The 72,089-nt window shown below is 44.9% G+C and overlaps 2 protein-coding genes across 2 annotated transcripts; both read left to right on the forward strand.

Annotated features, from left to right (window-relative positions):
• The first annotated feature begins 7,484 nt into the window (after nucleotides 1-7,484).
• Nucleotides 7,485-18,820, forward strand: LOC139434517 (zinc finger protein 79-like). The gene is made up of 2 exons (XM_071204464.1): nucleotides 7,485-7,956; nucleotides 17,715-18,820. Exons 1-2 carry the CDS (start codon nucleotides 7,707-7,709, stop codon nucleotides 18,812-18,814), a joined length of 1,350 nt encoding a protein of 449 aa, XP_071060565.1. The 5' UTR covers nucleotides 7,485-7,706; the 3' UTR covers nucleotides 18,815-18,820.
• A 16,661-nt stretch (nucleotides 18,821-35,481) lies between these two features.
• On the forward strand, nucleotides 35,482-46,867 carry LOC117452250 (zinc finger protein 79-like). Its single transcript, XM_034090759.2, has 2 exons — nucleotides 35,482-35,941; nucleotides 45,227-46,867. Exons 1-2 carry the CDS (start codon nucleotides 35,692-35,694, stop codon nucleotides 46,408-46,410), a joined length of 1,434 nt encoding a protein of 477 aa, XP_033946650.2. The 5' UTR covers nucleotides 35,482-35,691; the 3' UTR covers nucleotides 46,411-46,867.
• The last annotated feature ends 25,222 nt before the right edge of the window (nucleotides 46,868-72,089 follow it).

A 72,089-nucleotide genomic window follows, 5' to 3' on the forward strand; every position in this document is an offset into this window, starting at 1 on the left:
GTAGTGATCGGCCTCCTCCTTCTCCTTCAGTCTCCTCTTTTATGCTCGGCTGATTGGCAACTGGGAACACCTGCGCCGAGCTCGGCTGAGTGGCAACTGGGAACACCTGGGGAGGCGGAGCCAGGTGTACCTGCACAGCAGAGAGAACAAAGAGGACAACAAAAGGGGGGGAGTACGTAACACAGACCCATAGCATTAACATCACACTTGTGTAAATGGATGAAGAAGATGATAGTGCATAGACTATCACACGCCTTAGAACAAAGAGGGTTAATGAGTAATTTCCAGAGTGTTTTTCGTAAAGGAAGATGCACAATAGATGCTTTGGTTAGAGCACATATGTCAAACTCAAGGCCCGGGGGCCAAATCAGATTTAATTTCGGCCCGTAGGATAATTTCTAATTACTATTAGATCTGGCCCTCCGGTATATTGCACACACACCTTCACTCAATCCTGAGGGTTTCCTCAGCTCAGAGCCTAAGCCCAAATATTGATGAACTTGCACCCAAGATGAGATGCCAAGTATCTGGCTTGAACTAGCATCACAGAGCAGAACACTGAGTTTCAATGGATGTTTCCTTCTGCACTTTTTCCCTCACGACAGCAGGGCATGTTTGGTATTTTCTTTGAGGGAAATAGTTTTTTTGAAGCTCTTGTTGGCCTGTGGGAAAATGTAATCATAATAAATGACTCCGGAAAAGCTGCAGATAGAGCACTAATAAATTAATGCAGCTGATTATTTAATGTTGTTTTTATAGGCAATCATTTAAGCTTTGTTAGTCCCAGGTTTAATGCAATAAGTTAATTTCAATAAGTTTTGCAATAAACATTGAACCAGTCCGGCCCTCGACTAGTACCCATTTTTTTATTTGGCCCACTGTGTATTTGAGTTTGACACCCCTGGGTTAGAGTAAGCAACGAGGTGAAATAGACCCTGCAAATGAAAGAGGTTATGGCAATAGTATATTTTGACATTGAAAAGGCTTATGACTCTATGTGGAGGGATGGGTTACTCATCAGATTAAGTGAAATGGGCATTGGAGGGAGAATGTTTAACTGGATCATGGCTTTTTTATCAAACAAGAAATTCAGAGTTCAAGAGGTTTCGAAAGAGTTCAGTATGGAAAATAATATTCCCCAAGGGAGTTCAATCAGCCCGATATTATTATGATAAATGATATATTCAGTCATTTGGACGGATGCATCAAATCTGCGCTGTATGCAGATGACGGGCCATATGGATAAGGGGAAGACATTTTCCATATGTGTTTGAGAAGATATGCAAAGCTATAAAGAAAGTGGAGAAGTGGTCATACAAATGAAGCTCAGCATAAGTTCAACCAGGAAGACCTTCTTTACTCATCGATCACAAAAAGAACATCTGATCAATTATCAGTGTAGCAGAAATGCTGGCAGTAACAATAGGATTACAGTGGGTTGAAGAGGTCAGACCAGATAGGGTAGTGAATGGTGATATGCACAGATTCATTATCCATATTGAATATTGATCCATATATCTAAAAGCATACAGTCAACAACAACTGTTAGAGAATACATTCTCATAGAACTTAATCAATAGACTTCATTGTATTGTCATACCTTCATCTCCTCTCGTCTGGACTACTGCATTGGAGTTCTGTTCGGGGTCACCAGCAAAGCCCTGGGCAGGCTCCAGTACGTCCAGAACTCTGCAGCCAGGCTCCTCACCCGCACTAAGCCCTGGCAACACATCACCCCTACCCTCATCCACCTTCACTGGCTCCCGGTCAAGTCACGCATCCAGTACAAACTCCTCCTGCTAACTTACAAATCTCTCCACTCCCTAGCCCCTCCATACATCTCTGACCTCCTTCAGCCCTACACCCCCTCTCGTCACCTGCGGTCCTCCGAAAAAGGGCTGCTCTCCATCCAGCGCTCCAAGCTGAAAACATTTGGCAACAGAGCCTTCAGTGTCACAGCCCCCACCCTCTGGAATTCTCTCCCCTCTGTAATCAGGAATGCAGACACTCTGGACACCTTCAAAAAACACCTCAAACACCATCTGTTCACTCAGGCCTTTGGCCTCAACTAATATACAGTACCCAGCAACCTGTTCCTGTTTTGTTTTCTTCAGCCTATGTATCTGTATGATTATTATTACTTATTTTTTTGTTACTTCCCATTGTAAAGCATCCTTGGGTTTCGTGAAAGGCGCTATATAAATTGAAATAATTATTATACTCTTATTCTGTACAAACTGTGAAGTCCACTGAGACAAATGTAACATTGTGATATTGGGCTATATACATAAACATTGATTGATTGATTGACTTCACAGAGGCGGTATTGATCTTCAGTTCTGCTGGGTGCCTGCACATGAGGGGTGAAAGGGAACGAGTGTCATTTCATTTCATTTCAAACCTTTATTTATACAGATAAAATCCCATTGAGTTCATTGATCTCTTTTCCAAGGGAGACCTGCTCAAGTAGTTCCACATGAAACATAAAAACATAAATAGAACAACAAAAGGACATCATGCAGCATCATTTACAAAATTATCCACATAAACAGGTACCAATAGCTTCCGATTGAGTAGTATCCAACCGAGCTTTAAAACATTTAGTGGCACCAGATTGTTCAGTTTCCATTTAATTTGCAGACTGTTCCAAGACAGAGGAGCTGCGCATCTAAAAGCTGTCTTCCCTAAGACAGTCCTAGCAGTTGGCACATTTAATAAAACCACAGCATTCGATCTCAGGCAGTAGCCACTTACAATTCTCCGTGAGATCAGGGAGCAGATATAAGATGGAAGTTTCCCTAACATGGCTTTGTATATAAAAATGTACCAGTGACTGAGCCTCCGTACAGTTAGAGAAAGCAAACCAGCTCTTGCATACAGGGTACAGTGATGGGTTAATGCTTTACAGTTTGTCACAAATCTCAGTGCACTGTGATACGCAGCATCTAACTTGACCAGGCAATTGGCAGGTGCATTCATATAGACCAGATCCCCATAGTCCAGCACAGGTAAAAAGGTCACAGTGACTAGCCTTTTCCTGGCCTCAAGCGAGAAACAGGACTTGTTCCTGTAGAAGAAATCTAGCCTAACCCTCAGTTTTTTTAGCAGGTTATGAAGTTTAAAAGTGAGACAATCATCAAGCCAGATACCAAGGTATTTGTAACAGGCAACAACTTCAAGTTGTGTTCCTTGCGTAGTTACAATATCTAAAACAGGCTCTGGTGTCTTTTTTGCTTTTGAAAAGAGCATTACCTTGGTTTTATCCACATTTAAAAGAAGCTTTAATTCAGAGAACTGAGTCTGAATAGTGTTAAAAACAGCCTGTAATTTAACAACAGCCTCCTTAATGGTGGGACCTGCACAATACATCACAGTATCATCCGCATAAAAATGTAAAGTAGCTTCATCCACATTATCACCTACGCTGTTAATATATATAGAGAATAAAAGTGGTCCTAAAACAGAACCTTGTGGTACACCATTAGAAATGTTTAACCACTCAGAAGACAGTCCATCAAAATGAACACATTGGGACCTTTCAGAGAGGTAGTTCACAAACCACCCCACTGCAAGGCTGGATATGCCAATACTGAGTAGCCTCTGCTTTAAGATGCGATGATCAACGGTGTCAAACGCTTTGGAAAGGTCAATAAACAGAGCTGCACAACTCTGCTTATTATCTAAAATACTAGTAATGTCATTCACCACTTTCATTGTGGCAGTGATGGTGCTGTGTTTCTTTCTGAATCCTGACTGATGTTTAGACAGGATGTCATTTTTACATAAAAACTCCTTTACCTGTTCATTCACTAGGCCTTCAAGAACCTTAGCCAGAACTGACAATTTAGAGATTGGCCTATAGTTATTCAAAATAGTTGGCATATTTGGCCCTGTCCGATATAGAGCCAGATGCTGTGGTAAGGCACGGAGGTAGCTCATTACGGATCTCACCGGTTGATATCGATTTTATTGCTTTCCAAAATTTCCTAGGATTATTTAGGTTTTCTGTGGTAACTGACAAATAGTACTTCGACTTTGCACTTTTGACATTGGAAGTGAAGCTATTCCTTAGCTGCCTAAAACGCAGCCACTCTATCTCTGAGCCTGATTTCCTAGCCTTTGCCCAAGCCTTGTTTCTCTCATGAAGGAGACTAGACAGCTCAGCAGAAAACCAAGGATTGTCTCGTCCCTTTACTCTAAATGTACGCAGGGGTGCATGTCTATCAATGATCTCCATAAAACCAAGATAAAAATAAGACCATGCGGTTTCCACATCAGCACACAGATCGATTTTACCCCAATCAAAATCAAACAGATCATGCACAAAACCCTGCTCCACAAAATGTTTTATGTCTCTCTTGATGATAATGCGAGGTTTAACCTTTTGGACCTTAGTGTCCCTCACGGAGCGTCCACACTACAGCTCCAAAAATAGCTTGGAGCTGGGCGTGTCTGGAGCTTGGGGATTTTATTCAAGCAACACGACCAACAACCAATCACATGAATCTCCCGCCCCCGACATACAAAGCAAAAACCCCCGGGGATTTTATGCGAGCAATATATATATAAACTCCCCAAACAGGCGAAAACCTACCAGTTTCCCCCACTGTCTCTGCCACCTCCTTCCATGCCTGGTTCCTCCGGTTTGTATCCCGGTAGGTGAAGAGGGTCTGGTCATACAAAACCGGGTGATTTGCTACGGCGATAGTTAGTTTCTCCTCCGACTTCTTTTGAAATATAGAAATGAACGGCGGGATATCTCTCCCAGCTTAGACGCGGTTTGATTGGCTACGGCTTCAGCTGTCAGATTTTGGGAAACGGGATTTGATTGGCTGGTGCTGGCTACTCCGGCGTCTCAGGCGACAGAAGTTGAACATTGTTCAACTTCTGTCGCCTGAGACGCCTCGCTCTGCTACCCACAATTCAGTTCGGCGAAAAAGCGCGGCTACGTGACGTCACCCCATTGAAAGTGAATGGGCAGATTGGAGCAGATTGGAGCTTTCGACGCTGTCGACGCTGTAGTGTAGACGGGCCGTAATTGTGGCTACAACACAGTGATCACTTAGATCATTTGCAAATACTCCCACAGATGAATATTTATGGGGAACATTAGTTAAAATCAGATCAATTAGGGAGGATTTATTAGGGGACTTAATATTTGGGCGAGTAGGACTGTCCACAATCTGAGTAACATTCAATGAGATACAAAGGTTTTTTAAATCCTCTGACACTGCAGTTAACCCATCCCAGTTAAAATCTCCAAGTAGTACTATTTCCTTGTAGTCTAGTTGTGATAACAGATTTGCTAGTGAAGACAAGGAGTCTTTGACAGCTGAGGGGGGTCTGTAACAACTCACTACCATGACCTGTTGACCCTTTACCACTTCTATATTTAAGGCTAAAAATTCAAATTGCTTACTGATCGATTTGGAAACTAATGTGGTTACACTGAACTTATTCTTAACATAAATTGCAACGCCACCACCTTTATTAGGCCGGTCGGTACGATACACATTAAAACCATTTAAGGCAATGTCAGAGGCCAAAATAGACTTATTTAGCCATGTTTCAGACAAGACAATGACGTCAGCGTCAGTCGATTTTGCCCAGATACGGACAAAATCTAGTTTACCTAACAGACTGCGCACATTCAAGTGGATGAAACCCAACCCAGACCTAGCTTTAAAATCAGCAGGAGTAGCGATCTGACTATTACTCCTGGGAGGACCAGGGTTAGGTTGTACATTTCCTGACAGTAATAACAACAACAAAAACAGGCATCTTTTCCTCTTAAATGACACACATTCATTGTCATCTAATTTAGAAACTCCGGAAAAGTCTGCGGGAGTGTGATTAGAGCTTAAGAAGCAGTCCTGAAGAACCATCATCGCAGGAAAATAAAAAAGACAAACATATTTTGTCGAGCAGATTGACTGTGACAAGGCACCCGGTAATTGTTTGAGCAACACATCCGAACCTTTGCAGGGGATGCCCACTGCAGGTGGCAGAACAGACCTGAATCCAGTAGTCTTCTCAGAATGACTAGAGATCTTCTCATAGTCCAAAACAGTTAACAGGCACAGTAGAATCACGATATGGGCCATTTTCCCAGATCAGCACAGCATCCGGATAGGCATGCAAGCAGGCCCGAAATGTGGAGGCGCTCCGTTCTCCTCGCGATATCCCCGGTGCAGAACCTCCTCAGTACAGCAGGATAGGCGAAGCAGGATCAGCTCTAGGCGTAGAGGCGCTCCGGTCTCTCCGCGATATCCCCGTGGTAAAACGTCCTCGGCACCGTAGAGCACGACAGGTGGAGCAGGTGGATACAGGCCTCCGCTATAGCAGGTGTAAAGCAGGCCGCAGCCCGAACGCGAAGCCGCTCCGGTCTCTCCGTTACGCCCCCCGGGGTAAAATCTCGCCAGGACAGCAGCACACGACAAGTGGAAGCAGGTCCCCGCCACAGCACAACTGGGCAGGTGGAAAAAGAGGGCCCAAGCAACAACGTGCAGCCGCTCCGTCTCTCCGCGACTTCCCGGGAGAAACCTCCCCACAACAGCACAGGTAAACCTCCTATCCATGTCGACGGAAGAGAGGCAGCCCTGCCCCTCACTTTCCACGCTCCGTGAGGCTGATGAGAAAAGTGCTCCGCTCGCGAAAATGCGCTCCGCTTGCTCTGATCGACGAGTGTAGAGTGACGACGAGTGTAGAGTGACGCAGACGAGGTGCACTGCTCTGTATACATGTTAGGTCCTAGAGTAAGGTGCACTGCTCTGTATGAATGTCGTGAAGAGATGCTGTGAGTGTGCTGATAAATTAGCAAAAAGTGCAGTACAAAAGGAAATAACATTACCAGTTCAACTTGGAAAAGGAGAAGGAAAAGCAATAATTAAGAAAAAAGGGATGGAGATCTGGCAGAAAAGGTGGGAGAACGACCATAAAGGCAAAGAGTATCATAAAGTTCAAAAGACAATCACAATAATATTTATAAAGAAAGAAACAGAAGGGAGGAAATCATGATAGCTAGACTCAGACTAAATCACAGAGCATTGAATGGTACGCTGTACGTCATGGGGAAAAGTAACAGTGACAAGTGTGGGAGCTGTGGAGTAAAAGAAAAAGTAGAACATATCTTATTACATTGTGACATCTATAAAGCTGAAAAAGAAAAACTAAAGGATAAAGTTATAGAGGGAGAGAGGGAGTGGAGTGTGTTTGGTATGTTGGGAGTAAGAGCTACCAGAAAGGCACTGTTTACCTTTCTGAGGGAAACTGGGGTAGGAAAAATAATGTAACATTAGGTTAGAATAGATCATGGATGATCGTTTTGTTTATTGAATGATTTCTTATTTTTATTTTTCGCAATTTTGTTTTATTAAAGATGGAATGAAATAATGATTCACACTCATGTACAGTAGGTGGCGGTATGCAACTAAAAGCTGTTTGCGATCCGCCATTAAAAAAGAGAAGAAGAAGAATAATCTCTTTCTAACCTGAATCGAGGAGGCGTCTCGTCGCTACGGTTCTCTCTCTCTGTGTTCCCGATAAAGTGTGTGTGAGCTCCAGCACTACTGATCCATCATCTGTGTGTCTGGATAAACCTCGGAATGGACTCGGTGCTCTTTTTTCTGGATCACCTCGGACTATAGGAGCTATTTTAGCATGCTAGCTTGAAACACGTTAGCACCACTAGTCAGTTTGAGAGTTTGATGGAGAGAGAAACGGTGTGTTTAACGGAGTTTGCAGGAAAAGGTGATCTATTAAACATGAGTAAAGTCCAAATGCTGCTGTCGTTGAAGAAGCAGCGACTCACTGCTGCTGCTGAAGAGATATTTGCTCTGTTTGAAAAAACGATAGCAGAGCTCGAGGAGGAGCTGTCTCTTTCCAAAGAGGAGAACGAGAGACTCCAGGAACTACTGGACGCTTTTTTACAGCCTCAGCTTCGGGTACACAGAGCAGGTCTGTTCCCTTTACTCTTAATTAACACTTTAAACCAGGGGTGTCCAAACTACGGCCAGGGGGCCAAATGTGGCCCGCTGGCCATTTTGAATTGGACCTCAGCTAATTCAAAAAGTTTAATGAAATATGGCCCACAAATAAAACGTGTGCTTTTCTTATATTGTACTTCTTAAATATATATGTACACATATATTACACAGTAGTATCAATGTGTTAATTAGCCCACTTACAATTATTATGGGACATAATTCACCGTGGTATTATTGTGTGTTGCAACACGGACCAGTGAGTGAAGGGACCGTGTGGAGGTTGTCATACTAGCTTGACAGAGCAAGCAGATGTACTTACCTTGTCTTACTGCGGTCAAGCCAGCCTCCACTTGGGAAAACACAGTCAAGCCAGCCCGCATGTGATTTTGGGGTGCGCGAATATTAGAAGCATTACGGTAAAATCCCAGCGCTTACTCGGTCAATAACAAAAGCACATTCTGATGTGGAGTTTCAAAATAAAAGACCTTTGAAATCCCATATATGAGCTATCAGCCCTGTGTTTAGATAAGAATAAAACGAAATCTCTCCCTGATCCAAGACTCATCTCACTGCAGGGTGATAGAAGGACACCCCATCTACTCACACAGAAAAAATCAGGACATTCTGATGTGGAGTTTCGAAATAAAAGACCTTTGAAATCCCATATATGAGCTATCAGCCCTGTGTTTAGATAAGAATAAAACAAAATCTCTCCCTGATCAAAGACTAATCTCAATGCAGGGTGATAGAAGGACACCCCATCTACTCACCCAGAAAGAATCAGGACATTCTGATGTGGAGTTTCAAAATAAAAGACCTTTGAAATCCCATATATGAGCTATCAGCCCGTGTTTAGATAAGACTAAAACGAAATCTCTCCCTGATCAAAGACTCATCTCAATGCAGCGTGATAGAAGGACACCCCATCTACTCACCCAGAGAAAATCAGGACATTCTGATCTGGAGTTTCAAAATAAAAGACCTTTGAAATCCCATATATGAGCTATCAGCCCCGTGTTTAGATAAGAATAAAACGAAATCTCTCCCTGATCCAAGACTCATCTCACTGCAGGGTGATAAGATAAGATAAGATAAGAAGAACCTTTATTAATCCCCGAGGGGAAATTCAGTTGTACAAAGCAGCAACAGGGTAAGCGTGAAAAAAAAAACAGTACAGCAAAGATTCACACAGATCAATAATAATAATAATAGTGATAGAAGGACACCCCATCTACTCATCCAGAAAAAATCAGGACATTCTGATGTTGAGTTTCAAAATGGATGGATGGATGGATGGATACTTTATTCATCCCAAGTTGGGAAATTGGGTTGTCACAGCAGCATGGACTCATTGTACAGAATCAAAATAATCTTTAAATAGAAGAAAAAAAAGAAATAGAATATATCTGAGCTTCTATAGGCTAAGACTGTCGGGGGACGCATTGCTTCTTCCTTCTTTCTGCCTGCACCTGTGTATTCTCATGTTCTGATGAGATTTCGTTTTATTCTTATCTAAACACAGGGCTGATAGCTCATATATGGGATTTCAAAGGTCTTTTATTTTGAAACTCCACATCAGAATGTCCTGGTTTTTTCTGGGTGAGTAGATGGGGTGTCCTTCTATCACCCTGCAGTGAGATGAGTCTTGGATCAGGGAGAGATTTCGTGTTATTCTTATCTAAACACAGGGCTGATAGCTCATATATGAGATTTCAATATGAGATTTCAAAGGACTTTTATTTTGAAACTCCTTACATTTTACATTTACTCGTGGTAGTTATACGTAGTTTGTTTTAAATAATTATTGATCACATTATATAGTACATATTTCTTAATTTAATATGTTTGGTTTGTTTTTATAGGTGCTTTTGTTATTGACCGAGTAAGCGCTGGGATTTTACCGTAATGCTTCTAATATTCGCGCACCCCATTATCACGTGCGGGCTGGCTTGACTGTGTTTTCCCAAGTGGAGGCTGGCTTGACCACAGTCTTGTCTTCATGCTAATGGAAAATCAAGTGTGGAGTTCCATACTGAACACACCACCTCTGACTCCCTTTCATCGGCTCCACACTGGTGACCCTGACGTTTTCGTGATTCCGAAGACTTAATGAACATGGCTGATCACGATGTTTATGTTAAACTGCCGGATGTTTGGGAGCATGCCGCTGCAGCGTGGTTCGCACATGTGGTGGCACACTTTGCCTGCTGACAGGTCCGTGACGGGATCTGAAATATTTTCACTGGTAGCAGCGCTGGGGAGCTCCACGTTGTCCAGGTTGGTTGGATTTATTGCAGACCCCCCAAGCCATGGCAAATATGAGGCTATTAAGGCCCTTCTCCTTAAGACATTTAGCTTATCTGCGAAGGAGAGGGCCCGCCATATTCTTGACATTCAAGCCATCTCAGCTCATGGAGAAAATGCTGAATCTGCTGGCGGGGGAGGATCCCCAGATTTTGTTTAAGGAGACGTTCCTGCGCCACTTGCCTTCCCGGGTTCAGACGGCGCTTGCCAGCACGTCCATTACTGAACCCTGCGCCTTGGCTGAAGAGGCCGACCGTTTTTTCCTGGCTAGAGGCGCGAGCTGTGATGCTCGGTTCCCCCTCACCAGTTAAGAAGGCTTGGGGGGGGCTGGCCGTGACGGTGCCAAGCCGGCATGGGGACCCAGGGAGTGTTTTTACCACGTTCGGGGCCAGGGCAAAGAAGTGCATCGCTCCCAGCAGTTACAAACCTCCGGGAAACGGGAGAGCCGGCGCTCAGTAGTGGCCCTGAGCGTTGGCGGCATGAGCAGGCTTTTCTTCGTTAGCGACAGTGTCTCAGGAAGCTTTTTCCTTTGTGACACGGACGCTCAACGGAGTGTGGTTCCTGCGTCGAGGGAGGACGTCGCTCGAGGGGGACACGGACCGCGGTTGACGACGGCTAATGGCGGTCCCATTCGCACGTACGGCGTAAGGCCTATGTGTTTGTGTATTGGAGCACAGCGGTTAAGCTGGGATTTTGTGACGCAGACATTTATTTTCCCCTCCTCGGGCACCACGTCACCACCGAAGGTCCCCCAGTCTACGCCAGGGCCCGGCGGTTGAACCCTTCTAAGCTTGCAGTAGCGAGGGTGGAGTTTTTGACCATGGAACGCCTGGGTATCGTCCGCCGGTCTGACAGTCCTTGGGCCTCTCTTCTGCACATCGTTCCCAAGCCGTAAGGCCGTTGGAGCCCGTGTGGGGATTACCGCCGTCTCAACAACGCCACGACACCTGACCGCTACCCGTTGCCGCACATTCAGGACTTTTCATTACATTGCATTTAGCTGACGCTATCTAAAGCGACTTACAATAAGTGCGTTCGACCAACAAAATATAAACTTGAAGAAAACAGAATCATATAAGTACTAGGGATGCCAGTGATTATTCGATTATTCGAATATTCGTTACAGTCTCCATAATCGAATATTATTTTTAAAAATCGATTTTATTTATATATTTTTTTATTATTATTTATGTTTTATTTATTTTTTTCTGGCTTAGTTTCAACCAAAATATAGACTAATGCTAATAATAGTAATAGTATTAATAATTCTAAACGGCCATTGGTCACACCACCAGTTAGTTTTACTGTAAACTTGGAGGAAGCCTGCGTGCAGAGCAGACTGCTGCTGCAGCACGCTACACACCGACCCCACCCCCCCTCTCCCTCACACGTGCGATTAAAGATGAACAAAGCGGCAGGTAAAAATGGTTCTTCCTCGTGGAACTACTTCAAACTTACAAATCCAATGGAAGTTAAATGCAAGCTCTGCGAAAAGATGTTGGTCTATCACAGCTCAACCTCAACAATGCATTTTGAGTGCATCCATTTGAAGATGCGCGATGCACGCACAATTTATTTATTGCAATGCTGCTATTATTAATAATACAGGCTACAGCCTGTATTAATAATATTCGGTCGATTAATAATATTCGGTCGAATAATCGATTAATATTCGGTCGAATAATCGATTATTATTCGCCAGGGCTGCCGAATAAGTACATCAGGTTTCATAGAGCAAACACATTTCAAGTGCTACTCAACTGGCTTTAGATAAGCCAGTCCTTTATTAGTATATAAGTGCTTTGTTAATAGTTATATCGCTCGAAGTGGAGTCGAAAGAGATGAGTTTTCAGTCTGCGCCGGAAGGTGTGTAAGCTTTCTGCTTACACACGCATTTTTTTCAGCGCATCTGGCCGCTACGCTGGTGTTTTCTAAAGTGGACCTGGTGCGCGGATACCACCAGGTGCCCATGCATCCCCTGGACGTTCCCAAGACGGCAGTGATAAAGCCGTTTGGGTTGTTCTAGTTCCTGCAGATGCCTTTTGGGCTCAAGAATGCCGCTCAAATGTTCCAGCGCTTGATGGATTCGGTGCGTTTGTGTTCGTCTACCTGGATGACATTCTCGTCCGCCTTCGGTGGAAGAGCACCTGTCCCACCTCCGAGCCCTTTTCACGAGGCTCAGCCAACACGGGTTGATAATCAATCCTGCAAAGTGCCTATTCAGGGTGTTTGACATTGACTTCCTCGGACACCGCGTTGCCGAAGGTGGTGCAGCACCCCTGCCGGCGAAGGTTGAGCCTGTTGCGGCGTTTCCCCGCCCGCACGTGCTCCTTGAGTTCCTGGGGATGGTGACTTTCTACCACCGTTTCATCACCCGGGCCGCCCACATAATGCGGCCGCTGTATGAGGCCGCTGTATGAGGCCGCTGTATGAGGCGTTGAAGGGTAAGGCCCCCATCCAGGAGATCGACTGGACGGCAGATACTGAGGTGGCTTTTTAGGAGGTCAAGACCGCGCAGGCTCAGTTGCAGCAGTGCAGCCCTGTTGACGCACCCATCATCCACGGCTCCCATCTCCATTACCACTGACGCATCGGACTACGCCGTTGGTGTGGTGCATGAGCAGTGGGTGGAGGGCGCTTGGCAGCCACTCGCCTTTTTCAGCTGACGCCCAGGGAACGCAGGTACAGCGATTTTGACCGAGAGCTCCTTGGACTCTGGCTGGCCGTGCGGCACTTCCGTTTTTTGGCCGTGAATTTATGTAGTTTATTGACCACAAGCCACTCACGTTCGCCATGTCAAAAGTGGCAGAGCCTTGGTCTGCATGTCAGCAGCGGCAGCTTTCTTACATCTCGGAGTTCACCACAGACATTAAGCACGTGGCTGGCAAATCAAACCTGGTCGTAGATTGCCTCTCTAGGGTCGTCATCGGGGCCGTCCAGTTGGGCCTGGACTATACCCGCATGGCGCCGGACCAGGTCACGCACCCCGGCATCCAGGCCCTGAAGGAGGATAGCTTGGGGCTGCGCTTGAAAGACGTGGTTTCCGGTGCCGCGGTCGATACTCTCCTGTGCGACGTCTCCACTGGCCTTCCGTGGCCAGTCGTTCCCGCCAGTTGGAGGCGCGCTAAGGTGCACCACCACACGAAGGCCCCTTTGGAGCGTTTCCTGGTGCCAGAGAGGAGGTTTGACCACGTCAACATCGACCTGGTGGGTCCATTGCCCTCCTCTCAGGGCTTTTCCTATCTCCTTACCATGGTGGACAGGACGACCCGTTGGCCGGAGGCAGTCCCTCTTGTGTCAACATCGGCAGGTGACATAGCCCGGGCTTTCATTGTGTCGTTTTGGGCCCCCGTCTGACATTTCCTCAGACCAGGGTTCGCAGTTCACGTCTGAGCTTTGGAACGCCGTGGCGAGTTCTTTGGGGGTTAAGCTTTACAGGACAACCGCTTATCACCCTCAGGCTAACGGCCTCTGTGAACGTTTCCATCGCTCCATGAAGGCAGCACTCAGAGCCGGCCTGAAGGACGGCAATTAGGTCGACAAATTGCCTTGGGTAATGCTGGGTCTACGGACCGCGCCTAAGGAGGATCTGCAGTGTTCCACGGCTGAGATGGTCTACGGTCAGCAGCTGAGGGTTCCAGGGGATTTCCTCCCTAACGCATCGGCTCCCTGGTCGGCGTCGGCCCAGCGGGTTTGCCTGCAGGACGCCGCTGAGGCTTTTGCTCCGATTCGCACTGCTCAACACGGTACTCAGGTGTCCCGGGTTAAAGTCTTTGGTAACACTTGTTATTATTGCTGGGCAACGATTAAACATTTTAATCATGATTAATCAAATTATTTTCTGCGAATAATTGCATTGTTATGCACGCAATTCAATAATGAATTCAGAAGTAGTGTAATGCTTACTTTTATTTTAAAGGGGACCTATCATGCAAAATGCACTTTTGTACATGTTTTATACATGAATATGTGTCCCCGGTGTGTCAGGGAACTCACCAAGTCTCAGAAAGCACAACCTTCTCTCACCTCTCCGCCTCTTCCAAGGAACGAGGGGACCGTGCGGCAGAGTTTCAGTTAGATTTTTTTTTCGCCGGTCAACAAAGTTTAAATCTTCCAGACAAAATTCGAAAAGTGCCGGTCAAAAGTCTTCTTTGTTATTTATTGAGCTTTAAAACAAATTAATAACGACTCTATATAATCATATACGGATAAAACACGGAGGGCAGAGATCTCTTTTTCTCCCCCTCTTCTGAGAGCCCAGCAGCTGATCTCAAAGCACACTCCCCTCTCCTGCAGGGGGGCGTGGTCAGCTGCAGCTCACAGAATCAGCCCTCTGCAAAAACAGGACTAGAAAGAGCAAATAGAGCAAAATGAGGCATGGCTAAAATGCAGGATCTGTTTGGTATTTTGAAAAAAAAACAATATTTATATACTTTGTATAGGTATGGCCCTACAATATATTGTTCAAATATAGCATGATAGCTCCACTTTAAACAATTAAGGTTGTTTTTAACAGTAGTAGGCCTATTCCCTTTACAGAGTAGCATTTAAATTATGCCTTGTACATCTCAAAAAACATTAATTTAATCAAACATAAAACCAAAGCATCCGTGGCCGAGGCAAAGCAGCGGGTGTGGGAGAAGTTCGGAGAAGACATGGAGAAGGACTTTCGGGCGGCACCTAAGTTGTTCTGGAAAACTGTCCGACACCTCAGGAGGGGGAAGCAGGGAACCATCCAAGCTGTGTACAGTAAGGATGGGACGTTGTTGACCTCAACTGATGGAGTGTTGGGGCGTTGGAAGGAACACTTTGAGGAACTCCTGAACCCGACAACTCCGCCCTCTATGTTAGAGGCAGAGCTGGAGTATGACGGGGGATCAACACCAATCTCCCGGTGGGAGGTCACTGAGGTCGTTAAACAACTCCACAGTGGCAAAGCCCCGGGGGTGGATGAGATCCGCCCGGAAATGCTGAAGGCTCTGGGTGTTGAGGGACTGTCATGGTTGACACGTCTCATCAACGTTGCGTGGAAGTCGGAAACAGTGCCGAAGGAGTGGCAGACCGGGGTGGTGGTCCCCCTTTTCAAAAAGGGGGATCAGAGGGTGTGTGCCAATTACAGAGGCATCACACTACTCAGCCTCCCCGGGAAAGTTTACTCCAAGGTACTTGAAAGGAGGGTCAGGCCGATTGTCGAACCTCAGATTGAGGAGGAACAATGCGGATTCCGTCCTGGTCGTGGAACGACGGATCAGCTTTTTACTCTCGCAAGGATCCTGGAGGGGGCCTGGGAGTACGCTTATCCGGTCTACATGTGTTTTGTAGACTTGGAGAAGGCGTATGACCGGGTTCCCAGGGAGTTACTGTGGGAGGTGCTGCGGGAGTATGGGGTGAGGGGGTCTCTACTCAGGGCCATCCAATCTCTGTACTCCCAAAGCGAGAGCTGTGTCCGGGTCCTCGGCAGTAAGTCGGACCCATTTCCGGTGAGGGTTGGCCTCCGCCAGGGCTGCGCTTTGTCACCAATCCTGTTTGTAATATACATGGATCGGATTTCGAGGCGTAGTCGTGGGGGGGGGGGGGGTCTGCAGTTCGGTGGAGTAAGGATTGCACCACTGCTTTTTGCAGATGATGTGGTTCTGATGGCTTCATCGGTCTGCGACCTTCAGCACTCACTGGATCGGTTCGCAACCGAGTGTGAAGCGGCTGGGATGAGGATCAGCACCTCCAAATCTGAGGCCATGGTTCTCAGCAGGAAACCGATGGACTGTCCACTCCAAGTAGGGAATGAGTCCTTACCCCAAGTGAAGGAGTTCAAGTATCTCGGGGTCTTGTTCTCGAGTGAGGGAACAATGGAGCGTGAGATGGGCCGGAGAATCGGAGCAGCGGGAGCGGTATTGCAGTCGCTTTACCGCACCGTTGTGACGAAAAGGGAGCTGAGTCAGAAGGCAAAGCTCTCTGTCTACCGGGCCATTTTCGTTCCTACCCTCACCTATGGTCATGAAGGATGGGTCATGACCGAAAGAACGAGATCGCGGATACAAGCGGCCGAGATGGGTTTCCTCCGCCGGGTGGCTGGTGTCTCCCTTAGAGATAAGGTGAGAAGTTCGGTCATCAGGGAGGGACTCGGAGTTGAGCCGCTCCTCCTTCGCGTCGAAAGAAGCCAGTTGAGGTGGTTCGGGCACGTCCAGCTGGGAAGAGACCAAGGGGTAGACCTAGGACCAGGTGGAGGGATTATATCTCTTCGCTGGCCTGGGAGCGCCTTGGGATCCCCCAGTCAGAGCTGGTTGATGTCGCCAGGGAAAAGAAAGTTTGGGGCTCTCTGCTGGAACTGCTACCCCCGCGACCCGACCACGGATAAGCGGGAGAAGATGGATGGATGGATGGATAAAACCAAAGCTAGTTGCCACTTCCAGGGCATTAACATTTTATTTAGTTTGTTATTATGGATGGGTATCGTTAAGGTTTTAACGGTACTACTACTTTTATCGATACCGCTTATCGATCCGGTTCGTTAATGATACCCTTATCGGTTCTTTTGAGAGAAAAAAGGTAATAAACAAATTGTAAATAATGTGAACTTACAGAACTGTACAAATAAAAAAAGTATTTACTGCAAAAATACAGTAGTACAGAGCAACACAGGTGGGGCATACAGGTATGCTGCAAAAGGCCTAACGGTTCTTCTGGAGGAATATTAAGGTATGAACTCCGTGTGTTGCTGCTAGCATACATAACATACCTGACGTGGAAACGTTACTCGTGGATGGGGGCTATAGAGCTACCAGAAAGACAGTCAAATGGTGCATTTCTCGTCTGAATGTGGTGCACTTTTACCAGATGTTTAGATAAATGCTCGTGTTACCCCCCTTAAATGCTAAACTCTTATTGCACTTTTGGCAATGAGCAATATATATACCTGGCTGCTAAACTCTAAAAACTGTTACTGTTACAGGATATTTTGTAAATTGTCTTCTTTTTTTAATTATATCATAACTTTTTGTTTTTACTTTAAAATGTTATTGCCGTATCATTACTTTTACATAAGAAGGTGCTGTTCATTGTTCTGTTAATACTTGCGTACTTTTACTTAAATAAGGTTTGAATGCAGGATTTGTATTAGTAATAGAGTATTACCATTCTATAGGCGTAATGTATCTGTTAACGATGCCAAATACAATTAATTGTTTACATTGCAGCTAGTGCTAAACCAGAAGAAAAACCCCCTTTTTCATTTGTAACTGGAAGTGGAAAGGGGTTGGGCTACATGAGGTGAATTGAGACAACGAAAATATACAATAGGTGGGACTAAGAAAGATGATATGAAAGTGTAAAAACAAAGGCATTAAGTAGGGCTGTAAAATGTCTCCCATTGTAATGGTGATTAGATTTGTAACAGTTTTTTCTGACTGCGTTTCCTGTTTCCTGCAGATGTCCAGCTGGTGGTGGTGGTTAAAGAAGAGGTTCTCCCTGACCAGCAGGAGTTGAGCACCAGTCAGGACCAGGAGGACCCAGAGCCCCTCCCACACATTAAGCGAGAACAGGAGGAACTCAGGATCAGTCAGGAGGGAGAGCAGCTTCATGAGCTGGAGGAGGCTGATATCACCAAGTCCACTTTCACTCCTGACCCTGTGAAGAGTGAAGATGATAAAGAGAAACCTCAGTCCTCACAGCCTCATCAAAGACAAACGGAACACATGGAAACAGAAGCTGATGGAAATGACTGTCGAGGACCAGAACCAGCCAGGAACTCAGATCCAGAGAGCAGTTTACAACCAAAGACTGAGGACGACACTGGAGACTCTTCTGAACCTGACACTGGAGACTCTTCTGAACCTGACACTGGAGACTCTTCTGAACCTGACACTGGAGACTCTTCTGAACCTGACACTGAAGATAGTGCTGATTGGAAAAAGACCAGAGAACCTGCGTTAGGCACAAACTCAATGAAAAATAGACATGAATCTGTCAGTGATTCAAGCCGTAGTGCTGAAAATAAACCATTCAGCTGCTCAGTCTGTAAGAAAGCTTTTTCACAGAGTAGGAATGTAAAGGCACACATGAGAATCCACACAGGAGAGAAACGATTTAGCTGCTCAGTTTGTGAGAAAGCTTTTTTGCGGAGTGCACATTTACAGGCACACATGATAATCCACACAGGAGAGAAACCACACAGCTGCTTAGTCTGTAAGAAAGCTTTTTCACAGAATATAGACTTAAAGAGACACATGAGAATCCACACAGGAGAGAAACCACACAGCTGCTCAGTCTGTAAGAAAGCTTTTTCACAAAATACAGATTTAAAGAGACACATGAAAATCCACACAGGAGAAAAACCCTTTAGCTGCTCAGTTTGTACCAAATATTTTGCATTGTGTGGAAATTTAAAAAAACACATGCGAATCCACACAGGAGAGAAACCACACAGCTGCTCAGTCTGTAATAAAGCTTTTTCACAGAGTGGAAATGTAAAGACACACATGAGAGTCCACACAGGAGAGAAAATATACAGTTGCAATGTTTGTTTGTGACAAAATATTAAACGGTGTATTGATTTCAAAAGACACAAAGTGTGATTGGTCATCAGTCCTCACAGCTTAATGAAATTCAAACTGAGGATAATGGAGAGGCAGAGCCTCCAATCAGCAGCTCAGCTGAACACATGGAAACATAAGCTGATGGAGGTCAATGAATACATCTTAAGACAGTTCACACATGAGAAAAATCTGTCTGACTGGATTAACATTGTTGCACAATATTCCTATTTGACTTAAATGAACTCCATCTTTATCAATATGTGGACAATATGTTTAATGTTTTTGTCATACTGATTTTCTGATGTATACGTTAACCACTGACTGTTGATGAACCTTTGGATTGAGGGCTCAAAGTTTCCATATAGAGATATAGGATGATTTGATGTATTGTTCTTTATTTCTAAATGTTTTGTATCATTGCTATCCTGTTAATGAGCCCTGTTTTACATAAATGTACCTGTTATCTGATTGTTTTTGCTTCTGTAACTGTAAGGGAATACATTTGCCTATTTTGTATCCTGATGACCTAATGCCGTTACATGTAATACGTTACTCCCTAAGCCTGATTTCACCCACCTGCAGATTTAAACACTTATAAACACAGCACAATTTAGACTTTTATAATTTATTTTATTTTTAAATGTTACAGTATATCCACTGTAGAGGACGTCGGGGACCATACATAATACATTCACCTTTTTTAATTGAGGCTCAGATGAGTTATTATTACATAGAGTATTGCTCAGATTAGTTATTATTACATAGAGTATTGCTCAGATTAGTTATTATTACATAGAGTAATGCTCAGATTAGTTATTATTACATAGAGTATTGCTCAGATTAATTATTATTTAAACTCTACTCGTCGTATTTGATATTTGATTATTTCAACAGTTTTCCTAAAATGTTGGGAAATTTGCTCAAATGGTCTTTCATTAAATTCAAAACCTTTATTTTCCAGGTAAAATCCCATTGAGATCAATGATCTATTTTTCAAGGGAGACCTGCAGCAGTAGGTTCCACAAGAAGACATAAAAACATGAACAACAAAAGGACATCATACAGCAAAATGTACATATTCTGAGATGATGCGGCGCGCACAGTCGCAGCGGCTCGTAGCTCTTCCTTTCTTGTTGCTTTCTATGTGTGTTTTCGTCCGTATGTCTACTAGCCAATGTTACGGTTAGCAGTGTGAATCCTATGTACAGCCGCAGGGACCTACTTACGATAGGATTACAGTGCAATGTGGCGATAACAAGTGCATTTTCGCACTCCCACAATATACCGGAAGAGATAGCCAGGACACCGGGCTCTCCGTGGATTGTTTTCGGCTCCACCAGGCATCGGAGGCGGAGAAGGAGCAGGAAGCAGAAGCGGGGGATGCCGGTCCGGTCAACTGGCTAAGCTAAGGAGACAACTTCACAAACCAACCGCTACCCCAGCATCTTTCTCACGAACGCCAGATCCGTCCTCAACAAAATGGATGAACTAAACCTACAGATGTCTGAAAATAAATACGTACAAGACTGTTGCATCCTGATCATAACGGAGACATGGCTACACCCACTTACTCCTCTGCCACAGCTTCAGTCACCCAAGGTGTTCCCCAAGTTTCAGTACTCGGCCCCCTCCTCTTCATCATCTACATCCTCCCCCTTGGTCAGATTCTCCGCCAATATAACCTGGACTTCACTGCTATGCCGACGACACCCAGATTTACTCAGCACCAAATCCCCAACAACCCCCCCCCTCACCCACATTGAATCCTGTCTGACTGCAATAAAATCCTGGATGCAACACAACTTCCTAAAACTCAACAGCAATAAAACTGAACTCCTCCTCATCGGATCCAAATCCACCCTCAGCAAAAACCCCAACCTGACAGTCACCATTGATGGCACCCCTGTTTCCCCCTCCACCCAGGCACGCAACCTTGGCGTGATATTTGACCCCACCCTCTCCCTCGAGCCCCACATCCGTCATGTTGTAAAGATCTCATTTTTTCACCTCCGCAATATTGCCAAACTCCGTCCCTCTCTCACCCGCCCTGCAGCTGAGCGACTCATTCACGCCTTCATCTCCTCCCGCCTTGACTATTGCAACTCCCTCCTCTACGGCATCAGCTCCACCTCCCTCAATAGACTCCAGCGTGTCCAGAACGCAGCCGCCAGACTCCTCACCCACACCAAATCATGGCATCATATCACCCCCCGTCTTCAAAGAACTCCACTGGCTCCCCGTTTCACACCGCATCCATTACAAACTCCTGGTCCTCACTTACAAAAGCCCTCCACCATCTGGCCCCCCCCCCTACCTCACTGACCTCCTCACCCTCTACCAACCACCCTGGTCCTCAGATCCTCCTCAGCCGGTTTGCTTTCAATCCCCAAGGCCAAACTCCGGAGCTTCGGGGACAGAGCCTTCTCTGTGGCAGCCCGAAGCTCTGGAACTCCCTCCCCCAAGACCTCCGTGAGTCTGAGTCCCTTACCCTGTTCCAGTCCCGCCTCAAAACCCACCTCTTCAACTCTCTATCCATAAGCCCCCCCCCTCTCAATCAACTTCCTCCTGACTGCTTTTCTGTTGTGTTTTGTTTCTTTTTGGTTTTGTCTTTGTTTTTGTTTTGTTTGTCTACCCTCCCTCCCAAATGTAAAGCGTCTTTGGGTTCAGAAAAGCGCTATATAAAATTAATATATTATTATTATTATTATCCCAGACGGAGCCATTGAGCTAGCGGGGTGAAGAGCATACCGCTGGGACAGAAACATCGACTCTGGTAAAAGCAGGGGAGGGGGGTTATGCATTTACGTAAATAACAACTGGTGCAAGGATGCCATAATCATGGGCAGTCATTGCTCTTCAGACCTGGAGTACTTGACGGTGAAATGCAGGCCTTTTTACCTCCCTCGTGAGTTTACTGTTGTCATAGTAACAGCTGTCTACATACCACCAGATGCTAATGCTAAAATAGCGCTAGGCTACCTGCACAGTGCTATCAATTCACAACAAAGCACATATCCCGAAGCCGCCCATATCATAGCTGGTGATTTCAACCATGCAGACTTAAAGACAGTTCTCCCAAAGTTTGTACAACACATAAAATGTGCTACCGGGGGTAAAAACACAACTGGATAAGGCATATTCAAACATTAAGACGGGATTTAACCTGTTAAACCTCGAGCCTGTTTTTCAGGTTTCAGGCTCGAAAATGACATTCCCAGAACAAATTACTATAACTTCACTTCTAAAAAGGTTTATATGAATATTTTTTGTTATCAAAGCAAGGTTACATCTGTGAGTTGGATGTATAAGTGTCAGAATCAATATAGATTTTTCTGTGTCAGAGTAATTCAGATGGAACACAGCAAAAAAATGTAAATTCCTGTCTCCGCCTAAAGAAAAACCCATTACTTATAGTGAAGACCAGTGGCGAGCCGTGACTTTTATACCTAGGCCCTCTGACCCCCCCTTCCCCTCGAGAAAAAAAAGAAGAGTTATTACGTCACAGCGTAGGCCTATACTTCCGCGGAATATCAAAAACAACGGCCTGGGGTGCAAAACGCATCAATGACAGCGACCCTCTACCACACAAAACAACACCATTTATATAAACACCTATCGTGACAGGGCACCCAAAGCCAAGTAACAATTACAAATGAATTAAGTCGGCACGGCGGCCCGCATTGAAAATGACTTAGGCCTACCTTTGATGATCAATCACTTAAACACAAAGTCCATCCTCCTGTCCTTTTGGATGAAGCACTTGCGGGTCATTCAGCTGATCCTTTGCCACTCCAGTTTATCATTGTAACTCAATCTTGAAAATGACTCGGTTAATAATTTCGCAACGATGTCATCACTATCACTGAAGTGAGCCATCATGAACGAACTTATGCTAATCATAAATCTATCAATCATAAATCTATTGATCATAAATCTATCGTTAGATTTATGATTCGAAAATAATAAAAGTAGGGTAGACATGTGGATATTATCCGGCTGAACAAAACGTGCATTCATCTAACAGGTTCGTTTTCCACAGACCTTATTTCGAGCTATGTTCCAAAATCCTATGGAGAAATCCCGTTGCTTTCTGTCGAGGGAATCCGAGCGCAGCTTACTTCCGGGTTTTAGGACGCGTCACTGCACCACTTGCATAGACCTCACAGCGGGTGGAACTTGTCATAAAGTCCGCGAAAATAAAGCCCGCCCATTTAGAGGGAAGATATGATTGGTCAATTGTACTGTCATTTGACATTACTCTCTCATTGAGTTACTATAGCTGGCCCTCTGTGAATGTAGAGAGGGACCAACAAGCTCTCCCCTCTTCACATAACTCGCAGAGACGGCATTTAACCCTTCACATTCCAACAGAAACTGAACAGGCAGTTTCGAAGGATTTATTTCTTTGGAAATATTATTTTAAATACAATTAAATCAAGTTATTTTGGTAAAACTAATGAAAGATGTAACAACAAAAAATTATTAAAAAAATTATTTAAAAATAAAACGTTTTTTAATGTTTTCAAATTTTTAGAATATCTTACCTTATCTTATCTTATCTCACAGAGGGCCTAGAGGGCCCCTGACGGCTCGCCACTGGTGAAGACCAACCTTGAATGAAGGGTTAGTAGCCTAAAAGCTTTAGGAATCCAAAGTATAACATATAATAAGTACCCTGTATCAAGATTGAGGCAAAACAAGTGACATTTTACCTTTTTAGAGAGATTTATGAAAATAAAGTCCAGGCGGAATAAGCTTTGGGCACATTTGGTTCCATCAGTGCCATTTGACCTTTTTCAGGTACCAGACTATACAAATCATTGTATTACATTGAATCATCACTATAGGTATGCATTCCACTTAAAAAAAAAAAAAATCTTAAAAAACAATTACAAATATTTGTATGAGTGTGTAGGTGTGTGTAAGTGTAGGTGTGTGGGGTGTGGGTGTGTTGTGTGTGTGTGTGTGTGTGTGTTGTGTGTGTGTGTGTGTGTGTGTGTGTGTGTGTGTGTGTGTGTGTGTGGTGTGTGTGTGTGTGTGTGTGTGTGTGTGTGTTGTGTGTGTGTGTGTGTGTTTGTGTGGGTGTGTGTGTGTGTGTGTAGCTGTGTGGGTATGTAAGTGTACCAACGCACTATACAATAAAACTACACTGTAGGTCATTGTGTGTAGGTGTACTTGCACAATAAAAAAACGGAAACATAGGTAACATTTGACTCCAAACTGGGGCAGATTTATTTCAAACATTTTACCAACACACAATAGGCATGTAAAAACAAACATTTTACCAACGTACTATACAATAAAACCACACTGTAGGTTTGTAAAAACAAACAAAATATTTACCAACACACTTACAATAAAATCACACTAGGTATATAAAAACAACAAGTATTTTTTTTTAAATAAACACTCGCAAAATGTTATACACCTACCTGAACTTTATACCCTACCTGAATGTTCCAGTATTTAGGTTGTGGCCACTCCCTGAAACAGTTCTTTTTGACAGTGCAGCACAGAGGGACCTGGCACTTCCTGCAGTACACAGGTGTCTTCACCCCTTTTGAGTCCAGCATCTAGGCACCTCCCGCAGTTCTTCCTGACCTTGGTGGTATCTTCCCCATAATACTGGGCATGCATGTGAGTGGTGGAGGAGGGGGTGGTGGGAGGTGCAGGGCCTTCAGCAACTCCAACAATCTTGCAGGCAAGGCTGCTCCCTGAAAGTCTTCTGGGTGTGTGGCTTTGTCCTGCTGGGGTCACACCTCATCTAACAAATGTGGAAAAACAAAGAGATTAGATGAATTCCCCTGGTTTATACTTATAGGATAATATGGACTATAAATGAATATATTACACCAAATAAATAAGTAAACACGTGTATATTCATTCACTGGCCATTCATTTAGAAAATGTAACTCCAAAAAGACAAGTACACCATTTAGCATTTTGCCTAATCATTCCTGTAGCTTCTGGCTAAGCTAACACTGTGATGCAGTTCCACCAAACACAAAAGTAATATATAAAAAGGATAATATTGGACAATAAATGAATAATACTACACAAATAAATAAGTAAACACATATATATATATATTCATTCACTGGCCATTCATTTAGAAAATGTAACTCCAAAAAGACAAGTAACACTATTTAGCCTTTTGGCTAATTATTCCTGTTGGTTAAGCTAACACTGTGATGCAGTTCCACCAAACAAAAAAGTAATACATAAAAGGATAATATTGGACAATAAATGAATAATACTACAACAAATAAATAAGTAACACATATATATATATTCATTCACTGGCCATTCATTTAGAAAATGTAACTCACAAAAGGACAAGTAACACTAATTTAGCATTTTGCCTAATCATTCCTGTAGCTTCTTGGCTAAGCTAGCACTGTGACGCAGTTCCACCAAACCACATAAGTAATATATAAAAACAGAGAGATACATACCTTTCCCGTGGTGGAAGTCAACATCCGAGTCACTACTGTCCGGATCCAGGTCTGGCTGGAGGAGATCTTCATCATCCGACGAAGAGTCATCTGGTATGATCATAGCTATCGTCAGCTAGTATCTCTTGCAGCTGCTCTGTGGTGAAGCTCTCCCTTCTGGCTGCGTCAATGCGTAATGGAGCGGAGCAGGTGTAGTTTATACTACGCAGGATCATATCTTTGGAACCCATTGGTCGATGTGGGTGATTGACACCTTCTCTGAACTGTCAGAGCCAATAGAATCGAGTGACAGTTAGTAAGTCCCTCTAAACACTTACGTCAAGTAGAGAGAGGTTTGCGTAAACAGCATGTGAGACAAGCATTAGCTCCGGACTGCAACACTTTATACCTACTCTGCTGCCATGAATGTAATGATAGATTATCAGGAACAATTCTAAAGTGACTAAGAGACATTGGACTTAACCTTAAACAGCGTTTTTATTTCCCTTGAACAAGAGCTTTGATCACAAAACAGCAACGGTAAGACATAATTATTGTTATGGTTTTGAAAACTCGCTTTTTTTTTTCTTCTCTGTTCTGGCTGCTAGCTCAGTACATTGTGTCCTACAGTGATGATACTTATAACAAAAAATAATCTGTGGAGTATCAGCTTTCATATGATATGTAGTTTGTGCAGAAAATATTAAGTTGTAAAGATCGTTTTTGCTAGTTAGCACCGGAAGTAGCATCTGCCCATTTTAGCTAAGGGCTAATGCTAACGCTTCTTGTGAGACTTGTGTTTTGTTTCTGTAAAAATGGTTCGTATTGTCAGTTAGCTAAGATTCTTCTCGTTAATCTGGTATAACACATTAATAGGTTTTTAAATATTAAGATGCCCTGTGGCACAGTGTTGTGAAAAGAAAACCCAGGGTCCCCATCGGCGGGGACCTTCGGGCTTAACAGGTTAAGTCTGTACCACTACCACATCTAGGGCAGTCAGATCACCCCTTGTCCATCCTTTTAACCCCAGCATACACCACTGTCAGGAGGAAAACTCAACCCCACCACAAAGACTGTTAAAACATGGCCCGAAGGAGCTTCCTTGCAGCTACAGGATTGCTTCGAAAGGACTAACTGGGATATTTTTGAGGTTCAGGATTTGGAGGAGTACGCATCAACTGTACTCTGCGATATACAGAACTGTGTGAATAATGTGACTGTTGAAAAACGTATTCAGATATACCCCAAACAGAAGCCCTGGATGACGAAGGAGGTCAGAGCTCTCCTCAAGGGCCGAAATATCGCCTTCAGGTCTGGTGATAGTGCTCAATATAGTGCAGCTAGAGCCAACCTGAAGAGAGGCATCAGGGATGCCAAAGTAGCCTACAAGAGGAAGATTGAGGACCACCTCACCAACAACGATCCACGGCAGGTGTGCAGGTGTGCTCATCATGAAGTGTTTCGAGAGGCTGGTCCTGCAGCACATCAAAACCATTCTCCCACCCACCTTGGACCCAAATCAGTTTGCGTATAGAGCAAATAGGTCTACAGAGGATGCCATCGCCACTGTTCTTCACAGTGCACTGTCCCACCTTGAACACCAGGGGAACTATGTGAGGATGCTCTTTGTTGATTACAGTTCTGCCTTTAATACAGTCATCCCGGGAAGATTGGTTTCCAAGCTATCTGACCTAGGATTTTCCCCAAACATCTGCCAATGGATTAAGGACTTCCTAACTAACCGCCCCCAGACAGTGAGAATAGGCCCTCACCTCTCCTCCACCCTCACACTCAGCACCGGTTCACCACAAGGCTGTGTGCTGAGCCCCATGCTCTACTCCCTGTACACCTATGACTGTGGCCCCACTCACCCCACCAACACCATCGTCAAGTTCGCGGACGACACAACCGTGGTTGGACTGATCACAAGAGGATATGAGTCAGCCTACAGGGATAAAATCCAGAGACTGGCAGTGTGGTGTTCAGATAATAACCTTGTTCTGAACTCCATAAAAACAAAAGAACTCATTATAGACTTCAGGAAAAACAGCACAACACCAGATCCACTGTACATCAACGGCAACTGTGTGGAAAGGGTTCCCACCTTCAGGTTCCTCGGCACACACATTGCTGAAGATCTATCCTGGTCTATTAACACCACAACATCTGTGAAATGGCCCACGCAGCGACTCCACTTCCTGAGTATCCTCAGGAAAAACAACCTGGAGGAGAAGCTTCTGGTGTCTTTCTACCGCTGCTCCATAGAGAGTGTGCTGGCATATTGCCTAACCACGTGGTGTGTCAGCTGCTCAGAAAAGGACAGCAAAGCCCTTCAGAGGGTCATCAACACAGCCCAGAAGATCATCGGCTGCTCACTGCCTTCTCTGGAAGAACTCTTCAGCCAACGTTGCCTCAACAGAGCAGGCAAAAATAATTGCAGACTCTTCACACCCTGGACACTTCCTGTTTGCTCTTCTGCCCTCCGGTAGACGCTACAGATCAATTCAATCAAGAACAAACCGACTGAAAAAACAGTTTTTACCCCAGAGCCATACGAGAACTTAACACTGTCAAACGCTGAACTGAACAGTTACAACTTCCAACTGCACTACTTTTTAATAGTTGTATTAACTTATGAACTGATCGATCGATTAACTGATATCATCCCTGTGTTGTTTTTTTATATTGTAAACTGTATTTAAATAATGTGCGGGCATGTATGCATGTTGGTATGGATGTGTGAGCATGTTTAATGTGTATATGTTGATATAGATAATATATGTATTCGTTTTATGTGGAAATGCACTGGGAGGATTGCTTTTTTAAATGTCGTTGTACCTGGTGCGATGACAATAAAGGAATTATATTCTACAGGGATTACCCTATCTCCATGATATTGTTCTCCTCCTCTCTCAGCAGAAATCTCTTACTGAAACCAAAGCGTCCACATTCACTCCTCTCTATATTCTGAAGCTTTCTACACACACACCGTTCAAACACTCATTTATCAACATTTTAATTCAAACATAGCACATACACAAATAAATCACATTATGAATAAATCAACAAAAACGAAAGTGTGACTCCCAACCTGAACATGATTTATGGTATATTAACTTTAATTAATAACAATGTAATAAATATGAAACATACTGGTCAATATCACCTTGCTATGGGTAGCTGAACTGTCAACACCCCAAAACATATTCTTAGATAGAAACACCTAATTTTGAGCTATTTAGACTTAATTAACACTTATAGTTTCATGTCTTGTTACATAAGAATAGATCATATCTGTGAAGTGTTATTATGGGAGAATTATTATTCTTTTGGTACCTCTCTGAAGAACCAGCAACTCTCTCAAGAACCAGCACCTTACCGTGGTAGAGAGGTTTGTGTGCCCTGATGAACCTGGGGGCTGTGTTGTCTGGAACCTTGTGTTCCTGGTAGGGTCTCCCATGGCAAATTGGTCTCAGGCAAGGGGCCAGACTAAGATTGGTTCAAAAGACCTCATGAAAGAAAAAACAAGAAGTGAGGATACACGGCCCGGAGGAAGCCTGGGGTCCCCTTCTGGAGCCAGGCCCAGAAGGAGGACTCGTCGGTGAGCGTCTGGTGGCCGGGCTTGCCACGGAGCCACCCGAAAAGGCAACGTGGGCAACACCTCCGCTCCTCCGTCCCGCGGGCCCACCACCTACGGGAAACAGCGATGGGGTTGGTGCGCTGCCAGAAGGGTGGCAGTGAACGTGGAACGTCACCTCTCTGGGGGGGAAGGAGCTTGTTCGGGAGGTGGAGCGTTACCAGTTGGATCTGGTTGGGCTCACCTCTACGCACAGCGTCGGCTCTGGAACCTTACTTCTGGATAGGGGTTGGACTCTATTCTTCTCCGGAGTTGCTCAAGGTGTGAGGCGCCGGGCGGTTGTGGGGATACTTACAAGTCCCCGGTTGGGTGCTTCGTTGTTGGAGTTTACCCCAGTGGACGAGAGGGTCGCCTCCCTACGCCAGCGGGTTATGGGGGGGAACTCTGACTGTTGTGTGTGCGCTTATGCACCCAACAGCAGTTCAGAGTATACGGCCTTCTTGGAGACCCTGGAAAGAGTCCTGTATGGGGCTCCTGAAGGGGACTCTTTAATCTTGCTGGGAGACTTCAACGCACATGTGGGCAATGATGGAGACACTTGGAGGGGCGTGATTCGGGGAACGGCCCCCCTGTACTGAACCGGAGTGGTGGTTTGTTACTGGACTTCTGTGCTAGTCATGGATTGGCCATAACAAACACCATGTTCGAACATAAGGATGCTCATACGTGTACTTGCTACCAGAGCACCCTAGGCAGAAGGTCCATGATCGATTTTGTTATCGTATCATCGGACCTGAGGCCGTATGTTTTGGACGCTCGGGTAAAGAGAGGGGCGGAGTTGTCAACTGATCACCATCTGGTGGTGAGTTGGGTCGAGTGGCGGGGGAAGCCTCTGGATAGACCTGGTAAGCCCAAACGTGTAGTTCGGGTGAACTGGGAACGTCTGGAGGAGGCCCAAGTTCAGGAGGCCTTCAACTCACACCTCCTAGTGGACACCGGTGGTCAGGGAAGCCGTCCGACAGAAGAAGGAGGCCTTCAGGGATTTGTTATCCCGGGGGACTCCCAAGGCAGTTGAAAGGTACCGACAGGCCCGAAGGGCAGCAGCGTCATCCGTGGCCGAGGCAAAGCAGCGGGTGTGGGAGAAGTTCGGAGAAGACATGGAAAAGTACTTTCGAGCGGCACCAAAGTTGTTCTGGAAAACTGTACGACACCTCAGGAGGGGGAATCAGGGAACCATCCAAGCTGTGTACAGTAAGGATGGGACGTTGTTGACCTCAACTGATGGAGTGTTAGGGCGTTGGAAGGAACACTTTGAGGAACTCCTGAACCCGACAACTCTGCCCTCTATGTTAGAGGCAGAGCTGGAGTATGACGGGGGATCAACACCAATCTCCCGGTGGGAGGTCACTGAGGTCGTTAAACAACTCCACAGTGGCAAAGCCCCAGGGGTGGATGAGATCCACCCAGAAATGCTGAAGGCTCTGGGTGTTGAGGGACTGTCATGGTTGACACGTCTCATCAACGTTGCGTGGAAGTCGGAAACAGTACCGAAGGAGTGGCAGACCGGGGTGGTGGTTCCCCTTTTTAAAAAGGGGGATCAGAGGGTGTGTGCCAATTACAGAGGCATCACACTACCAGCCTCCCCCGGAAAGTTTACTCTAAGGTACTCGAAAGGAGGGTCAGGCCGATTCTCGAACCTCAGATTGAGGAGGAACAATGCGGATTCCGTCCTGGTCGTGGAACGACGGATCAGCTTTTTACTCTCGCAAGGATCCTGGAGGGGTTCTGGGAGTACGCTTATCCGGTCTACATGTGTTTTGTAGACTTGGAGAAGGCATATGACCGAGTTCCCAAGGAGTTACTGTGGGAGGTGTTGTGGGAGTATGGGGTGAGGGGGTCTCTACTCAGGGCCATCCAATCTCTGTACTCCCAAAGCGAGAGCTGTGTCCGGGTCCTCTGCAGTAAGTCGGACCCATTTCCATTGAGGGTTGGCCTCCGCCAGGGCTGCGCTTTGTCACCAATCCTGTTTGTAATATACATTGATCGGATTTCGAGGCGTAGTCGTGGGGGAGGGGGTCTGTAGTTCGGTGGACTAAGGATTGCACCACTGCAAACCACACAGATGATTTATTTGGAGTTTCGGCCGGAGCATCCACATCACAATTCACAGCAGTCACGGTGAGACTGCACGGGAGAGTTGCCACGTCAATTCTGGAGCGCCTCTCTTTGCTAGCCCATTTAACTGGTTTCAAAAGAGAGGAATCAACATGTTTTGATAAGATAGCTTTAGACAGTTTGGGCACACTGAGTTACCTGCGTCCGCCACGTATGACCTCAAATATGTCATACCCTGGAGTCCATAAACAACAAAGAAGGAAGTGTCCCAGTGCACCCACAACAAAGACCATCTGTGACCTAGTATTGACCGGTCACAGAAATGGGAACAATAACATTATTGGCTGAAGCAGCCTGTGTCCCTAAAGGACAGGAACAATAGACGTCAAGGTTGGTCCTGTATGTCACATCTAGGAGTCTGAGATCATTATTTCCCTAACACCAACAATCAGGCGAGATATTTGATAGTTGGTGCTTGAGAAGACTAAATATTTATCTGCAGATCCGTTTAAAGCATATTCATTACTCGTTATTCTCTAATAGTTAATTAAAGACTGCATATAATTGCTATTTTGCACATCCCTTTCAAGATTTCAAGATTTTCAAAGGTTTATTGACATATCATATACACAATAGTGTAGTTATGCAATGAATTAAAAACTTGGGTCATAGGTTCCTCAACAGTGCATTACAAGATATCTATCAATATGTCTGTATACGTCCACCATTACACTGTCGTATTCTGTACATTTCTTATACTATCTACATACATAAGATTATAATTAATGTGTATAATATCAGTTAAAATAAGTGCTTCTACATAGTTAACATTGCAGGAAAGTTGATTGTCAAGTTCCAAAACAAACCATGCAATTTAGACTTTGTCAGGCTTAATATTTAGATACCCCCAAAGCTTTTTTCCTATTTAAAAGAAGACCTTAACCTAAAGTATTCTTTAATGTTTAAATAAAGCCTTATTAGTTAGCACATCCTCCTATCAGGCACTAAACTGTTTTATTCTAGATATCATTTGAGTATCTTCTTGATATTTTCTATTCTATATTTATATCATTGACCTTCTACTTTCCCACTATTTTGTATGTACTCTTAATATTTAAATGTTTTCATAAAATATAACTTCATAAATGTTTTCATAAAATATAACTTCATATAATATTCAAAAGTGCTTTACAAAAATGAAAGACATTAAGAAAAAGGCATTTTAAACAGTCGTTAAAAGCAACATAATCTTCCTGCATTGCAATTACTCTAAACGTGCAATAACTTGCTTTAACCAGTAGGTGGTTTGGGTTAAAAACATAGGTTAAAAATCTGTAAAGTTTACAGTGTTAACAAAATAAAATATACTGCTGTTTCTGGTTTAGTTTACGACGAATATTATTTTGTTATTGTTTTGATATTTGTAACACAATAGCGATGGAAAAACCCCACAGCAACACAGAAAAGATGGTCTTAACATGACCCAGTGGTCTAGTAGTTAATAAAAAACAATGATATCAAAACAAAATATGACTACTAACTTTATTGTGAAATTAAAACAGAACGGTAAAAGAATAGTTTCCGGTCTATTCTGAGCCCGATCTCTGTAGATAAATAAAGAACTACAACATATGTGTAATATGTAATGCAGCCAAATGTATTATAATGCATTCATGTGATGACTTTCAAATATTAAAGCAAGCACTGCTGAATAAAGTATGATTTTCTCTTTTACGAAACCTTTTTTATATGGGATGCAGTTGGAGGTCAACCAATCAAAGAGCTTGAGGACTGATCACGGTTTGTCAAGCTAAGCACATGGTGTAGTCCAAAACGATAGCTGAGGATTCTGGGTAGTGTAGTGTCTTCTGCCATCCAAAAACTCCGAAAAAAACTTTGTTTCTCCGAATTGAAGGGGAAAATACAAAATAATTGTACACAATTCAAACCAATCAATGTTGTGTAATTAACAATGATAATCTGGTGTTTTTTAGTCGATGAGTCGTGCAGATATCACTGTAAAATCAATCGACAGTAAGGAGAATACTTACTTCCGGGTGTACAATTCTTCGTTATCCAATGGGAATGGACGCTCCCAATACAATACAGGGGACATGATCATTATCTTTTAAATAACGTTAACTAAAGGGAACAATCTATTTGACACAGCTGAAGCTCTGGCCTTCCTTAAAAACTAACTAATTTAATAAAAATCACAGTTGCATTACACACAATGCACTGTTTTTTGAGAACACAAATTCGTAACTAATGTAATTTTTATATTCTGACGAAAAATAAAAATTATTATGAATACAAATAAAATAAAAGAAGCCTCCCGTGAGTTACTACAAGCTATAAAGTAGATTTAAAAAAACATTTTATAGAATAAAAGCTCACTGCGGGACGTTGTAGAAATGTGTGTGTGCACCACGACAAAGGAGCCTCATTCACTTTACATTGGGGTTTTTTGCGTGTTGCCGACACGCAAATGTAACAAAGTTCGTGAGTCCACCATGCATTGTGGTGTTAAGAAGTCGTGGTGGAGTCACGCATTCTGGTGAGATCAGGTTGGTTTGACACCCCTGGGTTAGAGTAAGCAACGAGGTGAAATAGACCCTGCAAATGAAAGAGGTTATGGCAATAGTATATTTTCACATTGAAAAGGCTTATGAATCTATGTGGAGGGATGGGTTACTCATCAGATTAAGTGAAATGGGCATTGGAGGGAGAATGTTTAACTGGATCATGGCTTTTTTATCAAACAAGAAATTCAGAGTTCAAGAGGTTTCGAAAGAGTTCAGTATGGAAAATAATATTCCCCAAGAGAGTTCAATCAGCCCGATATTATTATGATAAATGATATATTCAGTAATTTGGACGGATGCATCAAATCTGCGCTGTATGCAGATGACGGGGCTATATGGATAAGGGGAAGACATTTTCCATATGTGTTTGAGAAGATATGCAAAGCTATAAAGAAAGTGGAGAAGTGGTCATACAAATGAAGCTCAGCATAAGTTCAACCAGGAAGACCTTCTTTACTCATCGATCTCAAAAAGAACGTCTGATCAATTATCAGTGTAGCAGAAATGCTGGCAGTAACAATAGGATTACAGTGGGTTGAAGAGGTCAGACCAGATAGGGTGGTGAATGGTGATATGCACAGATTCATTATCCATATTAAAAAGCATACAGTCAACAACAACTGTTAGAGTTCCTCACCCGCACTAAGCCCTGGCAACACATCACCCCTACCCTCATCCACCTTCACTGGCTCCCGGTCAAGTCACACATCCAGTACAAACTCCTCCTGCTAACTTACAAATCTCTCCACTCCTTAGCCCCTCCATACATCTCTGACCTCCTTCAGCCCTACACCCCCTCTCGTCACCTGCGGTCCTCTGACAAAGGGCTGCTCTCCATCCAGCGCTCCAAGCTGAAAACATTTGGCAACAGAGCCTTCAGTGTCACAGCCCCCACCCTCTGGAATTCTCTCCCCTCTGCAATCAGGAATGCAGACTCTCTGGACACCTTCAAAAAACACATCAAACACTCAGGCCTTTGGCCTCAACTAATATACAGTACCCAGCAACCTGTTCCTGTTTTGTTTTCTTCAGCCTCTGTATCTGTATGATTATTATTACTTCTTTTTTTGTTACAAATTGAAATTATTATTATACTGATATTCTGTACAAACTGTGAAGTCCACTGAGACAAATGTAACATTGTGATATTGGGCTATATAAATAAATATTGATTGATCGATTGACTTCACAGAGGCGGTATAGATCTGCAGTTCTGCTGGGTGGCTGCACATGAGGGGTGAAAGGGAACGAGTGTGCTGATAAATTAGCAAAAAGTGCAGTACAAAAGGAAATAACATTACCAGTTCAACTTGGAAAAGGAGAAGGAAAAGCAATAATTAAGAAAAAAGGGATGGAGATCTGGCAGAAAAGGTGGGAGAAAGACCTGAAAGCCAAAGAGTATCATAAAGTTCAAAAGAGAATCACAATTAATATTTATAAAGAAAGAAACAGAAGGGAGGAAATCATGATGGCTAGACTCAGACTAAATCACAGAGCATTGAATGGTACGTTGTATGTCATGGGGAAATGTGACAGTGACAAGTGTGGGAGCTGTGGAGTAAAATAAAAAGTAAAACATATCTTATTACATTGTGACATCTATAAAGCTGAAAAAGAAAAACTAAAGGATAAAGTTATAGAGGGAGAGAGGGAGTGGAGTGTGGTTGGCATGTTGGGAGTAAGAGCTACCAGAAAGGCACTGTTTACCTTTCTGAGGGAAACTGGGGTAGGAAAAATAATTTAACATTAGGTTAGAATAGATCATGGATGATTGTTTTGTTTTATTTATTTAATGGTTTCTTATTTTTCTTATTTTGTTTTATTAAAGATGGAATGAAATGATGATTCACACTCATGTACAGTAGGTGGCGGTATGCAACTAAAAGCTGTTTGCGATCCGCCATTAAAAAAGAGAAGAAGAAGAATAATCTCTTTCTAACCTGGATCGAGGAGGCGTCTCGTCGCTACGGTTCTCTCTCTCTGTGTTCCCGATAAAGCGTGTGTGAGCTCCAGCACTACAGATCCATCATCTGTGTGTCTGGATAAACCTCCGAATGGACTCTGTGCTCTTTTTAATGGAGCGTTTACCTCGGACTATAGGAGCTAGTTTAGCATGTTAGCTTGAAACATGTTAGCAACACTAGTCAGTTTTATAGTTTGATGGAGAGAGAAACGCTGTGTTTAACGGAGTTAGCAGGAAAAGGTGATCTAGTAAACATGAGTAAAGTCCAAATGCTGCTGTCGTTGAAGAAGCAGCGACTCACTGCTGCTGCTGAAGAGATATTTGCTCTGTTTGAAAAAACGATAGCAGAGCTCGAGGAGGAGCTGTCTCTTTCCAAAGAGGAGAACGAGAGACTCCAGGAACTACTGGACGCTGTTTTACAGCCTCAGCTTCGGGTACACAGAGCAGGTCTGTTCCCTTTACTCTTAATTAACACTTTAAACCAGGGGTGTCCAAACTACGGCCAGGGGGCCAAATGTGGCCCGCTGGCCATTTTGAATTGGACCTCAGCTAATTCAAAAAGTTTAATGAAATATGGCCCACAAATAAAACGTGTGCTTTTCTTATATTGTACTTCTTAAATATATATGTACACATATATTACACAGTAGTATTAATGTGTTAATTAGCCCACTTAAAATTATTATGGGACATAATTCACCGTGGTATTATTGTGTGTTGCAACACGGACCAGTGAGTGAAGGGACCGTGTGGAGGTTGTCATACTAGCTTGACATAGCAAGCAGATGTACTTACCTTGTCTTCATGCTAATGGAAAATCAAGTGTGGAGTTCCATACTGAACACACCGCCTCTGACTCCCTTTCATCGGCTCTACACTGGTGACCCTGACGTTTTCGTGATTCCGAAGACTTAATGAACATGGCTGATCGCGATGTTTATGTTAAACTACCGAAGGTTTGAGAGCATGCTGCTGCAGCGTGGTTCGCACACGTGGTGGCACACTTTGCCTGCCGACAGGTCCGTGACGGGACCTGAAATATTTTCACTGGTAGCAGCACTGGGGAGCTCCACGTTGTCCAGGTTGGTTGGATTTATTGCAGACCCCCCAAGCCATGGCAATTATGAGGCTATTAAGGCCCTTCTCCTTAAGACATTTAGCTTATCTGCGAAGGAGAGGGCCCGCCATATTCTTGACATTCAAGCCATCTCAGCTCATGGAGAAAATGCTAAATCTGCTGGCGGGGGAGGATCCCCAGATTTTGTTTAAGGAGACGTTCCTGCGCCACTTGCCTTCCCGGGTTCAGACGGCGCTTGCCAGCACGTCCATGACTGAACCCTGCGCCTTGGCTGAAGAGGCCGACCATTTTTTCCTGGCTAGAGGCGTGAGCTGTGATGCTCGGTGCCCCCTCACCAGTTAAGAAGGCTTGGGGGGGGCTGGCCGTGACGGTGCCAAGCCGGCATGGGGACCCAGGGAGTGTTTTTACCACGTTCGGGGCCAGGGCGAAGAAGTGCATCGCTCCCTGCAGTTACAAACCTCCGGGAAACGGGAGAGCCGGCGCTCAGTAGTGGCCCTGAGCGTTGGTGGCATGAGCAGGCTTCTCTTCGTTAGCGACAGTGTCTCAGGAAGCTTGTTTCTTTGTGACACGGACACTCAACGGAGTGTGGTTCCTGCGTCGAGGGAGGACGTCGCTCGAGGGGAACACGGACCGCGGTTGACGACGGCTAATGGCGGTCCCATTCGCACGTACGGCGTAAGGCCTATGTGTTTGTGTATTGGAGGACAGCGGTTCAGCTGGGATTTTGTGACGCAGACATTTATCTTCCCCTCCTCGGGCACCACGTCACCACCGAAGGTCCCCCAGTCTACGCCAGGGACCGGCGGTTGAACCCTTCTAAGCTTGCAGTAGCGAGGGTGGAGTTTTTGACCATGGAACGCCTGGGTATCGTCCGCCGGTCTGACAGTCCTTGGGCCTCTCCTCTGCACATCATATAAGTACTAGGGATGCCAGTGATTATTCGAATATTCATTACAGTCTCCATAATCGAATATTATTTTTAAAAATCGATTTTATTTACATATTCTTTTATTATTATTTAGGTTTTTTTTTTTTTTTTCTGGCTTAGTTTCAACCAAAATATAGACCAATGCTAATAATAGTAATAGTATTAATAATTGTAAATGGCCATTGGTCACACCACCAGTTTGTTTTACTGTAAACTTGGAGGAAGCCTGCGTGCAGAGCAGACTGCTGCTGCAGCACGCTACACACCGACCCCGACCCCACCCCCCCTCACACGTGCGACTAAAGATGAACAAAGCGGCAGGTAAAAAGAGTTCCTCGTCGTGGAACTACTTCGAACTTACAAGTCCAAAGGAAGTTAAATTCAAGCTCTGCGAAAAGATGTTGGTCTATCACAGCTCAACCTCAACAATGCGTTTTGAGTGCATCCATTTGAAGATGCGCGATGCGCGCACAATTTATTTATTGCAATGCTGCTATTATTAATAATACAGGCTACAGCCTATATTAATAATATTCGGTCGAATAATTGATTATTATTCGCCAGGGCTGCCGAATAATCGATTTTGATCATGGTCAGTTTCTGGCAACCCTAATAAGTACATCAGGTTTCATAGAGCAAAAACATTTCAAGTGCTACTCAACTGGCTCTAGATAAGCCAGTCCTTTATTAGTATACAAGTGCTTTGTTAATAGTTCTATCGCTCGAAGTGGAGTCGAAAGAGATGAGTTTTCAGTCTGCGCCGGAAGGTGTGTAAGCTTTCTGCTTACACACTCATTTTTTTCAGCGCATCTGGCCGGTACGCTGGTGTTTTCTAAAGTGGACATGGTGCGTGGATACCACCAGGTGCCCATGCATCCCCTGGACGTTCCCAAGACGGCAGTGATAACGCTGTTTGGGTTGTTCGAGTTCCTGCAGATGCCTTTTGGGCTCAAGAATGCCGCTCAAACGTTCCAGCGCTTGATGGATTCGGTGCAGCAAGACTTGCCGTTTGTGTTCGTCTACCTGGACGACATTCTCGTCGCCAGCGCTTCGGTGGAAGAGCACCTGTCCCACCTCCGAGCCCTTTTCACGAGGCTCAGCCAACACGGGTTGATAATCAATCCTACAAAGTGCCTGTTCGGGGTGTTTGACATTGACTTCCTCGGACACCGCATTGCCGAAGGCGGTGCAGCACCCCTGCCGGCGAAGGTTGAGGCTGTTGCGGCGTTTCCTCGCTGTATGAGGGGTTGAAGGGTAAGGCCCCCATCCAGGAGATCGACTGGACGGCAGATACTGAGGTGGCTTTTAAGGAGGTCAAGACCGCGCAGGCTCAGTTGCAGCAGTGCAGCCCTGTTGACGCACCCATCATCCACGGCTCCCATCTCCATTACCACTGACGCATCGGACTACGCCGTTGGTGTGGTGCATGAGCAGTGGTTGCGCTTGGCAGCCACTCATCTTTTTCAGCTGTCATCTAACGCCCAGGGAACGCAGGTACAGCGATTTTGACCGAGAGCTCCTTGGACTCTGGCTGGCCGTGCGGCACTTCCGTTTTTTGGCCGTGAATTTATGGCGTTTATTGACCACAAGCCACTCATGTTCGCCATGTCAAAAGTGGCGGAGCCTTGGTCTGCATGTCAGCAGCGGCAGCTTTCTTACATCTCGGAGTTCACCACAGACATTAAGCACGTGGCTGGCAAATCAAACCTGGTCGCAGATTGCCTCTCTAGGGTCGTCACCGGGGCCGTCCAGTTGGGCCTGGACTATACCCGCATGGCGCCGGACCAGGTCACGCACCCCGGCGTGACCTGAAGGAGGATATCTTGGGGCTGCGCTTGGAAGACGTGGTTTCCGGTGCCGCGGGCGATACTCTCCTGTGCGACGTCTCCACAGGCCTTCCGTGGCCAGTTGGAGGCGCTCCGTTTTTAGGCAGTGCACGACCTGTCTCACCCCGGCGGTAAGCCTTCGGTGCGCTTGGTAGCCGTGAAGTTTGTCTGGCAAGGGCTGAAAAAGGACGTGAGGACTTGGGCTGGTGAGTGCGTGGCTTGTCAGCGCGCTAAGGTGCCCCTTTGGAGCGTTTCCTGGTGCCAGAGAGGAGGTTTGACCACGTCAACATCGACCTGGTGGGTCCATTGCCCTCCTCTCAGGGCTTTTCCTATCTCCTTACCATGGTGGACAGGATGACCCATTGGCCGGAGGCAGTCCCTCTTGTGTCAACATCGGCAGCTGACATAGCCCGGGCTTTCATTGCGACGTAGGTGTGTCGTTTTGGGCCCCCGTCTGACATTTCCTCAGACCGGGGTTCGCAGTTCACATCTGAGCTTTGGAACGCTGTGGCGAGTGGTTTGGGGGTTAAGCTTCACAGGGCAACCGCTTATCACCCTCAGGCCAACGGCCTCTGTGAACGTTTCCATCGCTCCATGAAGGCAGCACTCAGAGCCGGCCTGAAGGACGGCAATTGGGTCGACAAACTGCCTTGGGTAATGCTGGGTCTGCGGACCGTGCCTAAGGAGGATCTGCAGTGTTCCAGGGCTGAGATGGTCTACGGTCAGCAGCTGAGGGTTCCAGGGGATTTCCTCCCTAACGCGTCGGCTCCCTGGTCGGCGTCGGCCTAGCGGGTTTGCCTGCAGGACGCCGCTGAGGCTTTTGCTCCGATTCGCACTGCTCAACACTCAGGGGTTCCCGCGGATCTCCGCTCGGCGGGGCACGATATTAATGTATCGAGCCTAATTTACCTACATGTTGATAACTTATAATTTAACTGATGAGCTGATATACCTCACCTCTATGAGTGGCCTTTCGTATATTTTTCTGTATGTGGCCCTCTGTGAAAAAGGTTTGGACACCCCTGCTTTAAACTCATTGGTAACACGTTAAAGTCTTTGGTAACACTTTTTATTATTGCTGGGCAACGATTAAACATTTTAATCATGATTAATCAAATGATTTTCTGCGAATAATTGCATTGTTATGCACGCAATTCAATAATGAATTCAGAAGTAGTGTAATGCTTACTTTTATTTTAAAGGGGACCTATCATGCAAAATGCACTTTTGTACGTCTTTTATACATGAATATGTGTCCCCGGTGTGTCAGGGAACTCACCAAGTCTCAGAAAGCACAACCTTCTCTCTTTTCCTCCATACCGAAATCTCTAAAAACGGGGCTGCAACGGATCTGATACAGACTGATACAGATTTGAAAATTATCTGACGTCAGCAACGAGAAGCTCCGCCTATATGGCCAACTCTCCACCTATCAGGGGAATGTGGGGTTGGGCCACGGCCGGCCATTGCCGCTCGAAAGCACTGGATACGCTGTAGTACATATGCCAGGCCTGTAAGTGGCGCTGTAGTCTGCCACAAAAGCAGCGAAGAAGACTTCCCGTGCATGGTTGCCCTTCTGTTTATTCTCCGCTGTGGCTCTTTTTCTCCCTCCCCGAGGCAAGTGCTGTAATTCTCTCCGGTAGTCCACCAGCAGATGACAAACACCCACCTCTCCGCCTCTTCCAAGGAACGAGGGGACCGTGCGGCAGAGTTTCAGTTAGATTTTTTTTCACCGGTCAACATGTCCGTTAAAGTTGAAATCTTCCGGACAAAATTAGAAAAGTGCCGGTCAAAAGTCTTCTTTGTTATTTATTGAGCTTTAAAACAAATGAATAACGACTCTATATAATCATATAAGTATAAAACACGGAGGGCGGAGATCTCTTTTTCTTTTTCTCCCCCTCTTCTGAGAGCCCAGCAGATCTCAAAGCACACTCCCCTCTCCTGCAGGGGGGCGTGGTCAGCTGCAGCTCACAGAATCAGCCCTCTGCAAAAACAGGACTAGAAAGAGCAAATAGAGTGAAATGAGGCATGGCTAAAATGCAGGATCTGTTTGGTATTTTGAAAAAAAAACAATATTTATATACTTTGTATAGGTATGGCCCTACAATATATTGTTCAAATATAGCATGATAGGTCCACTTTAAACAAATAAGGTTATTTGTAACAGTAGTAGGCCTATTCCCTTTACAGAGTAGCATTTAAATTATGTCTTGTACATCACAAAAAACATTAATGTAATCAAATATAAAAGCAAAGCTAGTTGCCACTTCCAGGGCATTAACATTTTTATTTAGTTTGTTATTATGGATGGGTATCATTAAGGTTTTAACGGTACTACTACTTTTATCGATACCGCTTATCGATCCGGTTCGTTAACGATACCCTTATCGGTTCTTTTGAGAGAAAAAAGGTAATGAACTAAACAAATTGTAAATAATGTGAACTTACAGAACTGTACAAATCAAAAAAATCAAAGTATTTACTGCAAAAATACAGTAGTACAGAGCAACACAGGTGGGGCATACAGGTATGCTGCAAAAGCCCTAACGGTTCTTCTGGAGGAAGATTAAGGTATGAACTCCGTGTGTTGCTGCTAGCATACATAACATACCTGATGTGGAAACGTTACTCGTGGATGGGGCTACAGAGCTACCAGAAAGACAGTCAAACGGTGCATTTCTCCATCTGAATGTGGTGCACTTTTACAAGATGTTTAGATAAATGCTCGTGTTACCCTCCTTAAATACTAAACTCTTATTGCACTTTTGGCAACGAGCATTGTCCACCTCAAGACGGGTAAAGTTTAACCACACCTTGCAGCGCTTAGTTCTCTCCGCCGTGTGTGTGTGTTGCTTGCATGTAGCAGCCGCGTGTGTGTAAACCGCCCCCGCCCCCTCACACACAGACTTGGGAGAGAGAGAGATCTCCCCACCCCCAGGGGCTCCCGGGGTTGAATACCAACCAACTATGTGCTATATGTGCAATATATATGTATGCCGTTAATAACTGTGCAATATATACCTGGCTGCTAAACTCTAAAAACTGTTACAGGATGTGTATTTTGTAAATTGTCTTATTTTTTTAATTATATTTTTAATTATATCATAACTTTTAGTTTTTACTTTAATACTTTTGACAAATAATCAAGAAACATCATAAATAAAATACTGACGGGGAAAATGTTATTGCAGTATCATTACTTTTACATAAGAAGGTGCTGTACATTTTTCTGTTAATACTTGCGTACTTTTACTTAAATAAGGTTTGAATGCAGGATTTGTATTAGTAATAGAGTATTACCATTCTATAGGCGTAGTGTATCTGTTAACGATGCCAAATACTAGGGCTGTGCAATTAATCGTATTTTAATCGCGATTACGATTATGGCTTGCGACGATTATGAAAACAGCATAATTGACAAAATACGATTATTTTGCTGGGTGTGCTTTCGCCCCTCCCTAAAAGCCCACTCGGCCACGTGGGAGTGACATGTGTTGTGAGTGTTCAGCGCGAGCGAAGATGTCAGAACAAGAGCAGCAACTCGTTAAAAAGAAGGGTAAAACTATTTCCACTATTTGCAAGTACTTTGTCTTTACAATAAAAAAAAAAAAAAAAAACCTTTATTTATCCAGGTAAAATCCCATTGAGATCAATGATCTCTTTTTCAAAGCGAGAGCTGTGTCCGGGTCCTCGGCAGTAAGTCGGACCCATTTCCGGTGAGGGTTGGCCTCCGCCAGGGCTGCGCTTTGTCACCAATCCTGTTTGTAATATACATGGATCGGATTTCGAGGTGTAGTCGTGGGGGAGGGGGTCTGCAGTTCGGTGGACTAAGGATTGCACCACTGCTTTTTGCAGATGATGTGGTTCTGATGGCTTCATCGGTCTGCGACCTTCAGCACTCACTGGATCGGTTCGCAACCGAGTGTGAAGCGGCTGGGATGAGGATCAGCACCTCCAAATCTGAGGCCATGGTTCTCAGCAGGAAACCGATGGACTGTCCACTCCAAGTAGGGAATGAGTCCTTACCCCAAGTGAAGGAGTTCAAGTATCTCGGGGTCTTGTTCTCGAGTGAGGGAACAATGGAGCGTGAGATGGGCCGGAGAATCGGAGCAGCGGGAGCGGTATTGCAGTCGCTTTACCGCACCGTTGTGACGAAAAGGGAGCTGAGTCAGAAGGCAAAGCTCTCTGTCTACCGGGCCATTTTCGTTCCTACCCTCACCTATGGTCATGAAGGATGGGTCATGACCGAAAGAACGAGATTGCGGATACAAGCGGCCGAGATGGGTTTCCTCCACCGGGTGGCTGGTGTCTCCCTTAGAGATAAGGTGAGAAGTTCGGTCATCAGGGAGGGACTCGGAGTTGAGCCGCTCCTCCTTCGCGTCGAAAGAAGCCAGTTGAGGTGGTTCGGGCACCTAGTTAGGATGCCACCTGGGCGCCTCCCTAGGGAGGTGTTCCAGGCACGTCCAGCTGGGAAGAGACCAAGGGGTAGACCTAGGACCAGGTGGAGGGATTATATCTCTTCGCTGGCCTGGGAGCGCCTTGGGATCCTCCAGTCAGAGCTGGTTGATGTCGCCAGGGAAAAGAAAGTTTGGGGCTCTCTGCTGGAACTGCTACCCCCGCGACCCGACCACGGATAAGCGGGAGAAGATGGATGGATGGATGGATGGATCTCTTTTTCAAGGGAGACCTGGAGATACATTTCACATCGCTAAAGATATGTGCCCAGTTAGCACTGTTAGCAACCAGGGCTTTAAGCAACGTGTCAACATGTTGGACAAGCGTTACGCGATGCCGTCTCGGTATTATTTCAGCAGGTCTGCGCTGCCTGCACTATATGACAAATGCAGTGGGGAAGTTGAGAGAGATGTGGCTTCAGCTGACTACTTTGCTACCACAACAGACCTATGGTCTAGCCCAGGGGTGCCCAACCAGTCGATCGCGAGATGTGTCTAAAAATAGAACAACAATAATCTGTTTTATCGTTAATGTCCTGTAACATAATCTTCCTGTGCCAGAATAATGCACTTGAACGCATCAAAGCTTTGTGATTGGCCGGCGTCACCCCATGTGTCGGGGCGTGGCTGAGGGTCTTCAGTACAGGTGGCAATATTGTCACCTGCCTGCGCTCATCTCTGAAACCAGACCATGTCAACAGGCTGGTGTTTCTTGCAAAAAATCTTTAAGAGATGACATGAGCAGCCCTACCAGCATTTGCTATGGTGGCCTAAACATTTTTATTTGATCTTAAATTGTAGTTCAACATTTATTTCCTGTGACTTCTGGACCATGACGGTTGGCCAGCCTTCAACGTTTAACTGAGTGGAATATGTTGAATATGTTTTACCAAAATGTTGGCTCTATGTTAAGGAGTTTTCAGTAGGTTGTGACAGTGCAATGCATCATATTTGATTTAATTTATTTTGGTCTAATTTATTTTTATTTATCATATTAATAATATATGTTTAGTATGGTTTTGGAAGTGCGCTCCAACATATTTGTTGATCTTGTTTATTGGTAAAATATTATTTGTTTTAAAGTTCAATAAATGGTCAATGAATAATTGTCAAAATAATCGTGATATCAATTATTGACCCAAATAATCGTGATTATGATTTTTGCCATAATCGCACAGCCCTACCAAATACAATTAATTGTTTACATTGCAGCTAGTGCTAAACCAGAAGAAAACCCCCTTTTTCATTTGTAACTGGAAGTGGAAAGGGGTTGGGCTACATGAGGTGAATTGAGACAACGAAAATATACAATAGGTGGGACTAAGAAAGATGATATGAAAGTGTAAAAACAAAGGCATTAAGTAGGGCTGCAAAATGTCTCCCATTGTAATGGTGATTAGATTTTAACAGTTTTTTCTGACTGCGTTTTCCTGTTTCCTGCAGATGTCCAGCTGGTGGTGGTGGTTAAAGAAGAGGTTCTCCCTGACCAGCAGGAGTTGAGCACCAGTCAGGACCAGGAGGACCCAGAGCCCCTCCCACACATTAAGCGGGAACAGGAGGAACTCAGGATCAGTCAGGAGGAAGAGCAGCTTCATGAGCTGGAGGAGGCTGATATCACCAAGTCCACTTTCACTCCTGACCCTGTGAAGAGTGAAGATGATAAAGAGAAACCTCAGTCCTCACAGCCTCATCAAAGACAAATGGAACACATGGAAACAGAAGCTGATGGAAATGACTGTCAAGGACCAGAACCAGCCAGGAACTCAGATCCAGAGAGCAGTTTACTACCAAAGACTGAGGACGACACTGGAGACTCTTCTGAACCTGACACTGGAGACTCTTCTGAACCTGACACTGGAGACTCTTCTGAACCTGACACTGGAGACTATTCTGAACCTGACACTGAAGACAGTGCTGATTGGAAAAAGACCAGAGAACCTGCGTCAGGCACAAACTCAATGAAAAATAGACATGAATCTGTCAGTGATTCAAGCCATAGTGCTGAAAATAAACCATTTAGCTGCTCAGTCTGTAAGAAAGCTTTTTCACAGAGTAGGAATTTAAAGGCACACATCAGAATCCACACAGGAGAGAAACCATTTAGCTGCTCAGTTTGTGAGAAAGCTTTTTTGCGGAGTGCACATTTACAGGCACACATGATAATCCACACAGGAGAGAAACCACACAGCTGCTTAGTCTGTAAGAAAGCTTTTTCACAGAATATAGACTTAAAGAGACACATGAGAATCCACACAGGAGAGAAACCACACAGCTGCTCAGTCTGTAAGAAAGCTTTTTCACAGAATACAGATTTAAAGAGACACATGAAAATCCACACAGGAGAGAAACCACACAGCTGCTCAGTCTGTAAGAAAGCTTTTTCACAAAATACAGATTTAAAGAGACACATGAGTATCCACACAGGAGAAAAACCCTTTAGCTGCTCAGTTTGTACCAAATATTTTGCATTGTGTGGAAATTTAAAAAAACACATGCGAATCCACACAGGAGAGAAACCACACAGCTGCTCAGTCTGTAATAAAGCTTTTTCACAGAGTGGAAATGTAAAGACACACATGAGAGTCCACACAGGAGAGAAAATATACAGTTGCAATGTTTGTTTGTGACAAAATATTTAAATGGCGTAATGATTTCAAAAGACACAAGTGTGTTGGTCGTCAGTCCTCACAGCTTAATGAAATTCAAACTGAGGATAACGGAGAGGCAGAGCCTCCAATCAGCAGCTCAGCTGAACACATGGAAACATAAGCTGATGGAGGACAATGAATAAGTCTTAAGACAGTTCACACATGAGAAAAATCTGTCTGACTGGATTAACAATGTTGCACAATATTCCTATGAGACTTAAATGAACCCCATCTTTATCAATATGACAATATGTTTAATGTTCTTGTCATACTGATTTTCTGATGTATACGTTAACCACTGACTGTTGATGAACCATTGTATTTTGGATTGAGGGCTCCAAGTTTCCATATAGAGATATAGGATGATTTGATGTATTGTTCTTTATTTCTAAATGTGTTGTATCATTGCTATCCTGTTAATGAGCCCTGTTTTACATAAATGTACCTGTTATCTGATTGTTTTTGCTTCTGTAACTGTAAGGGAATACATTTGCCTATTTTGTATCCTGATGACCTAATGCTGTTACATGTAATACGTTACTCCCTAAGCCTGATTTCACCCACCTGCAGATTTAAACACTTATAAACACAGCACAATTTAGTAATAAATGTTACAGTATGTCCACTGTAGAGGATGTCGGGGACCATACATAATACATTCACCTTTTTTAAAACATAAATAAGTAATTGAGGCTCAGATGAGTTATTATTACATAGAGTATTGCTCAGATTAATTATTATTTAAACTCTACTCGTCGTATTTTATATTTGATTATTTCAACAGTTTTCCTAAAATGTTGGAATTTGGAATTTGCACAAATGTCTTTCAATTCAATTCAAAACCTTTATTTTTCCAGGTAAAATCCCATTGAGATCAATGATCTATTTTTCAAGGCAGACCTGCAGCAGTAGGTTCCACAAGAAGACATAAAAACATGAACAACAAAAGGACATCATACAGCAAAATGTACATATTCTGAGATGATGGCGGCGCGCACAGTCGCAGCGGCTCGTAGCTCTTCCTTTCTGTGCTTTCTATGTGTGTTTTCGTCCGTATGTCTACTAGCCAATGTTACGGTTAGCAGTGTGAATCCTATGTACAGCCGCAGGGACCTACTTACGATAGGATTACAGTGCAATGTGGCGATAACAAGTGCATTTTCGCACTCCCACAATATACCGGAAGAGATAGCCAGGACACCGGGCTCTCCGTGGATTGTTTTCGGCTCCACCAGGCATCGGAGGCGGAGAAGGAGCAGGAAGCAGAAGCGGGGATGCCGGTCCGGTCAATTGGCTAAGCTAAGGAGACAACCTCACAAACCACCGCTACCCAGCATCTTTCTCACGAACGCCAGATCCGTCCTCAACAAAATGGATGAACTAAACCTACAGATGTCTGAAAATAAATACGTACAAGACTGTTGCATCCTGATCATAACGGAGACATGGCTACACCCACTTATCCCAGACGGAGCCATTGAGCTAGCGGGGCGAAGAGCTCTTCAGACCTGTAGTACTTGACGGTGAAATGCAGGCCTTTTTACCTCCCTCGTGAGTTTACCGTTGTCATAGTAAAAGACAGTTCTCCCAAAGTTTGTACAACACAGGGGTAAAAACACACTGGATAAGGCCTATTCAAACATTAAGAAGGGATTTAAGTCTGTACCACTACCACATCTAGGCCAGTCAGATCACCTGTCCATCATTTTAACCCCAGAATACACCACTGTCAGGAGGAAAACTCAACCCACCACAAAGACTGTTAAAACATGGCCTGAAGGAGCTTCCTCGCAGCTACAGGATTGCTTCGAAAGGACTAACTGGGATATTTTTGAGGTTCAGGACTTGGAGGAGTACGCATCAACTGTACTCTGCTATATACAGACAGTGGCGTTTCTATATGTACAAAAGTGGTGGGGCACAACAAACTCAGATGTCTATATATAAGCTTCTGCAGAGAGGTTCATGGCTGGTGAGGCACTGGCACTGACTCTTCAGGTTTACAAATATATTAAATCAAAATATAATATTATTTTCAAAAGCTTTTTTTGTCTGATGCTTCAATTAATTTTAAACAGACAGTTCAACAGAAGGATACCCAAAAACTGTAATTTTATCATTTAAATATTGAATTGTTCTCTCTTAGTAAGATCCCATTTTCAATACAATTGCAGTGTTACCTTGACTTGAAGATGAAGTCCATTTGCCTATCCTTCTGGACAAAAATCTCTATTACTTTTTTATAAAAGTCCTCCTTATCTTCTTGTAGTTTCAAAAGTCTATCATAAATCTAATCTAATCAATAGATTTTTGATTCGAAAATGATAAAAGTAGGGACATGTGGATATTATCCGGCTGAACAAAATGTACATTTATCTAACAGCTACGTTTCCCACAGATCTTATTTTGAGCTATTTTATAAAATCCTATGGAGAAATCTCGTTACTTTTTTGTGGAGGGAAGCCACGCGCAGTTTACTTCCGGGTTTTAGGAGTATGTAAGTCGCTTTGGATAAAAGCGTCTAATAAGTAACATGTAATTTTAGGACGCCTCACTGCAGCTCTCTCTCGTCTCCTCTTCACACACCACACTTTTCGCGGCACACGTACTTACAGCCAATCAGCTCTGAATTATGTGACATGACGTATAGTGGGGATGGCAGCACTTTGCCCCTATGGTCATTATTTGTTGCCACACACATTAAATAGGAAAATACTCTGAGCATGCGCAGTGTCGTTTTTGCAGTCACCGTTCACTTAGACAGTAAGAGGGAGGGGCAGGATCAGGTTTTGTCCCACATGGCTCTAAACAGCTCAATAGGCACACACTGTAGACACTAATTAGAAGAGCACAGACTAAAACAGCAATGTACAGACGAATCAGATGATTAAACAAGATCTTAAAATATATTTTATATATTTTTTAATTTATTTTTTGCATTTTGTTGTAATCATTATTTTAATACTTTCTGCTGACACTAGGTGGGGCTGTGCCTGAAGAGAGGCATCAGGGATGCCAAAGTAGCCTACAAGAGGAAAATTGAGGACCACTTCACCAACAACGATCCACGGCGGGTGTGGCAAGGTATACAGCACATCACCAACTACAAGAACAATAACAGCACAACGGTTGACGGGGACGCCTCACTGGCAGAGGAACTTAATTGTTTCTTTGCTCGTTTTGAGGCCAATGCAGTAGAGACGGACACAACAACCACACCAGCATCCAACAGTCACACCCTCACTGTGCAGGAGCATGATGTGAGGTGTGTGCTCAGAGCGGTGAACCCGAGGAAAGCTGCAGGCCCTGATGGTGTGACGGGAAGGGTGTTGAAGGAGTGTGCAGACCAACTTACGGAGGTCTTCACAAAGATATTCAACCTGTCACTCTCCAAATCCATCATCCCTTCGTGCCTGAAATCTGCCACAATCATCCCTCTGCCGAAAAAAAACATCATCTCCAGCCTCAACGACTACCGTCCGGTAGCACTCACACCGCTCATCATGAAGTGTTTCGAGAGGCTGGTCCTGCAGCCATGGGCGGCGCCAGGATTTTTTTTGCTGCAGTAGCTTAGCAGTTGCTATATGACAGCACGGCGTTGCTAGTTAATTTTCAAAATAAACAAACAATACCAGTGGGCCAAGCACGAGCCTGTTCATATTGTAGCGTTCACCGCTATCCAAGATCACTCAAGCCTTCAATGTCGAAAACGTTCTCTTTATTTACAGAACCAATCAATAGTGTAACACTCATGACTTTCACGTAACACACACCGGACAACGCACACACATACACACCTGGAAGGGGCGGTCTCTCCCTAACTCCAACCAACAACATTGCCTAAATAATGCACTTTTCCTCTGGCCTCATTCTGTAACTCTCCTCCTCCTCCTCCTCCTCCTCCTCCTCCTCCTCCTCCTCCTCCTCCTCCTCCTCCTCCTCCTCCTCATTCTCAGTTCTCTTCTCCTCATTCACAATTCCCCGTGTTAGATCTCACTGTCAGCACGCCTCGAACAATGCGCCATGTCGGAAAATACAACACATTCTTAATTAATTAAAAATGACCATTTGTAACTGAGAGGAGCGACTGCTCATTTCTGCCGAGATGCTCAAAGGATGAGACACTGTGTCTGAGAATCACTGACTAGCAGAATTTGTATATTCTGGAGTGGAGCTCTGCAGAGAGCAGGGTGGAGGAAATGAGGGCAATGGATCAAGAGGAGCAGCGCTAGTTCCACTGCAGCTCGTGGTAGCAGCTACTGGTCCTGCTGCTGCGGGTGCAGCGGGTCAGTTGGCGGGGGCACCTGTTCTTCATTACTAGCTGGTCCTGCTGCTGCGGGGGCACCTGTTCTTCGTGGTCCCAATCCTTCCGGTTTTCATAGTGAACATCGGGATCCTTGTGGATAGCAGGGTTGTCCGGCTGGACCGGCTCCGTTGGAGAACGCGGTCGTTTACGCTGACTTGTGACTGTGAGAAATGTTTCCATTTTCGATCTACTGAGAATTAGCCAAGTAACAGTTCACGCAGTAAATTACAACGACCCGCCCCTGATAGATCCCGCGAAAATGTATCATATTTATACACATTCTCGCGGGCTGTGAGAATGTGTATAAATATGATACATTTTCATATCAAAACAATGGGGTTGCTAAGCCGTTGCTAGGCCAATTGTTGGAGTTGCTATAGCAACTCCTAGATACCCCCTGGCGCCGCCCCTGCCTGCAGCACATCAAAACCATTCTCCCACCCACCTTCGACCCAAATCAGTTTGCGTATAGAGCAAATAGGTCTACAGAGGATGCCATCGCCACTGTTCTTCACAGTGCACTGTCCCACCTTGAACACCAGGGGAGCTATGTGAGGATGCTCTTTGTTGATTACAGTTCTGCCTTTAATACAGTCATCCCGGGAAGATTGGTTTCCAAGCTATCTGACCTAGGATTTCCCCCAAACATCTGCCAATGGATTAAGGACTTCCTAACTAACCGCCCCCAGACAGTGAGAATAGGCCCTCACCTCTCCTCCACCCTCACACTCAGCACCGGTTCACCACAAGGCTGTGTGCTGAGCCCCGTGCTCTACTCCCTGTACACCTATGACTGTGCCCCCACTCACCCCACCAACACCATCGTCAAGTTCGCGGACGACACAACCGTGGTTGGACTGATCACAAGAGGAGATGAGTCAGCCTACAGGGATGAAATCCAGAGACTGGCAGTGTGGTGTTCAGATAATAACCTTGTTCTGAACTCCATAAAAACAAAATAACTCATTATAGACTTCAGGAAAAACAGCACAACACCAGATCCACTGTACATCAACGGCAACTGTGTGGAAAGGGTTCCCACCTTCAGGTTCCTCAGCACACACATTGCTGAAGATCTATCCTGGTCTATTAACACCACAACATCTGTGAAAAAGGCCCAGCAGCGACTCCACTTCCTGAGAATCCTCAGGAAAAACAACCTGGAGGAGAAGCTTCTGGTGTCTTTCTACCGCTGCTCCATAGAGAGTGTGCTGGCATATTGCCTAACCACGTGGTGTGCCAGCTGCTCAGAAAAGGACAAGAAAGCCCTTCAGAGGGTCATCAACACAGCCCAGAAGGTCATCGGTTGCTAACTGCCTTCTCTGGAGGAACTCTTCAGCCAATGTTGCCTCAACAGAGCAGGCAAAATAATTGCAGACTCTTCACACCCTGGACACTTCCTGTTTGCTCTTCTGCCCTCCGGTAGACGCTACAGGTCAATTCAATCAAGAACAAACCGACTGAAAAACAGTTTTTACCCCAGAGCCATACGAGAACTGAACACTGTCAAACGCTGAACTGAACAGTTACAACTTCCAACTGCACTACTTTTTAATAGTTGTATTAACTTATGAACTGATCGATCGATTAACTGATATCATCCCTGTGTTGTTTTTTTATATTGTAAACTGTATTTAAATAATGTGCGGGCATGTATGCATGTTGGTATGGATGTGTGAGCATGTTTAATGTGTATATGTTGATATCGATAATATATGTATTCGTTTTATGTGGAAATGCACTGCGAGGATTGCTTTTTTAAATGTCGTTGTACCTGGTGCGATGACAATAAAGGAATTCTATTCTACAGGGATTACATGATATTGTTCTCCTCCTCTCTCAGCAGAAATCTCTTACTGAAACCAAAGCGTCCACATTCACTCCTCTCTATATTCTGAAGCTTTCTACACACACACCGTTCAAACACTCATTTATCAACATTTTAATTCAAACATAGCACATACACAAATAAATCACATTATGAATAAATCAACAAAAACGAAAGTGTGACTCCCAACTGAACATGATTTATTAACTTTAATAAATAACAATGTAATAAATATGAAACATACTGGTCAATATCACCTTGCTATGGGTAGCTGAACTGTCAACACCCCAAAACATATTCTTAGATAGAAACACCTCATTTTGAGCTATTTAGACTTAATTAACACTTATAGTTTCATGTCTTGTTACATAAGAATAGATCATATCTGTGAAGTGTTATTATGGGAGAATTATTATTCTTTTGGTACTGTCACGATCACAGGTACAGATCAGAACCCAATAGCACGACTCAGATACAACCAGTATAGTAATGTTCAGTTTATTCCAGGTCAAGGACAGGCAGAGTCAAAACCACTAAATCCGTCAGACAGGCAGGCAGGAATCAAAAACTGGGCAGGACAAAACTCGGGACTAGAGCACAACACTCACTGGAGAGCTTGGCGGAAACGACAAGACAATCTGGCAAAGGACAACTGATAATGAGGTGGTATAAATACTGTGGAGTGATGAGGGAATGAGTAACAGATGAGGGGAAGGGCTGAGGAGACCAGGTCAGGGAAATGAGCTGATTACAAGGGCCTGGAGGAAAGCGGGATCTGAAATGACAGGAGAGTTTAGATGAGGCATCAAACAAACAATAATAGAAGTGTCTAACTTGTGACAGAACCCCCCCCTCTATGGACGGCTCCTGACGTCCTATGAGGTTGTGACGACCCCTCCACACCACGTGGGGTGCCGTCTGGTTGTGTGTCTGGTTTTGTGTGTGATTGCAGGTTCCAGCTGCAGCTGTCTGATGAGGCGCACCTGCCGGATGAGTTACACCTGGGAAGGAAGAGGATATAGGACGAGCCCAGCCGTTACGTCCCGCGGTCTTCTCTGGGCACTTGTCCTGTGCAGCGTCAGGGACCTGTTGCCGGTTCTTGCAGTTTGTTTGTTTGCTTGTTTGTTTTTGAATAAATGAACATTATCTATCATACCCCTCGTCTCGCCTCCCCGCTTTATGTTGCAGCCCAGGAGCCGGGTTGTAACATATGGGGGCTCGTTGCTTTGGATCTGGGAAACGTGTGCGAACTAGATGTCCGTTGTGGGGACGCAGCCGTTGTCACTGAGTGTAGCTGATTGTTTGGGAGTAGCCTGACGAGGGTAAGTGTTTCATTGTGAACGACAGTAAGGGTGGCACACGGATTATTTTATTCATGGCAGTCACGTACCGTTGGTATTGTCCCTGTTAGGTTTCAGTACGGTCTCCCTTGGAGGTCGTAGGGGGGGCTATTAGTGTGGTGTGAAAGTGATTAGAGCTATTAGCTCGGGAGCACGCCGAGGCTGCGGGTGGAGTTGCCGGTTTTCTGGTTGCTTCGCCGAGCTTACGGTATTTAGTGCGTAAATACCCGCCATAACTAGCACCTGAAGACTAGCGGGGAGTTTAGCTAGTTTCTGAAGGCAGTTAGAGGGACAGACCACGGTAGCGTTTAGGGTGTGTGGTAGCGTAAACGTGCACTCTGTGTTTGCATGATGGAGAGTGTGGAGGACTTTGTGAGAGAGCCTACAGAGGAGCTACTGGAGGGTTTCTCACGGGAGCAGCTGATTAGTGTTGCTGAGCATTTCCGCTTGAATGTTGGGGATAAGAGGATGAAGGAGAACATAAGAGGGATTATTAGGGCAAATCTGTTCGAGTTGGGGGTTTTCAAAGGGGGAAAATATACCGTTGATCCTAGCAGAGACGGTGTCAGTACGTCTGGCTCCCGTGATACAGACCTGACGTTTGAGCAGAGAAAGGAGCTGTTGCTGTTGCAGCTAGAAATTAAAAGGCTTGAGTTAGAGGAGCGGAGGTTGGGTTTACTTGCTGGGGCTGCAAGTCAGGCCTCTAATTTCCCTGATAGAGCTACTCCTTTTGACGTTGCCGGTAATCTGCGGGTTGTGCCTCAATTTAATGAACAAGATCCAGATACGTTTTTCTCCTTGTTTGAGCGTGTTGCTGAGAGCAGAGAGTGGTCAGAGGCTAATAGCACCTTATTGCTGCAGTGTGTGCTAACAGGTAGGGCCCAGGAAGCTTATTCTGCTTTAACGGTGGAGGACAGCAAAGTGTATCTGATGGTTAAAACTGCTGTGTTGAGGGCTTACGAGTTGGTCCCTGAGGCATATCGACAGAGGTTTCGGTCCTGGGAGATGTCTGACAGGCAGACACATGTTGAGTTTGCCAGGGATCTGGTTACCTCTTTCGGTAGGTGGTGTAACTCCTTGAAAGTGGATACGTATGTCGCATTGTGTGAGTTGATGGTGTTGGAGCAATTTAAAAATTCTGTGCCCAGCCACATTGCGGTTTACATCAGCGAGCGCAAAGTGAAGACTGCTGCAGAGGCTGCTGCTCTGGCAGATGACTATGTGCTAACGCACAGGGGCGGTCGCGACTTCAGGGTCCAGGATGGAGGGGGTATGTATCGTGCAGGGAGATGGGAAGAGAAAGCTAATCCGCACGGGGGTGAGCGTGAGATGCGAGGTCCGCCACAGGGGGATTCGGAAATCTGTCATTGCTGCAGGGAGAGAGGGCACTGGAAGGCTGACTGTCCAAAAGCTAAGGCTAAAAGGGAGAACTGTGTAGGCCAGTTTAACTCTGCTGCTTGTGCTGTGTCTGTGGTGCCGTTACCTGTCATCTCTCCCTGTCAGCAGATTAATGAGCCATGCGGGTGAAAGGACCCAGTGTTTTCTGCATTTGTGTCAACCGGATACGTGTCATTGGTGGGAAGTGACATCAGCGTGCCGGTAAAGATTTTGAGAGACACGGCATCGTATGACTCATACATTCTGAGCTCTGTGTTACCGTTTTCGGAAGAATCTGGAACTGGGGATTTTGTCCGGATGCGAGGTATGGGAATGACTGTTGTGCCCTGTTCCTCCGCATTCTGTTGTGCTTAACTCTGGTCTGGTGCAGGGTGAGGTCGCCATGGGGGTCCGTCCTGTAATGCCAATTGGTGGTGTGGATGTTATCCTGGGTAACGGCCTGGCTGGCAGCCGTGTGTGGGCTGAGGGTCCACCGCCTACCATGCAGTCATCTTCACCCACTGTGACTGTTAAGGCAGGGGAGAATGTCAAGTGCTCTCCTGCAGTGTTGGTGGCTTGCTCTGTGACCCGGGCTGTGAGCCGTGCACAGGAGGGATCTGAGCGGGGTGAAGAGTTCAGTGTGAGAGATTCTGTGGTTATTCCTGACTGGTTGTTGTCTGTATCCCGCAGTGAGTTGGTGAGGGAGCAGAAAGCGGATGTCTCCCTCAGTCTGTTTTTTGAGGCGGTTCTCTCCACCGGGGATGGAAATGGTGTCACCAGGGCTTGTCAGCTGCAAGGGGGATTGCTGGTCAGAAAGTGGTGGTCACGTGGGAAAGGCTTCATGGGTGAGGCAGCGTATCAGATTGTGGTTCCTGTCAGATTTCGTGAGGAGGTCCTCAGAAAAGCGCATGGGCAGACGGGACATCTGGGTGTCCGTAAAACATGTGGTTACCTGTTGCGGTATGTCTTTTGGCCTGGGTTGAGGAGAGATGTGTCTCTGCATGTTGGGTCATGTCACGCATGTCGGACGGGTGGGGCAGTTCGGCAGCGACCTGGGGGTCAGGTCTTGGGTTTGTTGCCAGGGTCTAGGTTGCGGGTTCTGGAGGGACATTCCGGGTTCTTCCCGGTGCAGGGTCAGGGGACTGGTCAGAGTGGTTTTCTGTCCACGACGGAATATCGGAGAAGAGCTCCTAGCTATTTGGGTACTAACGGTGTTCTTAGGGGAACTCCTTTCTTATGGGGGGGAGTGTGACGACCCCTCCACACCACGTGGGGTGCCGTCTGGTTGTGTGTCTGGTTTTGTGTGTGATTGCAGGTTCCAGCTGCAGCTGTCTGATGAGGCGCACCTGCCAGATGAGTTACACCTGGGAAGGAAGAGGATATAGGAGGAGCCCAGCCGTTACGTCGCGCGGTCTTCTCTGGGCACTTGTCCTGTGCAGCGTCAGGGACCTGTTGCCGGTTCTTGCAGTTTGTTTGTTTGCTTGTTTGTTTTCGAATAAATGAACATTATCTATCATACCCCTCGTCTCGCCTCCCCGCTTTATGTTGCAGCCCAGGAGCCGGGTTGTAACAGGTTGATCGGGATGGGCCTGGTGAAAGTCAGTAATGAGAGATGGGTCATAGATACTGCGAGCAGGCACCCATGAACGCTCTTCAGGACCATAACCCTCCCAGTGTACCAGGTACTGCAACCCTCTACCACGTCGCCGGGACTTGATGAGGCGACGGACAGTGTAAACAGTCTCCCCGTCGATAGTCCGGGGTGGTGGTGGTGGTGTAGAGGGGGGCTGAAGAGGGCTCACATTAACTGGTTTGATCTTGGACACGTGGAAGGTAGGATGAATCCTCATAGAAGGGGGCAGACGCAGGCGAACAGCTGCAGGATTGATAATCCTAGCTATGGGAAATGGGCCTACAAAATGGGGAGACAACTTCTTTGACTCAACTCTGAGAGGGAGATCCCGTGTGTAGAGCCAGACACGTTGCCCTGGGGAGTACTGTGGAGCTGGCTTGCGACGGCGATTGGCGGTCCGTTGATAATGGTCGGAAGAGCGCAGGAGCGCGGAGCAGGTATTTAACCACATGCGTCGACATCGGCTTACAAACGCCTGTGCAGATGGGACGCTGGCCTCCCGTTCCTGTGCCGGGAAAAGGGGCGGCTGGTATCCGCGGGAGCATTGGAATGGAGAAAGACCAGTAGCAGAACTAGGAAGGGTGGTGTGGGCATACTCAACCCATAGAAGCTGCCTCGACCAGGAGGAGGGAGCGGAGGAGGCTAGACAGCGTAAGGCAGTCTCCATCTCCTGGTTCATTCGCTCTGCTTGACCATTGGACTGGGGATGAAATCCGGACGAGAGACTGACACTGGCTCCCAGCAGCCTGCAAAACTCAGACCAAAAACGAGAAGTAAATTGTGGTCCCCGATCAGACACAACGTCACTGGGGAGACCATGCAGCCTGAACACATGTTGTAGCATGATTTCAGCCGTTTCCTTGGCAGTAGGTAATTTGGTTAATGGAATAAGCAGGGCAGACTTGGAAAACCGGTCTATGACTGTAAGTATGACTGTGTTACCGTCTGAGGGTGGTAGTCCGGTGACAAAATCCAAGGCGATGTGGGACCAGGGACGATGAGGGATAGGCAAGGGATGAAGAAGACCGGAGGGAGCTTGGCGTGAGGTCTTATTTTGGGAGCAGACTAGGCAAGCAGCAATGAATTCCTTGGCATCCTTCTCCATGGAAGACCACCAAAATTGCTGTCGAATCAGGGCTAGGGACCGTCTCACTCCTGAGTGACAAGCCAGGCGAGAGTTATGACCCCACTGGAGAACCTGGGTACGGAGAGTGGCAGGAACAAACAGACGGTTAACAGGACAGGCACTTGGGGCTGGGGGTTCCGCATGAGAGGGCTTGACCTTATTCTCCACCTCCCAGGTCACCAGACCAATGACACATGTAGAAGCGATGATATTCTCAGAATGAGATGGAGAGTTCTCTGGCTGGAACTGGCGAGACAGGGCGTCAGGTTTGATGTTCTTAGAACCAGGTCTGTATGAAAGAGAAAAATCAAAGCGTGTGAAAAACAGAGCCCACCTGGCTTGACGAGAGTTCAGCCGCTTAGCTGAACGGATGTACTCCAAATGTTTGTGATCCGTCCAGCCCACAAAAGGCTGCTCTGCTCCCTCCAACCAGTGTCTCCATTCTTCCAGGGCAAGTTTCACTGCCAACAGTTCTCGGTTTCCAATGTCGTAATTTCTTTCTGCTGGAGACAGCTTCCGGGAGAAGAAGGCACACGGGTGCATCTTCTGATCCTCGGCCGACCGTTGAGAAAGAACTGCCCCAACTCCAGTGTCCGACGCATCTACCTCTACAGTAAACTGCCGAGTAGAGTCTGGAAAAATGTCTGGAAAAATCAAAATGTCATCCAGGTATACAAAAACACAGATATTGAGAAGATCCCGCAGAACATCATTCACCAAGCCCTGGAAGACTGCAGGTGCATTGGTGAGTCCAAAAGGCATGACTAAATACTCATAATGTCCACTAGGAGTGTTCAATCCCATCTTCCACTCGTCCCCATCCCTGATTCTCACCAAATGGTACGCATTACGTAGGTCCAGCTTGGTAAAAATAGTAGCGCCTTGTAACAGTTCAAATGCAGAGGAAACAAGTGGAAGGGGGTACCTGTTCTTGACAGTGATGTTATTGAGTCCTCTGTAGTCAATGCATGGGCGCAGAGTCTTATCCTTCTTACCCACGAAGAAAAACCCTGCACCAGCAGGAGATGATGAAGGCCGGATAAGCCCTGCATCCAAAGAGTCATTGATATACTTCTCCATTGACTTAGTTTCAGGAGCCGATAAAGAAAAAGGTCGACCTCTAGGAGGAGAAGTACCAGGTAACAGGTCAATAGGACAGTCATTAGCACGATGAGGCGGGAGTGAGGTGGCCCGAACCTTGTTAAAGGCCTCTTTAAGGTCCCAGTAATCCTTGGGAACACCGGAAAGGTCTTCACACTCAGAGATCCTCGGCTGACTGGAATCAATTGAGGAACTAGATCTTAAGCAGACAGCATGACAATGAGCACTCCACTCTCTAATAGTCCCTGAAGCCCAATCTATATGAGGATTATGCCTCCTTAACCAAGGAAACCCCAAAATGACAGGCTGATGTGGTGCATGGATAAGGTGAAAAGAGAGTGTTTCGCTGTGATTACCTGACATGCTCATTTGAACTGGAGTTGAACGGTGTGTCACTCTGCAGAGAAGACGACCATCTAGAGCTGTAGCATTGATGGGCTTCTCCAAAGCCTCCCGACCAAGTCCCATTTGAAAGGCCAGTGTTATGTCCAAAAGACTGGCATCAGCACCAGAGTCAATAAGAACTGCCACAGTGTGCATTTTCCCCAAGCAGCTCAGCTGAGCATGGGTTAGGGGTCGAGAGGGCATTTCTAAATTCATCAGCTGTTCCTAAGGCTGACTTCATCTCTGGCTACGCCTCCCTGCAGTCTCTGGATTTCCTTGCTCTCACTGAGACGTGGATTACTCCACCCAACACATCCACCCCAGCAGCTCTCTCCACAGCATATTCCTTCTCCCATACACCCAGACCCACTGGCAGAGGAGGTGGCACTGGTCTCCTGCTCTCTCCCAAATGGAGCTTTTCCCTCTTCAAGCTACCTAACTTCACTCCTTCCACCTTTGAATTCCATGCCGTCACTGTGACCCATCCTATACAACTGACCATTGTTGTTCTCTACCGTCCACCAGGAGCCTTGGGGGACTTCTTGGATGAATTAGATCATCTCCTCTCACACATCCCTGAAACTGGCCCTCCCGCTGTACTTCTCGGAGACTTCAACCTCCAGACGGGGAAGATAGACGAACTAACATCTCTGTTAACCACCTTTGCTTTCTCACTGTCTCCGTCCCCACCGACTCATAAAGCTGGCAATGTCCTTGATCTCATATTCTCAAGGAACTGCACTACTTCTAACCTCTCTGTAAACCCGCTCCACACCTCCGATCACTTCTTCATTTCATTCTCTTTACCCCTTTCCAAACATAACAAACTAACCTCTTCTCATCCTGCACTTGTCCGCCGTAACCTCCGTTCCCTCTCCCCCTCTACCTTTGCCTCCTCGGTGCTCTCAGCCCTCCCTTCCTCTGACTCGTTCCAACTCCTGCCTCCAAACTCTGCTGCAGAAACTCTCCTCTCTACTCTCTCATCCTCTCTGGACTCTCTCTGTCCTCTCACATCTCGGCAGGCTCGTCAGTCCCCTCCTGCTCCCTGGCTAAATGACGCACTGCGTGCTAATAGAACCGTCCTTAGGGCAGCAGAGCGGAAATGGTGGAAATCCAAACACCGTGACGACCTCCTAACCTATCAGGCTCTCCTCTCCTCTTTCTCTGCTTCCATCTCTCAGACAAAAAGCACTTTCTTTCAAGATAAGATCCAATCTTCCTATTCCAATCCTAAAAAACTATTTTCCATCTTCTCCACCCTCTTGGACCCCCCAAAAGCCCCTCCCCCCTCCTCCCTTCTGTCAAGCGACTTTGTTAACCACTTTGAAAAAAAGGTTTACGACATTCGCTCTTCTTTTTCTGACTCACCCCTACTCACCGCCGGATCACCTGAGCCACCTTCAACCGGCACACTAACCTCCTTTTCCCCTCTCTCTCCAAGTGAGGTTCTTACCCTCATTACCTCTGCCCGCCCCACCACCTGTCCTCTGGACCCTATCCCTTCAAACCTCCTTCAGACTATCGCTCCTGATATTCTACCGTTTCTCACCCATTTCATCAACACTTCTCTAACTTCTGGTCACTTTCCAAAGAGCCTCAAGGAGGCGAGAGTAAACCCTCTCCTGAAGAAACCCACTCTCAACCCGTCTGATGTTATAAACTACAGGCCTGTCTCTCTCCTCCCGTTCCTGTCTAAAACACTTGAACGCGCTGTCTTTAAACAACTCTCCTGTTATCTCCATCAGAACAACCTTCTGGATCCGCACCAGTCTGGTTTCAAGGCAGGTCACTCCACAGAAACTGCTCTCATTGCTGTCACTGAGGAACTGCACACTGCTAAAGCAGCCTCCCTCTCCTCTGTCCTCATCCTGTTGGACCTGTCTGCTGCATTCGACACGGCGAATCATCAGATCCTCCTTCGCACTCTCCAAGAACTTGGAGTTTCAGGCTCTGCACTTTCCCTCCTCACCTCATACCTCAAAGACCGCACCTACAGGGTTACTTGGAGAGGGTCTGAGTCCGACCCTTGTCAATTAACTACAGGGGTCCCTCAGGGCTCTGTTCTTGGTCCTCTCCTCTTCTCCCTGTACACAAACTCGCTCGGATCTGTCATTAGCCCGCATGGTTTTTCATACCACTGCTACGCTGACGACACCCAACTAATTCTGTCCTTTCCCCGCTCAGAGACCCAGGTCGTCGCACGCATCTCTGCTTGTTTAGCTGACATCTCTCAGTGGATGTCCGCTCATCATCTCAAGCTCAACCTTGACAAAACTGAAGTGCTTTTCCTTCCGGGAAAAGATTGTCCCTCTCTTGACCTAACTATCAACATCGGCCCCTCTGTTGTTTCCCCGACTCAGACTGCAAGGAATCTGGGTGTTATCCTAGATAACAACCTGTCGTTTACTGCAAACATCGCTGCTACAACCCGCTGCTGCAGATACACGCTTTTCAACATCAGGAAGATACGCCCACAGCTGACCCAGAAATCGACGCAGGTTCTGGTCCAGGCTCTCGTCACCTCACGCCTAGACTACTGCAACTCCCTCCTGGCTGGTCTACCTGCATGTGCCATCCGACCTCTGCAGCTCATCCAGAATGCAGCGGCTCGTCTGGTCTTCAACCTTCCAAAATGTTCCCACACCACGCCGCTCCTCCGCTCCCTCCACTGGCTTCCGGTAACTGCTAGAATCCACTTCAAGACACTGGTACTTGCGTACCATGCTGCGAATGGATCTGGCCCTTCCTACATCCAGGACATGGTTAAACCGTACACCCCAGCACGTGCTCTACGTTCTGCATCAGCCAAACGGCTCACTGCACCCTCGCTGCGAGGGGGACCCAAGTTCCCATCAGCAAAAACACGTGGGTTTGCTATCCTGGCTCCAAAATGGTGGAATGAGCTCCCCATTGAAATCAGGACCGCAGAAAGCTTACACACCTTCCGGCGCAGACTGAAAACTCATCTCTTTCGACTCCACTTCGAGCGATAGAATGACTAACAAAGAACTGCTAACAGAGCACTTATATACTAATAAAGGACTGGCTTATCTAAAGCCAGTTGAGCAGCACTTGAAACGATTGGCTCTTTGAAACCTGATGTTCTTATATGATTCTGTTTTCCTCAAGGTTGTGTCTTCCTGGTCGAATGTACTTATTGTAAGTCGCTTTGGATAAAAGCGTCAGCTAAATGCAATGTAATGTAATGTAATGTATTGTAATGTAATGTAATCATACGGCTCACCAGCGCCCTCTGGATGACTGGTGAGCCCTGTCTTTTACAGGACAAGAGAAGGCAAGATGACCCTGCTGGCCGCAGTAAAGACAGCAGTTGTCCCGCAGGCAGCGCTGTCGTTCTGCCTCGGAGAGCCGGGTCCGCCTCAGCTGCATTGGTTCAGACGAGTTCGAAAATCCTCCTCTCACCTGTTCAGTAGCATGCACTGACGGGAGAGGCAGAGCCTGAGGGGCGACGGAGAAAACCCTCTCTCTCCTCCGCTCCCGCAGACGGCAGTCAATGCGGATGGAGAGAGCCACCAGCTCATCTAAATCAGCAGGAAGGTCCCTAGCTGCCAGCTCGTCTTTAAGGCGATCCGACAGACCGTTGTAGAAGGCATCGAGAAGTGAAGAAGCATTCCAGTTACTCTCGGCGGCTATGGTACGAAACTCGATGGAGTAATCGGACACAAATCTCCCTCCTTGCACCAGGTTAAACAGTCCCCGAGCTACCTCTCTTCCCGGTGTAGCGTGATCAAAAACTTTACGCAGTTCAGCGGAGAATACGCTTACAGACGAGCAGGCAGAGGATTTCCCATTCGGCGGTACCCCAGTCTTTAGCTTTGCCCGTGAGAAGAGAGACAATATACGCCACCCGGGATCTTTCTGTTGGGAAGGCGGAAGGCTGAAGCTCGAAGGCGAGGGAACATTGGACCAGGAATGGTCTGCACGAACCTGGAGCTCCAGAGTAGCGTTCGGGAGGAGGCAGGCGTGCATCCGATGCCGGCGGACTCTGGATTCGAACAGCGGAAGCTGGAGTTAGTTCCGGGCCATGGACCATTGCAGGACGGGTCTGAAGATGATCACGGAGATTCACAAAGGTCCGTTCGTAACGAGCGGCCATCTCCTGCATCGCTTCAGCCATGAAGGTAAGCTGCTGCTCGTGGCGTTGTAACACGATATCGTGCGAAGGCAGTTCTTTGGCTGAGTCGGCTGGATTCATGTTTGGCCAGATTGTACTGTCACGATCAAAGGTACAGATCAGAACCCAATAGCACGACTCAGATACAACCAGTATAGTAATGTTCAGTTTATTCCAGGTCAAGGACAGGCAGAGTCAAAACCAGTAAATCCGTCAGACAGGCAGGCAGGAATCAAAAACTGGGCAGGAAAAAACTCGGGACTAGAGCACAACACTCACTGGAGAGCTTGGCGGAAACGACAAGACAATCTGGCAAAGGACAACTGATAATGAGGTGGTATAAATACTGTGGAGTGATGAGGGAATGAGTAACAGGTGAGGGGAAGGGCTGAGGAGACCAGGTGAGGGAAATGAGCTGATTACAAGGGCCTGGAGGAAAGCGGGATCTGAAATGACAGGAGAGTTTAGATGAGGCATGAAACAAACAATAATAGAAGTGTCTAACTTGTGACAGGTACCTCTCTGAAGAATCAGCAACTCTCTCAAGAACCAGCAACTTACCGTGGTAGAGAGGTTTGTGTGCCCTGATGAACCTGGGGGCTGTGTTGTCTGTAACCTTGTGTTCCTGGTAGGGTCTCCCATGGCAAATTGGTCTCAGGCAAGGGGCCAGACTAAGATTGGTTAAAAAATACCTCGTGAAAGAAAAAACAAGAAGTGAGGATACACGGCCCGGAGGAAGCCTGGGAAGCGGAGGAAGCCTGGGGTCCCCTTCTGGAGCCAGACCAGTCATGGTAAGTTTGAAATAAAATGATAAACATGACTTTCTGCTGGCAATCTGTATATTAATCTATATTCTCAGTTGGAGCTAACTCCAGATCTTGAAACTAATATTCTCAGTTGCAGCTAACTCCAGTCAAGCTAATATTCTCAGTTCGAGCTAACTCCAGTTAAGCTAATATTCTCAGTTGTTATGCTGTAATATTAGAGTTAGCTACAAACTGAAAATCCAACAGGTAGCCTAGTGAAGTAAAGAAGATCGTTTTTGTTATCCCCCAGCAATATCTGACTTGAAGCAAGCGCCAAAAAAAGGCGCCCTCAAGACCGAAGTTAGTTGGAAGGATTGTCAGTGGAAAACGGTGCAAAAGTCAAGTTGCGGTAAGTTTGAAATGAAATGATAAATATGACTTTATGCTGGCAATCGGTATCTTACTAAGCTATATTCTCAGTCTCAGTGGAGCTAACTCCAGTTAAGCTAATATTCTCAGTTGGAGCTAACTCCAGTTAAGCTAATATTCTCAGTTGTTATGCCATGCAGTGGCGACTGGTCACACAGCCCCACCTAGTGTCAGCAGAAAGTATTACAAATAATGATTACAAAAAAATGCAAAAAATTAATAAAAAATATATAAAATATATTTTAAGATCATGTTTAATCATCTCATTCGTCTGTACATTGCTGTTTTAGTATGTGTTCTTCTAATTAGTGTCTACAGTGTGTGCCTATTGAGCTGTTTAGAGCCATGTGGGACAAAACCCGATCCTGCCCCTCCCTCTCCCTGTTTAAGTCAATGGTGACCGTAAAAACTAAACTGCGCATGCTCAGAGTATTGTCCTATTTAATGTGTGTGGCAAACAAATAATGACCAGAGGGGCATAGAGCTGCCATCCCCACCATACGTCATCTCACATCATTCAGAGCTGATTGGCTGTAAGTACGTGTGCCGCGAAAAGTGTGGTGTGTGAAGAGGAGACGAGAGAGCTGCAGTGAGGCGTCCTAAAACCCGGAAGTAAGCTGCGCATGGCTTCCCTCGACCTAAAAGCAATAAGATTTCTCCATAGGATTTTAGAAAATAGCTCAAAATAAGATCTGTGGGAAACAAACCTGTTAGATAAATGCACGTTTTGTTCAGCCGGTTAATATCCACATGTCTACCCTACTTTTATAATTTTCGAATCATAAATCAATTGATTAGATTAGATTTATGGTAGACTTTTGAAACTACAAGAAGATAAGGAGGACTTTTAAAAAAAAGTAATAGAGATGTTTGTCCAGAGGGATAGGCAAATGGACTTCATCTTCATGTCAAGGTAAGACTGCAATTTTATTGAAAATGGGATCTTACTAAGAGAGAACAATTCAATATTTAAATGATAAAATTACAGTTTTTGGGTATCCTTCTGTTGAACTGTCTGTTTAAAATTAATTGAAGCATCAGACAAAAAAAGCTTTTGAAAATAATATTATATTTTGATTTAGGTCAAAATATAATATTTGTAAACCTGAAGAGTCAGGTGCCTCACCAGCCATGAACCTCACTGCAGAAGCTTATAGATAGACATCTAAGTTTGTTGTGCCCCACCACTTTTGTACATATAGAAACGCCACTGATGCCATGATATTAGAGTTAGCTACAAACTGAAAATCCAACAGGTAGCCTACTGAAGAAAAGAGAGTCCCTTAACACTACACTAATTGTTTATCCCCCAGAAATATGTGTAATTCTGTGAATGTAAACCCACACACCTCAAACTTTCATTATTCCTGTGTTATTTTCCAAAGATAATGTACACTTTTTAATATTGTAGTTAATCTCCTGTAAGCAGTTTGTTTAAATGTATCAGTCATGTTGTTTTTTGTTTGTAGATGCGCACCATTTATTGATTGTAAAAACGAATCGGAACTGAAGTTGATCACAATAATAGATACAATTCATACCAATTTTGGGAGGGAGTAAGGCATCACATGTTTTTGTAGGAAGTTGTTAAATTATAGCAAAAACCCTGTTACACATTTTGTTTTTGTCATGTCATTTGTTTGTATCATGATGTTTTTGACCTTAACAGTCATATTCACACTATGTTACAGAAATGTGAAGGTGGGCAGAAAATAGTGGTAGAGTGGCAAGTGCACTATCACCATTAAGGTAAGCTGCTTCCATGTGATACATTTCGCTATACTATATGAAGTATCAATGTTAAATGTTGTTTCTTCTTTCTTTTTCAGAGTACCTGGCTGTTGACGACCTATACAGGTTGGCTAATTCTCAAAGAGTAATTGCTGTAATTGCTGTCTCATGGAGAGGGAAAAGTGGAATATCACTCGCAGCAATTTCAGGAAAAGGGCTGTTAAAAGAGTCAACCAGTTGTTAGAATCTTTGGGTGACGAGGATAATTATGTTGAGGATAATGCTGAAGAGAACTATAGTGTTGAACATGGAGCAGTCACTTCAGGCTGGGATTTTCCACCAAACTTTCAGTCAGATAGTAATGGGGAAAGTGAATTAACTAGTGACGAGGATAGCCATGTGGATGAAAGAGGGGGTTTTCCTAAAGATGATTTAGCGGGTTGTTTGAGAAACTGGGCAACACATTTTGGTGTTTCATTGATCGCTTTGTCTGCCCTCTTGTCTATACTGAAACCCCATCACCCCTCTTTGCCAAAAGATGCAAGAACATTCCTCAAAACACAGATGTTCCATAGCATTGCTTCCTTGGCGGGTGGATCATTCCATTATTTAGGTATACAGCTATTTTGTTTTTGTTTATTATTCTGGCATGGTTGGATTGTATCCCAGTTATTTTTAAAATGTAATGATGCAGTGGCTAGTTCACCAATACTAATATATTATGATACAACCATTAAAACCGTGGCCCAGATTAGGGCCAGTTCTAGTTTTTGTGGTTCGTTTTTGGTTGACATGTGGCATTGCTATGGCTTGCTTGTGGCCCAGATCTGGAAAACGGGAGCGGAGCGCCCAAGTGCCATCATTCCATGCGGTATGTGGGCCGGATGAAGGTGTTTTGTGTGGGCCGAATCTGGGCCAAACCTTTTTTGCTATCTTGGCAGAAACTCCATTCAAACATCAAAACGTTCAGCTCGGTCGGGAATCAATGGCTATTACTTTTCTCATTCATAACTCCAGAGATACATCCCATAATTCATCACATTTTTAACCATTGAAGTCAATGGAGGAAATCTTCAGACTTCAACAAATCTTCATGCGACTTCAACTGCTAACTGTTCATTCATACTTTCACTCAGAAACCTCATTCCAACTTTAAAATGTTGCACATCTTTCTGACATTATTCGTGTTGAACAACTTTTAAATCTTGCTTTTAGAGATATTAAGCATTGTTCAGACCTTGTTTAGAGGTTTTCTTCAGATTTTAACATTAACTAAAGTGCGTGATGTCACAGCTATAGAGGGTAGGAAATCTTGAGATTTGCCTTCATATTTTTTTTAAACTGCCATAATTCCCAAGCCCTACATTCCTGAGACATCATTTTTCATGACAAATGTAGGAAAATATCTCGTAGCTTGAAAGATGACAAATAATTAAGCAAAAAAAATTAAACAAAATGCCTCTTGAGGGCATTACACTTCAGATACTCAACATCCTTGACATGCTTCACGTTTTGAAATTTCACAGATATCTGTTACGGTTCTTCCACAAAACGTTCACATGTAAGAGGTTTATCTCTCATTCAGAACAATGGAAACCTGTGATCTCTGGAAACCTCGTTAGCATAAATATAAACACCTGTGTCATGGAACACGATGATGTCATCGCTCCAACTGACAGCAGTCAGTTATAACTGTTCATTTCATACTCACACACACACAGACACACACACTCTCTCACAAACACACAGACACACACACTCTCTCACAAACACACAGACACACACACACACTCTCTCTCTCTCTTTTTATTTTGGTATAAACTACTTCCACTATTGCAAAAGATTAAGATATTAATGACAATCAATGACAATGACAGGTACAATCATCACTGGTGGGAAATAACTCAAGTACAAGTAATGTACTTCAGTACAGTACAGTTACTCCAAAAAACTACAGAGCAGTTTCCCGCTACTGTGGGGTCAACAAATGAAAACCCATGCTTTGTGTGCGGTGAGAATGTTTTTCTTCATTTAAAGTTAGACCTGTTACAGACATGCCTGATGTTTATCACCTTAACCTGCTCCTGCTGGTGTCAGATTAAAACTGAAAACAATATAACAATGGCTTTTGTGTTGGAAGTAACGTCTAATATACTCACTGGATGTCCGCAAATGTGTTTTAACTGTCACTCATTTGCATAATATCCATAACAGATTTTAAGTTACAGATTTCTGCCGGTCTGACTTCATCACTTGACCTTATGGCCCGGTCTGGATCAAAACTATTCTACAGAAGTTCATTATTTCGGATAACATTGTGTTTAAAGTGGTGCATCTTCCTAAATTAGGTTCAAATTGCCCCACAGCAAACCTTGGGCCTTCAGAGATATAAATAAAGTACTGGACGCATTGCCTGGATAGTGGGAGGACTGGATTTAATACAGCTTAGGTTATTATTTCAGTTTGATTGAAATACTATGAAGGAAGTTATTTACTTTTTATTCTTAGACATTTATTTCACAGGACTAGTACATTCATATTGGCTTGAACATTAATTCAACAACAAATATAATATGTTGTTTTAATACTTGCAAAAGCCCAATCTGAGTACTAGCCATAAACAAATAATACAAATATATTATTCGTCGTGTTAATATTATAAGAAATAATAAAAATGCATAATAGAATATATACAACTGAGAAAGCCTTTCCTTATTAATTCTCAAATGATTAGACAAATAGAAAATAATTTAAAAAAAAATTAAAACTATAAAACTCACTGATGTAGTCCCCCCCCCCTCTTCCACTAGGGGGCGCTGCTACCCTGATCCTCCTGCAGCTGTCAGGCCCTGCTAACTTTGATTAAAGTTTAAATTGGCTGAATTGAATGAACGTTGCCTAATTAGGCAGGATAACAGCTTTAATTGATAAGTAATTATCTGCCACAAATTGTTATTAATTCTCCGGCTCTCTCTCTTATAGTGTACTGACTCTCCTCCACTCTCTCCCCCCCTCTCTCTCTCTCTCCCCCTCCTCCCCCCTGCAACATTTTGTATTTATGTAAAGAAGCAGTAGTAAACAATTAGGCATATGTTAGGATGGGATATTCCAGAGGGTATCATCAGACTGGCAGTTTATCTGGAATGAGTTCCATTACTGCAGGCCCGGTTCTACGGAGGTGCATAAGGGTGCATTGCACCCTCATTTGAGTCGTTATGCACCCTCATTTGAAAAATGAAAAGTAAAAAAAAAAAAATGAAAAGTGAAAAATATTACATCAATAATAATAATAGTAGTAATAATAATAATAAGAAGAAGAAGAAGAAGAAGAAGAAGAAGAAGAAGAAGAAGAAGAAGAAGAAGAAGAAGAAGAAGAAGAAGAAGAAGAAGAAGAAGAAGAAGAAGAAGAAAAAGAAGAAGAATATAGTTGAAATTAAATAAATTGTAATTGTGGTTAAATAACATTGTCTGCTGCATTTATTTGGTCAATTTAAACGGTAAGTAACGTTATTATGTCAGGTGCGTTTGTCATCTGCAAGGTGCTTACACAGCAGTCAATGATGGACATCAGAAAATGGTTAAAACAACCCTTATCGCCAGCAGTAACACTGCATCTACTGCAGGTAATAACAGTTCAGATCATGGGGACATTACGTTACCTGCGGCCACTGTCGTGGACACTAACGCCCGACTCGCCGGCTTTGCCCGCCTCGCCCACGGAGGCGGAGCAGCCGCAGCTCTCTTCGTTGCCCCAAACACCGCCACCCCTCAGCGGCCTGCAAGTGCCAGAGGACCTCGGCAAAACAGAGCCTGCCCAGGTATATTTAAAAAAGTACCCAACTCACCTGTACAGTGGGGTAAGGCGCTCATTTTGCAGCTCATGGTCTCAAAACAGAGATTGGCTGGAATATTCATGTGAAAAAGATGCCATCTTCTGCTATGCATGTAGACATTTCGGTTCAAGTAAGTCAGATGCCTTCACCACAAATGGCTACAACAAATGGCTACAACAACTGGCGCCATGCATGCTCTTATAGGCTACGTGATAAGGGACTGGGAAGGCATGAATCAAGCAAAGAGCACATAGATCCATAGATCTCTTAATTTTGCTCTCAAAGTGCACCAGATTGATGCTTTGAACTTCAATATTTAAAAGAAAATCTTCCCGGGGGAGCATGCCCCCGGACCCCCCTAGAGGAGGTTTAGATCCACTCCAATAGCACTTTACAAAGAGAAAGGGTTAATATCTGGGTAATTTTCTTTCCTCTAAATGTCTGTATCTACAACAATAATGATGAATCATGGATTATGTGATTAGTTGAAGTTAAGTGGCTCAGTTTTATTATTTTAGTCGTCATGTCTTTAATTAAAGTTATTGAACTGATAATGTATGTTTAACTAAATGTCTGTATGTGAGGGAATCCTGCAGCTGTGTGATAAACTATTAGTCTAGCAGGAAGGGCCCTCAGATGTTGAGATACCCCTACCTGAGGTAGAACAAAACACAACAATGATTTTTCTTTAGGGTCTCCCATTAGTGAAATTGATTGTTGTCAAATTTTATTTTGGGGGGAAAATGTTTTTTTGGTTGTTCTTTAGAACTACCCCAATCCCTGAAAAAGAGCCAAATTAGACCAGGCCGAATGGGAAAGGTGACTAAAAAGCCCATAACTTGAGAATGACCTCTCTTTTCCTCTTCAGATTTGATGAGGTATGAACCAGGTGGCTGTCCTACATCACCAAATAGTCAGACAATTATTTAACTAAAGAAATACTGAACTGTCCTGTAAACGTAGCTGTAGTTTAGACGGAAATTGTACTTTTGGTGATAGGAACATAGGACTCCATCACTTTTCTCTCATTTATCAGAAAAACAGAAATCCCTAAAAAATATACCATTACTGAATTGTCTAGGGTGCTATTGAACACTAACCAGTAGGTGCTATTGAACACTAACCAGTAGGTGCTGTTGAACACTAACCAGTAGGTGCTATTGAACACTAACCAGTAGGTGCTATTGAACACTAACCAGTAGGTGCTATTGAACACTAACCAGCAGGTGCTATTGAACACTAACCAGTAGGTGCTGTTGAACACTAACCAGTAGGTGCTATTGAACACTAACCAGTAGGTGCTATTGAACACTAACCAGTAGGTGCTATTGAACACTAACCAGTAGGTGCTATTGAACACTAACCAGCAGGTGCTATTGAACACTAACCAGTAGGTGCTATTGAACACTAACCAGTAGGTGCTATTGAACACTAACCAGTAGGTGCTATTGAAAACTAACCAGTAGGTGCTATTGAACACTAACCAGTAGGATAACCAGTAGGTGCTATTGAACACTAACCAGTAGGTGCTATTGAACACTAACCAGTAGGTGCTATTGAACACTAACCAGTAGTTGTATGGAAATATCTGGTACAGTTCTATTGCAAATGAGATTTATTTAGACATAGGCCTACCTCTTCTCTGAGACAGTCAAACTCCGAATGGGGGAGAAGTGGCACAATAGCCTA

Source organism: Pseudochaenichthys georgianus, chromosome 9 (assembly GCF_902827115.2).
Source record: "Pseudochaenichthys georgianus chromosome 9, fPseGeo1.2, whole genome shotgun sequence".
Classification (NCBI taxonomy): domain Eukaryota; kingdom Metazoa; phylum Chordata; class Actinopteri; order Perciformes; family Channichthyidae; genus Pseudochaenichthys; species Pseudochaenichthys georgianus.

Bases quoted from the DNA above. Each gene is read 5' to 3' on its own strand.
- LOC139434517 (XM_071204464.1), top strand. From the start codon at position 7,707: ATGGAGAGAGAAACGGTGTGTTTAACGGAGTTTGCAGGAAAAGGTGAT. The intron at 7,957-17,714 runs GTCTGTTCCCTT...TGTTTCCTGCAG, and splicing joins GCTTCGGGTACACAGAGCAG to ATGTCCAGCTGGTGGTGGTG.
- LOC117452250 (XM_034090759.2), top strand. From the start codon at position 35,692: ATGGAGAGAGAAACGCTGTGTTTAACGGAGTTAGCAGGAAAAGGTGAT. The intron at 35,942-45,226 runs GTCTGTTCCCTT...TGTTTCCTGCAG, and splicing joins GCTTCGGGTACACAGAGCAG to ATGTCCAGCTGGTGGTGGTG.